Source organism: Stegodyphus dumicola, chromosome 11, assembly GCF_044657685.1.
Source record: "Stegodyphus dumicola isolate Sdum_Otavi_A_Nest chromosome 11, ASM4465768v1".
NCBI classification, from domain to species: domain Eukaryota; kingdom Metazoa; phylum Arthropoda; class Arachnida; order Araneae; family Eresidae; genus Stegodyphus; species Stegodyphus dumicola.
In genome coordinates this window covers 20,828,221-20,900,309 of record NC_140778.1, presented here as the reverse complement: position 1 = coordinate 20,900,309, position 72,089 = coordinate 20,828,221, and the positions used below count along the sequence as shown (strand labels likewise).

The following is a 72,089-nucleotide window of genomic DNA, read 5'->3' as shown; positions in this document are numbered from 1 at the left end:
AAGCGCAGAATAGGCTGCATTAACAAAGTTCAGTAAGCGGAGCTGTGTGAAGTACATAAATGGGTGGGATTAAGCTTGTGACGTCACAATGTAGTCTTGCATTTACACTACGCGTACTTTCTATTTTCTCTTAAAAATAACAATAATAAATTGTTTATTATTATAAATTAATATCAAATTCTTTACTTTTAATTTACATTTATAACATTTAAGCTTAGGCGTTACTGATAATAAGTATAATAAATTGTTTATATTTAAAATTACCATGATACAGTGAGCGAATTCTACCAATTATTAAAACGATAAACAAAGTCGCCGTCTCTAATACTTGTAGAGCTTCAACATTTTCAAAGATTTTTATTAAAGCATCTATACAAATAATTTTTTTAAATTTAAATTCATATTGTGGAACATTTAAATTTTATCATTTTTACAAATGACCTTCTTGCTACGTAACGGCATAATTCCGGACATACGAATAATTAAACAATTTTCATTATTTTCTAAAAATTTTTAACTTTACATTAGTAATAAAAAAAAGAATATTTTTTATTGCATATGAACATCATTACACAGATTTCATAGCAGTTTCTAAAATTCCTAAGACACGCCATATTCTGTGTAGGCATACTAGAATTCTACGCATTAATAAATAAAAAAATCTAATTTCTCAAAATGAAAGAAAATAATATAATAAAATAAATACTACAAACTTGGAACACTAAGTAATGCTTCACATACACACATATTATCAATGAACTCATATTATCAAGTACAATTACGATACCCAACACTACGTATTAAGATATGAGGTAAACGTTACTTAAAGGGTTAAACATTGCACATAAATAAAGTTACATTACTGTTCGGCTTCACACACAACATGGTTTTCCTTTTTACACAACGATCAGTATTCGCTCGAAAAAATTAGAGAATTCAACAAACTCGGTGTCCATGTGCTCATCGATCTATTTTCACTTAAAGAAAAATCAGAAAATTGCTCAAACTCGGCATTGCACACCACATTGACTTTGCCCATGTGCACATCGATCTGTTTTCACTTAAAAAAATCCCAGAATTGTACAAACTCGGCATCGCGCACAACCTCGGCATTGCGCACCACATTGGCTTTGCCCATGTGCACATCGATCTATTTTCACTTAAAAAACATCCCAGAATTGCACAAACTCGGCATTGCGCACCACATTGGCTTTGCTCATGTGCACATCGATCTATTTTTACTTAAAAAAATCAGACATTGAATAAATTCTCCATTGCTCATATACTCAGTAATCTGCTTTCACTTAAAAAAAATAAGAGAATTGCAGAAACTCGCGAGTAACCAACTCCATTGATTTGAGTTGGCGAATTTACTCTTCACAAACCAGGAGTTCTTTCGAACAGACCTTGAAATTCGATGCCTTCATTCGCCTCCAAAATTCATTCGCCTTCATTCCTCTACACATCCGCTCAAAACCGTCTATACGGTTTTTCGCTCAGTTTCATATTTGTTCCGCAAATTGGGCACTTATACGATATTGCTATCAAATGTTTCTCCATACACTACTCAATAACGCTCTTTTTACCTCTTCACTCCAACTGATAAAAAAAATCCAGATTCAGATACTCATCCATTCTGCAGTAAGCACCGATTTTTACACACTCATCAATAATCAAAACATTCTTTAAGCAAAAGACAGACAGACAGATGTCTTGTTTTGCACCCGCTAAGTCTTTCTGCACCGATGGGCGAAAAATCAAGCATAGGTGCGAAGGAAAGGTATATAGAAAGGGGGGCAATTTGGCCCAAAAATAATAGAGGAGGGAAAAAAAGGGCCTATAGAAAGAAAAGGAAAAGAAGTAGAAAATATCCTAAAATACGATTGTGTCCATGAGTGTAGTTAAGGGGTTCATCTGCAAAAATTAGTGTCTTTAAGAAGCAAACTTTAGCTAAGTTTTAAAAAAAAAGGAATGAATTCCTACATGGTAATGTGTATGACCTTATCTTGAGACCTAACTAGAAAAGACATATATCATCACAGAGATGTACATAATATTTTAACTAAAGTAACATTAAATATTACCGTTCCCAAAAAATTCATGTATATTTCACAAAAACAGTAATTGACAAAATTATAAATCCATCATACACAGTGTGAGAGCATTTCAGCAAAAATAAATTATACAGTTTATTTTTCTTAAATATTAGTTAAATATAAAATTAATTTATTAATTTAACCGTTGAAATTTATTATAGTACAAGTTTAACAAATTCCGTCACTGTATTTTTATTTGCTCATAATTCTAAGTTTGAGACCTGAAAAAAAAAGTCGAGGATCTTTGTTACAAAAATCACAATCTATACTCATCGATGATCAAGAGATCCCCATTTTTCCCTCACAAGAAATTCCTGGGGGGGAAGGGGGCCTCCGAAGGGTGTGAGTTGCTGATAAGAACGGACTACTGATAAGGAATGTGGCGTCTCTACGGAATAGTTACGAAGAAAAGAACCACATGACCTGCTACTATTACCAACTATTTAGTGATAGAGAAACAGATATTTTATAGAGAACAGAATGTTACTTATCTGAATATTCCGTGTCAGGGCCTCTTTTGGATTTCTCGTGTTCATAGTGAACAGCTAACAAATCACCTGAAGTTTCGAAGAAGCGAAGTTTCCTTTTTCAATTTGATGAATGAGACATTGCATAGGAAAGGCGCATTTAACTATTTTAGAGAGTTGAAACATTTTTGAAACACTTATTTAAAAAATTTCGGAGCTATGTTTAGACACTGCCTCCAGCTTTCGTGATCGCAGCGCCAGTCTCTTTAAGCGAAAGAATTCTTTTCTGTATTTTCAGAAGTTACGGTTATAATTTTTAATTCATGCATTCAATATTTTCAATTGTTTGCTAATGATCGTTTCAATCGTTTGGTATCTTAATAATACATTTGTGAGAGATAATTCGTTGCGTTAAATGCTGTTACGAAGAACACAGAAAATATCTAAATCAAATATATTCAGAACAGTTCATTCAGTTGCGGGCCTGCCTCTACCCGAGGCTGGGTGCATAATGAATAAAGACAAAAAATTCTTAATAAGTCATTCTCTATTTCCATCAAAACAGTATCACTCTTCCGAGATCATCTTTCGTTTGTCTACAAGCAAAACATTCCAAACACTCAGCACGCAGGCTGACGTCACAAACAGCAGCGCCTCGCGCCGGTTATTACTTCAGTTCATTTCACAACATCCCCCCCTTGAGACTCAGGTTGAGTCTCAAACTCATAACAAACATTATTTAAAAGATCAAGTCTTTTTGGAGCTTTTACAAGTCGTCCAGAGGAGGAATATTGTTGCATCACCATTTTATCAGTGCAATTCCCTTTTTTAACGTACACCAACACTAGAATTAGATTCCTCTGCAACCAGTTTCTTATCAGGAATTATGTTTCTATCATTGGACTGTATCTCCAGAGGAAAGATGCGTTGTATTGGTCGTATAACTATTCCATGCCGGGTCTTAAGTTTAACAGTACGAATCTTTCCATCACGTCCAGGGATCAATTCTGTAATTCGGGCTAAAGGCCAAAATAAACGTTTTCTGTTATCATCCCCCATCAGTACTATTTCTCCTACCACAGGTTCCCGAGATCGTTTTCCATTATGCTTTTGAACCACTTGACTAAGGTATTCTTTTCTAAATCGTTGTCTCAGATCATTTAACAATTTAGTTGTATACTTTAATCTCTTATTAAGACTTGACGAATTTAATTCATCAAGATCTCCAACATCGGAATTTTTGTTCTCGATAAGAAACATGGCGGGTGTCAGAGGCACTAATTCTTGCGGATCTTCAGAAACATAAGTTAAGGGTCTAGAATTAATTATAGTTTCACAATCACAAATAATAGTATAAAGTTCTTCATATGATAACACTGATTTACCTAAAGTACGTTTTAGCAATTCTTTTACTGTACGAACCAACCTCTCCCACCAGGCTGCAGTAGGTGGAATAAATTTCCAGATTATCCTTTCAGTTCCTGTTTCCTTTAACACTTTAGCCCAATTTAGTTTTGATAAATCATTAGATGCACCCCGAAAATTTGTCCCGTTATCACTATAGATTATTCTAGGGCGTCCGCGCCTAGCAACAAATCGTCGAAGCGCCAGGAGAAATGCATCAGTAGAAAGAGAATTTACGAGTTCAAGGTGAATGGCACGGTACACAGCGCTATCCACACCTTTCCTCCATTTTTTAAAAACAGCGGTCCGGCCAAATCAATCCCTATGATTTCAAATGGAGCACAATCCGTAACTCGGTCTGGTGGCAGAGGTGTCGGTTCGCTTGACATAGCCTTAGTTTTAAATCTTTTACAAACGATACAGTTAAAGAGGAGATTTTTAATGGCCTTTCTAGCTCTGACTCTCCAAAATCTTTCTCGTAATATGCATTGCATCATCTGAAGACCAGCATGACAGTTCTTATTATGCACATTTCTGATTAATAACTTAGTGAAATCACATTTTTCTGGTAACAGTATTGGATACAGAAAAGATTCATAGTCATCTCTATTTAGTATTCTCGTTTTAACTCTTAGAATACCATCATCATCAATGAGCGTTTCAATAAAATTATAATATTTCTTATCAGTCAGATAATAACTTTGAACCAAACGAATTAAATTTTTCTCAGAATTTTCAATTTCATACTGTGAAAGTTCAATGTTTCCATTCTTTTCAGAACCACCTTTACAATTATTTACAAATCTAAATATCCATGCAAATATTCTAATCATTTTATCATAACTGGATACACTGATTCGATGCCAAGGGGGTGCGTCTTTTGATAGATCAATATTCACTATTTTTATCTTTTTCCTCATAATCTCACCAGTGGGCCAGTTTTCAGGGCCTTCTCGCAACCACAAGGCGCCTTCCCACCATCTAGACCGAAGCATTTGCTTCGCAAAACATCCGCGCGATAACAAGTCGGCAATATTTAGTTTCCCTGGGACATGTCTCCATGAATGACCTCGCGTCAACTCTCGAATCTCTTTAACCCTATTTTCGACGAAAACGGACCAATTTCCTTGCTCTGTTATCCACCAAAGGGCAGTGGTTGAATCAGACCAGAAGGTAACTTTTAAATCGGGCAAACTGAGAGCCTTGATAACAGAATTTGCAAGTCTAGAACCTATACAACAGACCATTAATTCTAAGCGAGGAATGCTTAAAGATTTCAAAGGCGATACTCTAGACTTCGCCCGTACGAGATTTATTTTTACTTCAGAATTAAATATTGATCGAACAAAGACGCACGCTGCATACGCCCCCTTGCAAGCATCCACAAATACATATAGTTCAGACGTGTCATTGATAAACAAGTATCGAGGCAAAGTAACATCTTTCAAAACATTAAGTTCTTTAAACCAATTCAAAAATATATTTACATCATTCGGAGACAATTCATCATCCCATGCAGTTTTCACTTTCCACAATTTTTGCAACAACAGTTTTGGAAGCAATGTAGTTGGCGTTAATAAACCAATAGGATCAAAAATTGTCTGCACAATTGCCAAAATTGTCCTCTTTGTGATTTTCGTATCACAGGTCAATGTATCTGCGTTTGTGCAGCACCTCAGCGTATCATTATCCAAATTCCAAATTACCCCCAAAACGGAAGTATCCCCTGAATGTTTGTCAACATTTGTACCAGCCACATTGCTTTCAAAACCGCGCAAGTTAAAACATCCATTTGCCATGATTAATTTGGAATGTTCAATAAACGTAAACTCTTCATCAATACTACAAACACTAGATAAACAATTATGCACATAAAATGACGATTTTAATTTTTGAGCAACTTCACTATATTGACGTGGACAGTTTTCTAATAGATGCATTATAGATGCGTTCAACAAGTAGGGGCTGGAAGAAACTCCAAACACAACTCTGCAATGCCTATAAATTAATTGCCCTTCATTGCATGGGAAACAAAATCTGAGAAAATCTCTATCTTTAGATGCGACGGATAACATTAAAAAAGCTTTTTCAATATCGGCACTAATACCAATCGGATACATTCTAAAACGATCTAGAATATCAGGCATTAATTCAATAAGATTTATTCCTTTACACAAACATTCGTTCAAAGAGTTTCCCTTTCTCAGAAGCAGAAGCGTCAAAAACAGGACGAATTTTCGTGGTTTCACTTCCTAATTTGATTACAGGCCTATGCGGCAAATAATGACATTCATTATTCAATTCGTTTTCTGGCACGCGTTCAATAATATTCAACCTTTCCCATTCCTTGAACACATTTTGATAATCATCGAAAAATTTACTACATCTGAGTTTATAGATCATCTTTTGATACCTTTTCCAGGATAATTCTTTATTATCGGTTAAATGTGTCGTATCACATTTCCACGGAAGTTCTACTTCATATCTTCCATCTGGAAGAATTTTCATTTTATTCTCAAATTCAGATAAATTAAAACTTTCATTCATTTTAACAGTTTCGTTTGGAGCGCATATTCCTATTTTTTCAAGTTCCCATAACTCATTCAGAGGAATTCTCCTGACATGCATTATAATGTTTTCAAAATATTATCCTTTTCACCCGAATTTCGTTTTTGCAAATACCGTCCACCCAAGTTTCGTTTCGACAGCCGTTACCCCGGACTGTAATTCAATAGAATTTCTCGTCAATAATTTTCCTATAACATCTGCTCCGATTAAAAGGTTAATTTCAATTTCCTTTCGCAATGGATCAGAAAATTCGATTTCTTTTTCTTTTAATTCATTCAAAATCTCTTTATCTTTAACCTTAGGAATAAAACCGCAAATCTTTTTTTCCGATAATGCCTCAAAACTACATGCGAACGTTCCTTTTAAATTGCTGACCTCGACCGAAAACACTTCATGTTGTTTAGGTTTCGTTTCGTCCCCCCCAAACAGTGCATGTATAACTGCCTCCTCCCGAAGTGGAGATGCTTTAAGCTGACACATCATATTTTCACTAACGTAGCTACTTTGGCTTTCGCTATCAATTATGCAGCGAATAATTTTCTCGTGACCTTGACACCGAATTCGAACGCAAAGCGTTTGCAAAAATACAGTTTCGCTTCTGCCACAGTTAGAAAGAGAACTCTCTTTTGAAACATTTATCTGATCATTATTTTTTAGCTTTTGATTACACATTACATCAAAATGATTACAACTTTTGCAAATAGAACAACTTAACTTACCTTTGAAAGGACAAAATTTACTAATGTGACTCGCTCTTTCAGACAAGAAAAACAAGCACCTTTTTTCAACAACAATTGTCGTTTTTCAGCTAAAGTCATTTTTTTTTCAGAGTAACATTTTTCACTAAAATGTTTCTTTTCACAAAAATTACAGTTCGGTACACTCTTACCTGAATTCTTAAGACATACTAGAGCTGATGCTGTTACGGGATCATTTTGCTTTACCTGTTCGTGGTTAAAATCTTTCTTCCGATGGTTCTGTTGGGAAGCGAAACCAGTTCTTGCGAGGAGAACCATCTCTTCCCCCTTAATTTCCTGTTTTAAGAAATTCATTAAATATTTCAAAGATCGATTCCATTTAGTTTCAATAGAGTCGTGATTTCTGCTTCTTTCCCATGCCATCAATACTTCTTCTGGTAAGCAACTTTCCACTAAGGGGGTCAAAAAATCCCCATATTTTTCTTGAGTTCTCCCCAAACTTTCCAACGCTCGCAATTTTCCTTCTAGTTCATCATACAGGGAGGGTAGATCCGTTTTTGCTCTTCCGGTTACAGCGTTCTTCATCACTAGGCTTAACAAGTCTCTCACATAGATTTGCACAAGTAAATCTTCGCGTCCAAACCGCTCTCTTAGTTGTTTGATGGCTTAGGGATAATTAGCTGCCGTTGTCGGAAAGCTAAGGACTAGGCGTTCTGCTTTCGATTTGGGTTCCATAGCCTGCAACAGATACTGCATTTTATCTTCATCCGCGATACTTCTGTCGCCGTGGATTTTCTGGAACTGACTCCTAAAAGTCAGGTAATCTTTAGCTTCACCACTGAATTTTTTAAGCTCAATTTTAGGCAATTTAAATTTTCTAAATTCGGAGTTATTTGAAAGAGAGGAGGCTTGTATTTCCGCATCTATTTGAGCACACTGTTCTAGAAACTTATCTCGATAATTCTCCGCTTCTTGAAAATCATCACTAAATAATTTTTCTCCATCTTCAGTCTGCAAAATCTGCTGCGATATAGCACTCTGGCATACGTCAAGTCTCTGGAATTTATCACAAAGTTAACACTACAAAATCGAAAGTATTTTTAAATCTCTTACTTCTTTAGTTAATTCACTTTCGGTTTTACTTGAGGTTTGCGAAAACGCAATTCTAAGTCCTTTTCTTTGAGCCTTTGGTGGTTGTGTGCTTAATGCATGATATAATTAAAGAAAATAAGAGTAGACAATCTCCTATAACAAAAGAATATATTAAGTACTAAATTACAATTTAAATTACATTGCAGAGATCAACGCAGAGCTCGGAACACAGTTCATGCTACTGTCGTGTACAGTTGTCTCACGAGAAGCCTGAGTGAATAATGACGTCGCTTTGCTGCTCCGATTAAGAACTGGATTTTACACGTGGCGGCATCTCATGAATAGAAGTTGAAGTATCTGTCGGAACGCCACAGTACTCCCCCCCAAGTACCATCGGTACGTTATAAGTCCTTTTGGGTTAAATTTAACCTTTCTTCCAGATCTGGTAGTTTTAGGTTGCTCTTTAACGGGATGTAAGCTTTCTTCCGGGAGTGATGTTGATGAGGAAGTTGTTGGATCTCGCATTAGAAATGCTGGTTTGAGACCATCGATTCCAATCACTGATTGTTTGCCATTGCAGATGATGGTGAAATGTTTCGGTGTTCGTTTGACAACTTTGAATGGACCATCGTATGAAGGTGTTAAAGTTGGCTTAATTGCATCATTGCGCACGAATACGTGCGAAGATGTCTCAAGCGCAGGATGTACAAAATAGCTTGGCTGGTTATGCGAAGATGCTGGGGTTGGCGAGATATTGCTCATGGTCTCACGTAAACGTTGAAGGAATGTTGGAGGGTCGATAACTGGAGTAGATTCTGGGTGAAAGAATTCACCTGGCAGACGGAGGGTTGCACCATATAACATTTCAGCACAAGTGCTACCAATGTCTTCTTTGAATGCTGTGCGAAGACCAAGCAAGACTAGGGGTAAGGCTTCTGTCCAGTGTGTGCTACTGTGGCACTTCAGACCTTGTTTGAGAGATCGGTGAAAGCGTTCCACCATCCCATTTCCAGATGGATGGTATGGTGTTGTGCGAATATGGCGAATGCCAAGAAGAGAGGTGAGGGATGCGAACAAGTGACATTGAAGTTGTCGGCCTTGGTCAGTAGTGATGGTGGTAGGCATGCCAAATCTTGAAAGCCAGTGGGAGATGAATGCTCGAACTACAGTTTCAGCGGATATATTTTCAATAGGAATGGCTTCAGGCCATCTTGGTACCGATCAATACAAGTGAGGAGGTAAGTGTAACCATTTGAAGGAGGCAATGGGCCAACCAAGTTTAAGTGCACATGATCAAAGCGTCTTGCTGGAAGGTTAAATTGTTGAATGGGGCTGTGAGTGTGACGGGATACTTTACACTGTTGACATCTAATACATGAACGAGTCCATTCTGTGATGTCTTGATTCATTGCTGGCCAGACAAATCTGTCTGCGATCAGCCTTTTGGTGGCACGGATTCCAGGATGTGCCAATTTGTGCAAGGCATTAAACACTTCACGTCTAAAATTGACAGGAATATAGGGACGTATTCTATTGTTCTCTATGTCACAGTAAATTTTAAGCGTTGGATCAATGTGCAGCGGTTGTAACTGAAGGGAGGTTTGTGGATTTGAGATTAGGTTCTTGAGTTCCTCATCATGCAATTGAGCTTTTGCAATTTCAGGGAAATCTGGGGTAGTGAGGTTGATATTGTTTACCCGAGACAAGGCATCAGCGACACAATTATCAGTACCAGACACATATCTGATATCTGTACTAAACTGGGCGATGAAATCCAGATGTCGAAGCTGACGAGAACATGAGTCAGAGTTTTTTCTAAAAGCGAAGGTTAATGGTCGATGATCGGTGAAAATGATGAAGTCATGTCCTTCCAAGTTGTGCCGGAAGTATTTAACAGCACAGTATCAGCAAGTAGCTTCCTGTCATATGTGCTGTATTTCCTTTCTGCAGTAGTAAGTTTTCTGGAGAAGAATGCCATTGGGGAAAGTCCTTTAGTGGTATGGGTTTGAAGCACTGCTCCTATGGCCGTCAGATGCATCTACCATTATAGAGAGCTGATCACTAGGTGAGTGATAAGAAAGTGTGGCTGCATTTGCCAGATCGTGTTTGCATTGCACGAATGCTGCAGATGCAGATTCAGTCCAAGGGACAGTTCGTTGGTCGTTTTTTTTTTTTTTTTCTATTCTTCAGAAACTCATGTAGGCAGGCTTGTGTTTTTGCGGCATTTGGCAGAAAGCGTCGGTAGAAATTTAACATTGCTAGAAAACGCTTCAGTTCAGAGATGGTTTTGGGCTGAGGTAAGTCGTTAATTGCTTTGACTCTTTCCGGTAAAGGTTTGACTCCAATCTGGGTGATAAGACATCCAAGAAAGGAAACTGAGGGTTGACCAAGTACACATTTGGATGGATTTAGTTTTAATCCATGATCTTTAAGGCGAGTGAAAATCTGACGCAGATGTTGAAAATGTTCTTCCGCATCTGTAGATGCAACCAGGATATCATCAAATTATGGGATGCAGAAATCGAGACCAAACAGTACTTGGTGTATGAAACGCTGAAATGTTTGGCCAGCATTGCGAAGGCCAAATGGCATATATAAGTACTCAAAGAGACCAAATGGTGTAGTCACTGCGGTCTTAGGCACATCTTCAGCATGCACTGGGATCTGATGATATGCTCTGGCAAGATCGAGGGTAGAAAATATGTTTGTTCCATGAAAAAGATGGGTACAGTCTCGGATATGTGGGACTGGATATCTGTCAGGGACTGTGACGGCATTAAGTCGACGATAATCTCCACACGGCCGCCAGTCACCATTAGACTTTTTAACCATGTGAAGTGGACTGGCCCATGGACTTTTAGATGGGCGAATGGTTCCCTGTGCTAGCATGAATTCAAATTCTTTGCGAGCAGCTTTTAGCATCTCTGGAGAAAGACGACGAGGCTTGGAAAATACAGGTGGGCCATGTGTTTCAATGTGATGATACACTTCTGGCTGATTAGTATGCTGCCCTAATTTGGATGGGTTTAAAATGTCAGGGAATTCTGCTAATAACCGATGAAACCGTGTGCTGCCCGATAAAACACTTATGCTGGTAGGTACATTCGATATGTGAGAAACTTGGCCCTGTGATGTCAGCTGAGTTGTAGCATCAATTAAGCAATTATTCTTGACATCCACTAGAAGGTGGAAATGTGTCAAGAAGTCGACACCAATAATTGCTTGAGTTACATCCGCAATAATAAAAGGCCAGTTGAAAGTTCGGCGCAAGTTTAAATCAAGTGTCAATAGTTTGGTGCCGTAGGTTGCAATTTGGGTACCTTTGGCTGCATACAGTACAAGTTTATTAAGTTGGTGAGCATTTGTTTTAGTTCTCGGGAGCACTGATATGTCAGCTCCAGTATCTACTAGAAAACATAACTGAGTTGAACGATCAGCCAGTACTATTCTGTCGATGTGGCGGACATTCTGTTGGCCAGCAGAAGACCGCCCATTTAGTTTCCCGCTTGTTCAAAAGTGCATGGAAGGGCACACTTGCGAGCGTGAGAGCCAAAATTCATATGATAAAAACATATGCCACTTGTGGGTTCTTTGTACTGCGTTCGAGTATTGTAACGAGATTGACTCCTGCTTCGGGCACGAAATTTATTACGTGGGCCCTGATTTGATCGATTGTATCTCCGTGAAGCATGAAGACTTGTAGAGAGTTCAGATACTTTTTTGGTCAATTCAGCCACTTGTTGTTCGAGGGATGAACTGGAAGGTGCAGCACTGACATAAGCTGGAGTAACAAGTTCATTAATTTTGTCAGCCATTGCTGCTAAACAGGTTAGATCTTCATTGGAAGCAGCAAAAATTATTTGTATGTTATTAGGGAGACACGAAAGCCATAGTGACTTCAACAAGTCGTCACTAAAATGGCTTCCTGCCAGATCACGCATTCGTGACAGCAAGTATGAAGGTCGCTGATCTCGAAGTTCAAGTCCTTATAGTAAAGTACGTATTTTTGAAGATTCACTTTCTGAATAGATTTCAATGAGCTGCTGTTTCAGTTTGGAGTATTTATCACAATCAAGTGGTTTGAGAATTAAGTCATGCACTGAATTCAGAATATCAGACTCAATTGCTGCAACTACATGGTTGAATTTTGTAGAATCCTCACTAATGCGAGCGATAGAAAATTGTGCTTCGATCTGAGCGAACCACAATGAAGGATTATTTTTCCAGAAAAGCGGTGGCTTCACCGCAACGCGTGTGATTTGTGGCTCTGGTGTAGAATATCGTCGGGCATACTGATAGATAATTTTCACTTTAATTAATAAACACTTAACAGCACAAATATTGTAGCATGAGGATACACTATTGATATTTTACCATGATAACAATAAATATTTTAACCATGCAGAAAAAATTTACGTAACGATACACACACAAATAATACAGGGTCAGCAATTACACACACAAATAATATTTTACCGAAATGCATTTGAAAAGAAACCCCTATTTGAGGAAAAAAAAAAAAATGATGCGTTCATTTTGTATTGCGCACACACAAAATCACCACTTCACACAGCTGAGGCACTTTCGAAGGAAAAAGGAAATCACTCCTGTAGCACATGGGAAAAAAATTCACTACTTTCGAACACTGAGGGAAGAATTTTGCCGTAGCACGTTGCAGAAAAATTACTGATGTAGCACATTTAGCGAAAATCACTATTGTATCACATTTGTCACAAAAGTTGAATGATCGAAGAATTATTGCACGACGGCGAAGTCAGCGGAACGGAACAGATCACATTGATGATTTGCTGAAGCTCCTTGCGATGATATGCACGACTTTGAAAAAAACACAAGCAATATATATCAATACTTCTAGAAATAATTGAAGGGGTACGTTGTAGCATACGTTTAATGTCCATATTCGTTGTTATTTTTAGTCAGTTCTTCAGAATGCCTTGGATGCACGTGGCTTAGGGTCGTTGAATATCCATTGTCAGTAGCGTGCTCAGTCAAAAGGTCACCACTTTTGGTGGTTGTGTGCTTAATGCATGATATAATTAAAGAAAATAAGAGTAGACAATCTCCTATAACAAAAGAATATATTAAGTACTAAATTACAATTTAAATTACATTGCAGAGATCAACGCAGAGCTCGAAACACAGTTCATGCTACTGTCGTGTACAGTTGTCTCACGAGAAGTCTGAGTGAGTAATGACGTCGCTTTGCTGCTCCGATTAAGAACTGGATTTTACACGTGGCGCCATCTCATGAATAAAAGTTGAAGTATCTGTCGGAACGCCAATCGCACCTGCATTGCAAAACCGAATTCAAGTGCAACGCTTTTCGGACACGCCTACTGAAAATACGTCACTACCATAGAGGAATTTTGCGGCTACTCCTGACCCGCCGCAAACTCTTAACAGCGACTGTAAACAAGATGGTTGAAGTGATTTTGCTCAGACGTTTAAGAAATCGGAGAAATGCTGATCGAATCCTTTGGCATTTAAGAGACAGTTGTAATGCTTTTGAAATGGTGGAGCGTGAATTCATCAGTTGATTCAGATTAAATCGGTTTGCTTCAATGAATTGAAACCTTTTCTGAAGGCAACTGCCAATGGATATTCTCTGCAAAAGCAGGTTTGTTTTTACTTCAGATTATGAAAACTGAAATACTTCTGGAAATGTTACCGAATCAAAGACTATGCTTAAATGACCTATTTGAGAATATTATATATTTTTATACGTAAACACACAAATTTTTAATGTTATTGTATCAGGATTCTTTCTTTTTCTTCCCGTTTTTTTTTCGTAGTAATGATCGAAATCGTTAATTACTGCGAATTTTGGAATGCAGTAATAATATCACTATTAATTTATTGTTTTAATTACTCTAAAACGTAATCTCGGAGAAATTGTTTTTCTAACAGAAATTATGCATATGCCTGTCTTTGAGATATATATATGTATATATTTGGGATTAGTTTTTTGGAATATTATATATTTTTTCATGGTTTTAGATACGTGCATTTAATTTACATATGCTCTCAGAATTTCAGTGATATAGTAAATTAGTTTGCAGCAATAATTAATCTTTGATGTGTATGCAATTAAAATTTCATAATTTAAATTAACTTTATATGAATAGAGAATATTTGTTAAATTCAAATTTCATTCTTTGCAGCAATGGCACATGAGAATTATTTAAATTTAACTTTACTTTTTATTCTTATGAAACAATATATATATATATTCTGTAACTGTAGGGGAAAAAACCATGAATTTTTCTCAGCTGTTTAAACAGTTCCCATGTGTAAAATAGTATTTCATCCCCCAAAATATTAGTTAATTTTCTCCTAATGTATAATGTCTTGCCTGTTCGTACAGTGTGATTAATGTCATGGTAATTTTGGATACTTTCTATAGATCTTGCATAATAACTACACATGTAAGTTATATACACATTCATAAATCTCTTATGATATGAAAAGTTATTGCAGACTTTCACATAACTATTAATAACTTGATATTCTCGGTAACAGGTGACTTACCTTACTTCCGTAGACCATGATCAGAATTAAATAAACTTATAAGGTTATCATACTAAATTACACGAAAAGCAGCATGACATAAATAAATACAAAGAAATTAAATGTATTTACTGTACTAATAGATTATTATATTACATGACATTGGTTTTGCCCATGTATAATAGTAATGAAAGCCAGTTTTCCATAGAAAGTCCTCTACAGAGGCATCTGTTTTCTTAAGCAGATTGCTTTTACCACATTTCAGTGACCTTGATTTAAGTATGAAACTGGATAATATTTTCTTTCTGCATGAAATGTGTTAACTGAGTTTTAGAAATATAAGCTATCTTGCAGTTACTGTGATAATACTAATTTTTGGTACCTCCATATTATACCATCAACCATGAAAGTTGTGCTAATTACTGCTGTGGAATTCTGAGCCAGACATTTGTATACAGCAGTTACAACAAACCATACAACAGTCTCTCTGCAGAATACATGAAATAACCCTGCTGTGAAAGTATTGGACCACTTCGTGAATAAACATTCGTTCATTACTACTGTTTTATTTGCGGTCAAATTTTACCAAAAGCTCATTTTAGAGTGCTATGAATACAAGTTGTCCACAGGTAATTGTTCCAATTTCTTACTGTTTTGTTCGCTATTTCCACATACAGTAGATGTTAATTCTTTCGACCAGCTGTAAAAGAACTGGAGTGCAATCACAAATGTGATTCTACCTAGCTTACCAAGAATTATTTTGGGTTACATACAAATGAAACCGCAGATGTTGCGAGTGTGGTGATATTAATTTTTGTTTTGTCTTCATTAACCGGAAAAATAAATTTTCCATGAATGGTGAAAAGGTAAGAAATATATGATAATAAGTATAATATTATAGTCATTTCAAATTACTGCAAGAATGTTTCATTATTATTCAAATAATAATAACAAAAAGCTATCTATACTATAATTATAGTGAAGTATAGATATTAAATAATACAAAATATTAAATAAATTTTAGAATCACCTATTTACTATAATTACTACAATTTAATAAAAAAAAAGGGTAGTTTTTTTTTTTTTTTTTTTGTGTGTGTGTGTGTGTTTTAACGTTTTATTGCATATTTTTTAATAATGAAAAAACAGTGACATATTTTTGTTAAAAATGGAAAGTAAACTCCTTAAAAAGACTGATTTATTAATATATCAACTATATTTAATGTTAAAAATCTGTATATTAAAATTTCAGATGAAACTTTCTTTTGACTTAGGATTTATGTTTTTCTAGGTATGGAATGCTGGTCTGAGGGTTCTCTATGCTATAAGACAATGGCCAGGCAATACTCATGATGCATTTATATGGAGTGGACTGAAACAAAATCTAGATAGTATTTTGTCGCATCGTGCATATCTTTGGGAGATAGTGGATTATATTCCCATTTTATCGCGGGAATATCTGTATAATGAGAAGCACAGAAAAGTTTGTGCAGCTATAGAGATCAAATCAAGATTTAGGGTACTGTACGTTACTGGTGGAACACTATTGTATTCACAAAGCAAAATATGTAAAATGGTCATATCTGGTGGCCATTTTACATAATATATGCTTAAGGTATTGTGTTGAAAATCCTGAGATTGATGTGTTTGAAGATGATGAGTTGGTACCTTCAGAAAGTTTTCAGTCAGTGCATGTTGAAATTGCATTGCACAATGAATTAACTTTAAATTTTGAAACTCGATAATAAAAACCCAAAGTGGGCAACAATGAACCTCTGGCAAAGGTGAAACCCCCTTCATGGATAATAAAGAATATATTATGAAAAAAATTACTTTCATAATATATTCTTGGGGACCCACAAGCCATGGTTTATATTTAAACCTGTAACTAAATGCACAACCCTAAATGATTTTAATTTATAATAATAATCCTAAATAATTTTATTAGTCCTGGTTTCAAATGCATACTGACAACTTTTATCATTATTGTTCTTCCCTCTGAATTTCTTGTTTCCATCATTTATGTTTAAAAACTCTTGACTACCAGAAATAACTTAATAGGCTTGATATATATATATTTTAGTGTTGAGTATGCCAGTCATGATTTACAATAGTAAGTCACTATAAATTAGCATTGCACTTAATTTATCTTAAACTTAGCAATAAGATTTACTGCACCGAAATTCAGTTTCTTCCAAAAAGTCAAATGTTTCCCTTTCGTCCCCTTCCGTGGGACAATACACATTTAATAGCATAAGAACTTCATGCTTATTTATTATAGTATAAATTAAAACTGACATATTCTGTCAAAGATATTTAAATGTATTTCCTAAAAATAATTATTTCACTCTATACTGTTTATGTCTTCTTGGGGGTGGGCAAAACAAATATTGGGCAGTTCAACTTGCTCCACCATTCCTGTGAGCGTATTCTTCAATTAAGCAGGGTTTTGCTCCAATTCCTGATTAGCATAATATGTAAAGAATAAACAGCCTATGATTTATGCCTCCATATCCTCTTGTATTATTTTGAAGAACATACATTTTTCTTTTAATTCTAGATTTTAAAACATTAAAGTAAGGGAGAGATTGTTTGCTGAATTTAGATTTATATCATCATTACGCATTCACTATAATAACTTACTGCATACTTACCTCAGTGGGTTTGCCATTAAAAGAAATACATTTAAAAAAAATTAAAAGAAATACATTTAAAAAGAGAAGGGGGAAAATAAATAGTTTGATTCACTTAATTTTTAGTACGCGACTCAACATTGTTATTGTAAACTGGACATTAGCCATACTTTAATAGTTGTCATCTCTGTATTTTTAGAACTTCGAAATTAGAATGTCAATTTTATCTGCCATTGTTATGGAGCTGTAGGATATCGAATGTTATTTCTTCAATGATAAAAAGAAATGAAATTTTAAATACCACATCTCATTCATATAACTTATTAACATAATTGAAAAACAATTTAATTCATTTCGTGTTATATCTGAAAATTAAAATTTGTAATACATTGACTAAAGATTCTTACAGGTCTTATTCCCATTTTCCTCTAGGAAAAAGATAACTGCTGTGTAAAATGCATAAATATTTTCACGAGACTTATAATAGTGGTATTAGAATTATTATAATGTTTATGTCATATAATGGATCTGTGAATTTCTTTTAAATAATTTTTATAATCACAAAATTTTATAAAATTAAGAAAGTAGTAAATTTTACAATTAAAATATGAATCCCACACTGCAGAAATACATACAAGAATGAAAACACTGTAATATTTGAAATGCATGATTTATTTTTTTAATAAATCAATAATTATATTTTGATTTTCTATGACAGCACACTGATTTGCAACTGATTGCTTATACAAGTCACATATTTCACACAGTACATTAATATATTCTTCTGCGTTTTAATTATTTCCTTTTCTGCAGCTGTAATATCATCTCTCTTCCTTTCTTCTCTTCGGTCTCATGCTTCGAATAGTTGAGCTTCTATCTGAGAGAAAATTTTAAAATATTCATTCAAATTCAAATATTCTTAATTTTTATATTTCATAATGTAAAACACTTTTTATAATTAATTAAACAATGAAACTTCTCTAAAAAGGAACAATTCATAATATTGATTTCTTTAACTTTCAATTTTTTTCCCTTTATAATTTTTAAGACTGTTTATAGATCAAGAGGATTTAATGATTATTATTTTAAATTCTTAAAATCGTGTTGTTAATAAAAGACATACTCTGTATATAATGTTCGCAATAAAGAATTGAAATAACTCTTTTGTATGAGAAATATTAATTTACATCTGTTATAATTAATTTATACCAGCGGTTCTCAGCCGGTGGTATGCAAAGAAACAAAATATTTTTAACTATGAAATTCAAAAATCTCATAAAGAAAAGAATAGTTAATAGAAATTTCCTTTGATCGAAATTGACTTGAAGATTTGGAAAATGACACACTTGTTAACTTTTGGCTGAACCGAAAAAAAGAATTTAAAGGCATTTAAAATAAAGCTATCAAATTTGTATTGTCTTTTCGCACAACCTGTTTGTGTGAAAAATGATTTTTTCCATGTTAAATTTGAAATATAAATACTCATCAAAATAAAAAGTGGATCCTAATTTACCATTAAATGAAATAAGAGCAGACATAAAGAAATTAAATATTAAAGTATTAGAACTGAAATTTTGATAATCAAGTGAATAATTAATTTAATTAAATTTAATTTTGATAATTAAGTAATCATCAGTTTTTAATCTAATAGTTCTTTATGTGTACATATTTAATACAAAGAGTGTGCAAATGGCAATATATATATATATATTTAATATTTCTATTGAGGAATTGAAAAATAAATATTAAGGAATTGTAAAATTAGTGGTAGTATTAATGTTTTTCAGTTTTTGCTTAGATGGTACACTACAGTCAAAAGGTTGAAAACCGCTGATTTATACCATTAAAGTTTTTCTGTTGGGAGGAAAAAGAAAAGAAGAATCCAGAAAACATTAGATTTTATGTAATAGATACAAACTTGTCATTCCTAAATGCCATTGCAGATTTCCTCGTGATAAAGGTGTGGAATTTTCTAATGTAAAAAAGAAAAAAGCATAAAATAAGCACAATTTACTCAACAATCTTGACTGAAATATACATGCTTTCAGAGATAGCATAAAGCAAGAAAAGTTTACTCAACAATCTTGATTGAAATATACATGCTTTCAGAAATAATATACAAAGCATACTGCATAATCAAAGTTATGAGTTTATATACTATGAGATACTATACATGTTTATAATATACCACGTTCCTGTACACCTAACACCTCGTCCACAATTTTCTATACAATTCATTAAAGATAGTTCCTGAAACATAACTGACTTAAGAGAAACATGCATACTTCTAATTTATGCATAATAATTTGACAAACATTGATTTCAGGTAAAGAGCTACATGTATTATATCAAAGAAAGAATGAATAAATGTAATTTGCCTTTATCCTACAAATACTTAAAAACATTTACATTAAAAAAATGAATTATACATAATGGTAGCAAATTTTTAATGAAAAACAAAACAAGAGTTGAAAACTTAATGCAGTTTTTGTCAATATTTTACTCTCTTAAAATTTATATAAATGTATAGAAACTTGAAATGCATACCGCATTTGGCTGCAAAACTTGTGGTATTGTGCTGCACTCTAGGGAAAGGGAAAAAGTATACAATGAAGCAATCATAAGAATAAAAGATATTTGCATATTATTGAAACCACCTTAATAAAAGTTACCAAATTTTCAAAAATGTGCCAAACTCTGGCAACGATTATGTATCAAAATTTTTCAGGTAACATGCTCATGACAATTTTTCATTCAAGCAATGTCACCATTTTCATATGTGTTTCTTATGTTGTATTTCAAGTTCCAATGGATTTTAGATATGAATAGTTGTTTTAGATTAATTTCAGACTTAAAATACTACTTGTGGAGCTTACCATCAAAAGACGAAGCTGTGTTAAAAGTTCTGCAGGAATAGAACATTTTAGTACAAAAATTTCTAATGGAAACAACTATGAGATGAATTTGGTACATAGACAAGGCATGCAGTATCAAGTTTATGTAATTCTCTGATTTTTTTTTTTAAGTGAAAACAGATCACTTGGCACAAGGGCTAAAAAATTAGACAAAAAATTTGTGGATAATTTTTTTTTAAACTATCATATAATTTTTATTTAATAATTCAAATTAGTATTTTAAAATTTGTTAAATGTTTTTCCTTTGATATGTTGATAACATTTTGCCAACTTAGATAAATATTGATAGTTTGGTTATGCTAAAAGCAAGCTGCAAAAACAACGTACTTCTCCTGATAAGTATTTTTCTCTTTTCATTTATAAAGACCACCAAACTGATCCAGGTGTTTGTGTTAATACGTAAGTACCAAAAAATATTGAAGAATGCACAATCAAAGATGGCAACCAGTATGGTAAAAGATATAATTAATATATGCAATGAAAGAAATCTTATTAAAAGATGACTTTCATTATCAGCAGAGAAGCATGACACAGTTACAGTAAAGAAATTAAGCTTTTGTTTCTGCACTTGTAGCTTTTAATAGCCAAAAATTGTTTTTTGAAATTTTATGAAATAAATAAATCTGAATATAACTGATATCAAATGAGAATGAGTCCAAACTTTCACTTAAGAAGCAGAAAGTGCACTGTAAATGCACAATATAATGAGCAGAACACAAAGCATAATACATTGAAAAAATGAACAAAACACTCATGCAGCCAGCTTTTTCACCTGGATTAAAAAGAGACTGGGATAGCGGTGTTCAGCAGGCTTATCTACTTGTAGATAGATGGGCTTATTAATTACTATATAATTCAAGAACTAGTTAATTTTCATATGGTAAACATGCCTACTGTCACTGAAGAATCATGCATCTGCATTAAACAATAAAAATATAACACAAATTTGAATTTTAAATTAAACTTACTATTAGAAGAATTAAAACCAAATGCTGTAATTTGAAAATGGGAAAAAAATGTGGTTTATATTTGAAAAAGCAAGTATTTTTGTCTGAAAAGTAAAATATATTTTACACACACCTGTTGCTCTAGATTACTTTGGAGGGAATCTATAAGATAAAGTAAATAAAGTTGTACACATTACATTGCATGTCTGTATATTTCCTTCGTTTTCAAGTCTGGAACACTTCGTTACACCACACTACAACGCAGTACACACTTGACCATAAGCTCAGAGGAATTATAGGAACTGATGTTTTTTGTTTACATCGACACGCAGTCTCATTGGATATTGATGTAGTTTATCGGACAAGCTCTCCTGGCACGAGAGCAAACCAGCTCCCCATTGCAATTTTGACGTCATCAGTTACCAGAGCGGTAAAGCGTTGCACTTGAATTCGACTTTAGCAGCCGATAGCAGCAACGCCTCTTGCGAGCTAACATTTGCAATTTATCAGAGCGTTGCACTTGAATTCGCCCCTTAAGCGATCAAACCCATCTTCAAAGTATATTCAAAATCGAAATTCAATATCAAAAGTTCATTCGGAAAATTCTAATTCAAAGCACCCGGTCCCGCCGAGGGTACCACTATGTTACGAAGAACACAGAAAATATCTAAATCAAATATATTCAAAACAGTTCGTTCAGTTGCGGGCCTGCCTCTACCCGAGGCTGGGTGCATAATGAATAAAGACAAAAAATTCTTAATAAGTCATTCTTTATTTCCATCAAAACAGTATCACTCTTCCGAGATCAGCTTTCGTTTGTCTACAATAGAGCTACTACAGACACTCTACAATAGAGCCCTTTATAGTAGCCTTAGTCTACAAGCAAAACATTCCAAACACTCAGCACGCATCCTGACGTCACAAACAGCAGCGCCTCGCGCCGGTTCAGTTCATTTCACAACAAATGCTAACACTACCACACAAAAGTAGATTTATAATTAAAAAAATCTCTCGCAGAACATTATAAACCTACCATTTTAACTCAGTTAAAATATAATTTAAGTTTTCTCTAAATTTGAATCTATAGCATACTTATAACTTGTTTTTAAGAAGAGGCGTAACCAATATTACGTCATAAAAAGGCGTGTCCAAGAATAAGAGAAGTAAACACAGCATCGACTGATGCAGCCTTTTGAGCGAAAAATCGTGATTCCGTGTAATGTAACAAATTGATTTTTTACTGAAGTGTGCCTGGAAATGAATCCAAGAAATAAATAATTGTGTGAAATAAATAGCCAATGAAAATAATTGTGCAATTTAAAGAAGTTATTTGGGGTGGAATTCAGTTAACTATCCTGTTTTGCATCCATGCAGAGCAAAAACATGTAACAAGTTTGTAGTTCTTATTATCAGAAAGGACCTTCGTGTCTAGGTGTATGCAACCTATCTTTTGAAAGCAAAAGTATGTAATAATAGCTTATGGATACCCATATAGATAAGAAATTTCATATCTGTGAGGAATGTAATCAGTCATTCAAGCAAAAGTTTAAACAAGTATATGCTTATTCACACAGGAGAGAAGCAACGAGGTGTGAAGTATCTATTCATTTAAATCAATCAAAAATCATTTAAAGTCATTTAAGCAAAAAGCTCATTAAAATATATGCTTATTCACCTAGGAAATAAATCTTACATGTGTAAAATATATAAGAAATCATTTGATCAAAAAACTCATTTAAATATGCATATTCACACAGGAGAGAAACCTCACATGTGTGAAGTATGCAAGAAAACATTTAGTATAAAGGCGAATTTAAACATGCATATGCGTATTCACACAGGAGAGGAGCCTTATATGTGTGAAGTATGTAAGAAATCATTTAATCAAAAAGTTAATTTAAACATGCATATGCGTACTCACACAGGTGAGAAACCTTATATGTGTGAAGTATGTAAAAAGACGTTTAGCAAAAAGGATAGTTTAAATAAGCATATGCGTATTCACACAGGTGAGAAACCTTATATGTGTGAAGTATGTAAGAAATCCTTTAATCAAAAACCTAATTTAAACATGCATATGTGTATTCACACAGGAAAGAAATCTCACATTTGTGAAGTATGTAAGAAGACTTTTAGTGCAAACGGCAGTTTAAATAGGCATATGCTTATTCACACAGGTGAAGAACCTTATATATGTGAAGTATGTAAGAAACCATTCAATCGAAAATCTTATTTAAACATACATATGCGTATTCACAAAGGAGAGAAACCTTATATGTGTGAAGTATGTAAGAAGACCTTTAGTGAAAAAGGCAGTTTAAATAAGCATATGCTTATTCACACAGGTGAGAGACCTTATATGTGTGAAGTATGTAAAAAGACATTTAATAAAAAGGATAGTTTAAATAAGCATATGCATATTCACACAGGAGAGAAACCTTATATGTGTGAAGTATGTAAGAAGACGTTTAGAGTAAAGAGTAATTTAAACACGCATATGCTTATTCACACAAATGAGAAACCTTATATGTGTGAAGTGTGTAAGACATCATTTAATCAAAGAGGTAATTTAAGCATGCATATGCATATTCACACAGGAGGGAAACCTTATATGTCTGAAGCATGTAAGAAGATATTTAGTGAAAAAGCTAGTTTAAATACGCATATGCTTATTCACACAGATGAGAAACCTTATATGTGTGAAGTGTGTAAGAAATCATTTAATCGAAAACCTAATTTAAACATGCATATGCGTATTCACACAGGAGAGAAACCCTATATGTGTGAAGTATGTAAGAAGACATTTAGTGTAAAGAGTAATTTAAAGAAGCATATGCTTATTCACACAGGTGAGAAACCTTATATGTGTGAAGTGTGTAAGAAGACATTTAGTGAATGGGGTAGTTTAAATAAGCATAAGCATATTCACACAGGTGAGAAACCTTATATGTGTGAAGTATGTAAGAAATCATTTAATCAAAAACCTAATTTAAACATGCATATGCGTATTCACACAGGAGAGAAACCTTATATGTGTGAAGTATGTAAGAAGACATTTAGTGTAAAGAGTAATTTAAAGAAGCATATGCTTATTCACACAGGTGAGAAACCTTATATGTGTGAAGTGTGTAAGAAGACATTTAGTGAATGGGGTAGTTTAAATAATCATATGCTTATTCACACAGGAGTGAAATCTTATATGTGTGAAGTATGTAAGAAATCATTTAATCGAAAAGATCATTTAAACGTGCATATGCGTACTCACACAGGAGAGAAACCTTATATGTGTGAAGTATGTAAAAAGACATTTAGTAAAAAGGATAGTTTAAATAAGCATAAGCATATTCACACAGGTGAGAAACCTTATATGTGTGAAGTATGTAAGAAATCATTTAATCAAAAACCTAATTTAAACAAGCATATGTGTATTCACACAGGAAAGAAACCTTACATTTGTGAAGTATGTAAGAAGTCATTTAATCAAAAAGCTAATTTAAACAGCCATATATGTATGCACACAGGAGAGAAACCTTATATGTGTGAAGTATGTAAAAAGACGTTTAGTAAAAAGGATATTTTAAATAAGCACATGCATATTCACACAGGTGAGAAACCTTATACAGTCAAAAGTAGTAAATTCGGACACCCATAATCGGGAATGATCTATAATCCGGACCTCAAAGCTACAAACTTTCTGCGCCTGCGTTGCGTTCATGCACGCGCACAGGCGTTTACGAGTGCGCGTAAGACTTTTACGGCTGCGAATATGTTTGTGCGCATGTGCGTGTAATGTGTAACGGAGGTAAGCTAAAATTATCTAATTCAGTTAATGTTGCAGATTGCGTTGTTCCTTAATCTACGAATTGGATCCGGCTTATTATTTTTTGCAAACTGTTAGAGCAATTTCATAAAAGTAAGCTTGAACTTTCGATTATGTTAAATAGAATTTCCGATATATATTTAGTAATATGTAATTTGTATCTACAAAGCGAAAGTATGTTTTGAAATCCGAAATCTGTTTATCAATTTCACGCCGCGGATTGGAAGTTGATCTGTCAGCACTATCCTTATCTTCAGGGCAGATGTTTTTATTTTATTTGGCTTATAATTCCTTACTAAGTGTAGTATTTCATCTCGATGTACTCCGTCTTTGATATGATTTAAATCAAGTTCCTCGTCATTATAATTCGCTTCCGATAGTGAAGAAAGAGACCCAGAGGTTATTGAAAACGAAAACATTTCGATTGACAAATTAGTCGGTATTCTCAACACAGCAATTATAGGACTTGAACAGCGGAACTTTGTAACTAAACAAGAAATTATGTCTGTTTAATAGAATTAAAGAGAAAGTATTATCACATGAAACGAAGCATCTTACATTGAAAGAAATGTTTAATAAAGTAAACAAATAAATATTAAGTTTTTTCTTTTTGTAAATTTTGATACCCTTTAGATCATAATTGTTCTTTATTTCATAAATTACGGTTTCATATTTTTAATTTTGTAATTTCTGCATGCTATCTTACCAGATTTATACTGATGATCAATAATCCGGAATCGCCGAAGTCCCGATGAGTCCAGATTAACGACTTTTGACTGTATGTGTGAAGTATGTAAGAAATAATTTAATCAAAAACCTAATTTAAACATGCATATGCATATTCACACAGGAAAGAAACCTCACATTTGTGAAGTATGTAAGAAGTTATTTAATCAAAAAGCTCATTTAAACAGCCATATGTGTATGCACACAGGAGGGAAAATTTGTGTGTGTGGTACGTAAATATTCATTTGTTTTCATAAACGGGATTTAAATATGGATATAAACATAAGAGGAAAATGTTATGAGTTAACGTATGTAACAAGCCATTTAGTAGAGCGATAAGGAGAATGTATGTCTTATCTACACAGAAGAAATGCCACCAGTGTTTTGAACATATGTTAGAAACAACTTTTACTTACTTTTGCAGGAAACATTTGTTTGCGCAGCTAGAAAATCTCATTTGAGGTCATATCTAGATTTTGCTCACCTGTTGACTGATTTTAGGTACAGCAAAAGTCGGATAGGCAAATTGGAATAGCATAAAACATACTGGTGAACATGTAGAAGAAACGGAAATTTTCATTTGATGAAAATTAAGTGATGAACCATTTTATTAAGTGATGAACCATTATCATTTAATTAAAATATCACTAAACCATGTACACGCAGACTTATTTTTACTTAAAAAAACATCCCAGAATTGCACAATAATGGCATTTCGCACACCCTTCACTATATCCATGTACACTGCTTTTTTCTCATAAATTAGAAAAATTTCACGAAAATACATGACAATTTTCTCAATCTTTAAACCCGGTAAAAAGAACATATATGAAATTACCTGATCGTGAAAAAGTAATTAACATTTCCACATATAAAATAAATAAAATATCCAAAATCCTCTAAATCATCTATTACATCATACACGTCACCAACGAATTCATACCACAACCATTATAAATACTTATTGTCAGATATTTAAATTATTTCCATGCACATTTACTTCAACTGAAACGTATACCAAATTCCTACAAACATAAAATTCACAAAATAACTATCATTTAATTAAAATATAATTAAATTCAAAAACACTACTTAAAATATAAATGAGCACATACATTAAATTAATACATACATAAATACCCATTTCGAATTCACTTTAGTTACGGCCATGGGATCCAAAAATTCACGAACACTGTTTCACACAACACAGAATAAAGCCAAATACAAAATTTCCAGATTTTTTCCCGATTTCCCCCCTTTTCCGATTAAAGAACCGTAATTCGTCCATTAATATCACATGACATATCCCATGATCTCTCATTTCCCTCACACAAAATAATGCGTAATCGGAACTGAGTACTGCGTACATTATTACCAAATGGCCAGGTAGTAACCTTTATCGCCTCCAAAATTTTGCCAAACTACCAGTTACCATATTGTAAAGATCAACCAATTTATTAATTAAATATAATTATTTAACATATGTGGCAATAAATATCTCAGGAATTTTTTAAAAAAGTGTATTAATTTTTTAATAAAAATTGAAGTATACAATAATAAAGTAAAAGAAAAATATGTACTTACATTTTTTTTAAGCATTTTACCTTACGTATATTGATAAGTACCAGAAAAAAAAAAACTATCTTCATCTGTTATCCCCATATCTCGCACTTCATTAAAGAAGCAATTAGCGAGGTTTCCTCAAAAAATTTTATGTAAATTTCCTCTGACCCTTGTAACAATAAATAAATCTTTGATTAGGAAATCCAAGTTGGCCAAAATAAGGTCTCAAACGACAATTTTTTTATGCCGATAACAATAATTCTTAGTAATTACCAATAACAACATTTATCTTCAAAACGGAGACATCCATTCGCTTTGAAATCTGAGGAATTTGAAGGGATGAATAATAAAATTTTAAAATGGCGTGGTAATGCACAAATATTCAGTAACCAAACAGGAAGCTGATTACATCATGCCTAGAATTAAAATTATTTAAATAATCATTCATAATAAAATCATATTTAAAAATGCAAAATTAACAGCCATAAATATTTAATATTTAATAGAGATAAATAATGTTTGAAACATTAGATTAAATTTATAGATATTAAAACCAATTACTTTTAAAACTTTGTGACGTCATTCATTACATCATTCACAACATAAAATTCCATAAAATATAAACAATAAAATTTTTATTTAAAGTAAAAATACAAAATTAAATTCATTATTATTATTTAGAAGTCATAAATAATATTTAAAACACGGAATTTATGCATAATAAAATGTATTATTTTTTAAATTAAATCACAACAAAGTTTTGGTTACCATAAATAACTTGTTTAGCAATGGGTTTATCATAAGTCGTATCATTCGCCAAAAAAGCACCAAAATCCGTGCAACCGTCTACCAAAGTAGCACCCAAATTTGTCGGTGCAGTGTTCCATAGCAATGTTAGAAAGACGAAATAAAATGTCTGACATTTTCAGTCAAATCCTGGCCGTACTAAGTTGAACAATCTCAAGTTTGTAGTGCATATACGAAGGAATTTGGGAAACATCATTTCTCTGAAGGTAAGAAATATATGCATAATAGATATTTATTTTGAAAACTTTCATATTTTTTTCATGTATAAGTGAATGAAAGTTAAAATAATTCATTTGTATTTTCTGCTGTCATATTATAAGATGAATTTTTTTTTCTATTTTGGAAACTTAGGAATGTTTTGGCTCTGAAAAATAAAATAACAAGTACTATAAAGCACATATTTTTAAAAAATAAACAAGTTAAGGGGAAAGTGCAGAATCACAAACTGCATCGCACGTTTCTCAAAATTGCCAACTTGAAAATAACAAGTCGGAGAATTGCACAAACTCGGTATCCATGTACACATTGACTTTTTTTCACTTAAAAAAACTTCAGAGAATTACACAAACTTGGCATTCCGTACTCCCTTAATTTTCTCCATGTACACATCCATATGCGGCATATGAGTGGGTGATGCACTTTACCATAAGTTAATAAATGCCATACTTGGTAGCTTTTTAGCTAGGTCTTTTGGAAAGTACGGAAGTTTCGTAAGTACTGAGCAAAATGGGCTTAAGTGCAGAATCACGTACTTATTTGTTTGCCACTTTTTACAAGACTTAGAAGAATTGGATTTTTGTCAATTTTCTTTGACCTTTTTAAGTGAAAATAGGTCGATGTATACATGGATAAAGTCAAGCGTGTGCACAATGCCATTTTTGTGCAATTCTGGATTTTTTTTTAAGTGAAAATAGGTCGACGTGTACATGGATACCGAGTATGTGCAATTCTTAAAAACATGCCAAGCAGTGGGTGATTCTGCACTTTCTCCCAAAAATGTTCTTATAATTATTTTAAGATTAGTTTCATTTCTCTTCTTTAATATTTTTTCATGATAGCTATATCCTGTATAATTGTTTCTTTATATTTAAATGTGTATCAGTTTTTTTTCTGTAAAATTCAGTTTACACTTTTCTGGTTTCTTTTTTTGGAACAGCTTCAGTAAAGCCCATCTTCACTGTTTTACGAAATTCTTTTTGGTACCAAAGTGTTGTTTTGAAAAATGGTTACCATCGAGATTGTTGACGAAACTCGTTTTTCAAAAATGGCGGTTATCTTGATTTTGCCAGAAATCGTGGATAATAGAAATAAATTTACGACTATTTTACACGATTTTTAAAAGAAAAAATATTAAGAAATGATTAATGAAAATGATTAAATATGTAATTTTAAAAACAATGGCAGAAAATCTCACCTTTGCTTGGCTTTCCCAAATGTAAGATATCATGCAAAGATATCTTACATTTTTCACAACAAGTTTTACCCTTCAATAATCCACAATTCGTCAAAAATCCTCTAAAATGTTCATACTCTCTTGTTAATTCATGCATAAAATATCTGTTTGGAATGCCTGGCTTTCCCAAACTTTTACACTTGTTTGAAAACTCCCACCTTAAATTTTCCTTTAAAATCTTTTGATGCTTAAAATTACAATATCACTAACAGCAGGTAGAGCAGTCCATAACTAAATGCAAAAATCTTATCTTCCAAACAGTATTCTCCACAATATCTGAGTGTTAAACAGCCGCCGAAAATAGTGTTACGAATTTAGTGTTTAGGTTAATTTTAGTAGAATTCTAATTAAAAAATGTTGTATTCCCCCGTGCAATGCAGCACGAGACAAATTTTAAGAGGTGCTATGCCGGAAAAGTAAAAATACAGAGGCATGTGCATTTAACTATAAGTAAATGGATATCTTGGTAATTTGTATTGATATTGAATAACTGTAATTGACCACTATGTTAGCTGTAACGGGTAGAATATACTTTAAGGTACCCCTTGTATTCTGGCGAAGTTGTCGTTTGAATTATCGCCAAGTTGTTTAATTAATGGTAGCCTGAGTAGTTCAATGGTATGGAAGACCTATTGTGACGTAATCGGGTGCATGATTATGGGAAATTTTGATTCATGGGATGTGTTGTTAGCGTTTTTGTGGTGTATGTTAGTTTGATTCTTTAGACGGTAGTATGGCCGAGTGTAAAAGATTAATTTGAAGTTTTTGTATGATTTGGAGCGAAAGGGGAAAAGAGCTTTAATTGACTGGTGTATAAATGAAGGTTTACTTAGTAGCCATTATAAGTGTCCTGTATGTAGGAAGGATATGCGTCTAGTCGAACGTAAAACCCGTTTAGATGGATTTGAATGGGTTTGTAGGAAGAAAGGTTCAGATGGTCACTATGTGAAATGTTCGATCAGAAAGGGTGTCACTATGTGAAACGTTCGATCAGAAAGGGTGTCACTATGTGAAACGTTCGATCAGAAAGGGTACCTGGTTTGAAAAAAGGGTACTTTTCCATTTTGCTGGCACAAACGATAAAGTCGCCAATAATGGTACAACTGATGCCAAACAGAATATCTTCGCTGGTAATCTTTTACCATTCATTTTCAAAACAAGTCGCAGCCATTTCTTATCAGATTGATTGTTTCTTTCAATACTGGCATACAATTACATAGAAATTTTACAAGATACTTAAATTTTATGCCGTAAGACCATTCGCGGCAATTAATTATAATTAGGATGCAATCAAACCACTCACCCGAAGGCGAAAATATAGAAAAGGAAAAATCAAGATTTAAATTCATTAAATCTAATGAGAATGCACTAATGAAGTAAAGTACTGCGGTGTTACATAATTTCTGAGTAAGCTATTCGTACGAATTGAAATAATTCTTGCATTTAAACTTGTATTCCATGAGATTTAATTTAAGATTTAACTTGAAATTAATGTAGCTAATTACCGAGAGAATTAGATTTTTATAGCGTAGATCACTTGGGGTTACATGATACGAACCGGCGAATCAGTATGTTGAACCATAAAAGCATAGTACATTCTTATTGTCTTTTTACAAATTTGCCTTTATTTATCGGCTTTTTTAAAAGTTTTAAACCATATTAAAATGTTTGTCTTCAAAATAAAAAGTTCTTAGAACTAACATTTCTTAAAAATTTTTATGTGTATGCTGTCGCCAACAAAGTGTGCTTGGCGAGATTTGCACCGGCGAAACAGAAAAGTACCGAAAAAAGTCATTTGAGTATGATTGATATTTTAATTTTTACGTGGCTCTGGGTGTACGAAATGAACTGGAATATCATTAAGACGGAATTGAATATTAACAATAATAACACGGTAACGGATTAGAAAAATTTTTGTAGAGATGTATGCATGGATATTTGTCTTCAGATAGGTGAAAAGATTGGGGGTGCGGGAATTATTGTTGAAAGAGATGAAAGTAAATTTGGAAAGCGAAAGTATAATAGAGTTAAAAGAGTGGTGGGAAAGTGGGTGTTTGGTGGAATAGAAAGAGGGACGGGAAGGTGTTTTTTTTTTTTTTTTTTGAAGTAGTTGAGGATAGAACGAAAGAAACTTTATTGGATGTAATCGAAAGAAATATTTTGCCAGGTACAACTATTATATCTGACTGTTGAAAATCCTATAATTGTCTTTCTGATCATGGATTCGTTCACCTTTCTGTAAATCATGCAATCACATTTAAAGATCCAGAAACGGGAGCTCATATTAATAATATTGAAGGCATGTGAGGTGTGGTGAAGAGAGATTTTGGAAAAAAGTGTCATCGACAGTCGAGAACTACGCAGGATATTTTTTACTCGTATTTTGCGAATTTATGTGGCGACGTCGATATACAGATTCGAGTTCAGATAATTTTTGGACGTTTTTGGATGCTGTTAAGGAGTTTTGTGTGCCACAGACTGAAGACGAAGGAACTTCTAAATAGGGTAAGTGAATGTTTGCTTTTGGTAGTGCTTAAATGTATAACATGTTTTTCCTTTTTTATGTTATTTTATTGTTTGGTATAAAATGTATTTTATTGAGATTATGTATTTTTTGTTTGCCTATATTGTAGAATTTGGTGCTCGTTTGACTTTTTAAATGAAAATATATCGATGTGTACATGGACAAAGTAAAGGGAGTGTGCAATGCAAGTTTGTGCAATTCTGGAATTTTTTTTAAGTGAAAATAGGTTTATGTGTACATGGATAAAGTTAAAAGAGTGTGCAATGCCATTTTTGTGCAATTCGGAGATTTTTTTTAAAGTGAAAATAGGTTGAAGTGTACATGGATAAAGTCGAAGGAGTGCGCAATGCCATTTTTGTGCAATTCGGGGATTTTAAGTGAAAATAAGTCGATGTGTACATGGATACCGAGTTTGTGCAATTGTTTGTCTTGTTATTTTGGTTTTGTGTAGCGGCTGTTTTTGGCACAAAAATAATGAGTCAAAGAATTGCACAAAATCGGTATCCATGTACCGCCAAGTTTTGCCAAGGGGTACCCTATACTATACTTTTACCGCTGTAACCGTAATTCCATCCTCTTTAGAAATCATAAATTTATGGTTGTTTCCATTGCATTTGCTGTATAGACTGGGTTACCACATGCTCGTAAACCGGTGTGGATTGCCACATCGTATCATTTATCGCCATTCTTGGTGATATTTTTTGTTTAAAATTCTGGGTGGGCTAGAATAAAGCTGTTCCCTTTTTTTTTTTTGGTAAAACTAGTTCTTAGGGGCCAATTTGGCACGTTTTCAAAATGTCACCAATTCTTCAAATGGATTATTTTTGTACTTTTCAGAGAATCTCCATATGAGATGGTTGTGATTTTGAATGAATCCTGTAAACATTCATTCAGAATCATATCTAAAACATAAGTTCGAGTATTTTCATAGGATCGACAATGTTAAGACTTCATAATGTCAGAAATAGTTTTATGATGGTTGCAAAAGGGTGTAAAACGTTTTATAATAAAATTTAAGAAATTGTATTAAGCAGTAAATGAGCAATAAGTAATGGGAAAATATCGATTCATATATAAGCTAAAACTTTTAGGAAATGCAGAAGAAAAACGAAGATAAAATTCAAATTTTCGATAGATTAAAACATGCATGAGCCATAAAATAGTAAAAAACAAAAAGTGGTATAACGGTTTTAACTACGTAATTTATATTTGGTAAAAGTATATTTTAAGGTAACCCTTGGCGAAACTTGCCGATTTTTGGCTGTACATGGATACCAAGTTTGTGCAGTTCTTTGGCTTGTTATTTTAGCTTGTGTAGCGGCGATTTTCAGGCCAAAAATCGCCACTACATAAAGCCAAAATAACAAGACAAGGAATTCCACAAACTCGGTATCCATGTACATATCGACCTATTTTTACTTAAAAAAAGGTACAGAATTGCACATAAATGGCATTGCGCACTCCGTTGACTTTATCCATGTACATATCAACCTATTTTCACTTAAAAGAACATCAGAGAATTGCACAAACTTGACTTTGTCCATGTACACATCAAACTATATTCACTTAAAAATTCAAAGGAGCAGCCAACAAAAAATATATAATCTGAATAAACTACATTTTAAATCAAACAATGAAATTATATAAAAAAGAAAATTCATCTTAGCACTACACGAAGGAAATTCAGTCAAACAAAATGTCTTAACAGCATCCAAACACTTCCTAAAATATCTGAACTAGAGTCTGTATACTGGTGTCGCCACATAAATTCACAAAATTAAAAGAAAAAATATCCTCTATTCGAAAATATCCGATTTTCAACCATACGCATTTCCTTCCTCCAAACATGACAATAAAGACTACTAAGTAAACCTTCATTTACACACCAGCCAATTAATGCTTTTCCCCTTTTGTTGTGGTGTGGTGTATTTAATTATGGCAAAGCTCACTAGGGCTATCTGCCTAAGGGAAGGGATGCCTTCATAGAGGATTTTCTAAGGGAAACTGACTCGTATACACGTTACCAATGGAGAAAACCACAAAAACGCCCATACAGCCAGTCCGTTCGCGGGATTCGAACTTCCTCCCCTTTCGTTGAAAACCGTACAGAAACTTCAAATTAATATTACCATATTCAGCCAATTTACCGGGTAACCGACAAAATAATAATGGACTTATCCAACACACACAAGCCCTTAAAATCCGACACACACTTTCCAAATTCTTTTCCATGATTCAAATTCACCAGAACCAATTACGTCACAATAGGGTTTTCATAGCATTCAACTACTCAGGTTGTCATAAATGAAATAACATCTTGGCAGTAAATGAAACTACAACTTCGTGATAATACAAGGGTACCTTAAAGTCTACTCTAACCTTATATTTTTACAGTAAGTTTTAATGGTACTTATGGAAAGTCCCGTCGACCATTTTTACGTATTAAAGAAGATATGCCAAGCTACGTGACCCCATAAATATGCTAGTTCAAAGATCAGACTCTCAGGTATTCGTCCCTCGGAAAACCAAGAGCCCTTTCTCCCATTCCTTTTGCATCGTAATTTTGCAAGCAATTCCGCAAAGGATCCTTTAAATGTAAACATGCTAAAAATGGCGATAATAGTTCAAGCCTGGTAACCCAGTGAATTCGGTAGTCTGAGGTACCAACTTAGTTCTACAAGCACTTAAGAGATTGTGTTCTCATCTGTTCCGGGCTCCATTTTGCTGCTGGTTAGTGGTGCATCATTACCGGGTGAGTTGGTGAAAATGTGGCGGGGGTGAATAATTGATAATACGGCCGTTTAGAATAGTATGGCTGTGTTCTTATGTAATTCTTAAAATACTTTAAACATGCTGAACCATAGGGTGGACTCTTAAAACATTATGATTAATGTCGGCTGCAATAATATACAATTTAAATAATTAATTTTTTATTTTTATTACTGTTATTTTTATCTGAAATAATAAAAATTAAAATCAGTTTTCATGCTTCAAAATTTCATATACAGTGAAACCTCGTTACAACAATATTTTAGGGACTAAATAAATATATTGTTGTAGAGAGGCATATTGTTATATCGAGGGCCCACATATTTTGAGCATTTAATAAGAGTTTTTTTTATTATTATTATTAGTTTAAGGTGCATAACATACTACTTTTAAGTCTATATTTAGAAGAAATTAATTTGTAAAATACTAATAATAGTGGTTTAAATACTAAAAAAAATAAATAAATAAGATAAATTCAGAAAATAAGCACAGAAATACTCACATACCTGAAAACACTTTTTATTGAAAATAATCCAATATTTTTGTTTGTTTATTGATTTTTTTTCACTGTTAAGTTCACCAATACTGTATGCATTGAATCTAGTGCACGAAAATGTTCTTCATTTGTCGACGGAAGAAAATGTTGAAAAAAATGTCCGTAGAGAATTCACAGATTGAAGAGCTTCCTGGGATGACAATAAGGACTGCGATGGACCTGTATTATCATCATCATCAATATCATTATCATCTTCATCATTGTTTCCTATCTCATCAGTAATTTCAGAGAGAATATCTTCATCAGTAACTCCTGCGAAAACCATAAGATCATCATCTGCTGTTAAATAGTCTTCTATACTAATTCCAAACTTTTTACCGCTTGTTTCCTCAAGTTGGGATACGGATTTTTTGATGTGCAAAACACATTCTTCATCATCTGAGAGATCATTGTCTATGGAATTTTCATCATTATCAGATTTCTTATCTTCCATAACACAAAGACCGGCCTTTTTCCAGCAATTCCGAATGGTTCCCACCAACTTCCAGCAATATTGTCACACGCTTCCTTGACATTTACAGCTTTGAAAGGGTCTTCTACTTTATTTTCAAAGTTTACAAGTATGGAGTCCACCAACTGTTTTCTGTAATATCCTTTGAAGCACTTAATTATGCCCATATCAAGAGACTGTAAAATTGAAGTGCAATTGGCAGGGAAAAAAGCGATTTCGATATTTTGTAGCTTTGCAAATGACGTGTGAGCACCGCAGTTATCTATCAACAAAGCGATTTTTTTCTTTCTCTTCTTCATTTCATTGTCTAACTTCTGTAACCATTCGGAAAAAATTTAGACGTCATCCAAGCTTTCTTATTTGCTTTATACTCCACGGGAAGACTTTTCACGTTCTTAAAGCACCTTGGCTTCAATGATTTACCAATGACGAGAGGTTGTATTCTATGCGTTCCTGTGCTATTTGTACACAGAAGAACAGTCAGTCTCTGCTTTGATTTCTTCCCTCCATAACACTTTTCACCCTTGAATGCCAATGTTCGATCGGGTAGGAGTTGGAAAAACAGCCCAGCTTCATCTGCATTATAAATGTCTTCTAAAGCATACTTTTCTAAGATTTCTTTCATCTTGTTTTGCCGCCATTCATTTGCGTCGTTTATCGGGGCTGACATTTTCTCTCCGTGAATTTCTTGGAAAGTTATTCCATGACGATCTCGAAAACGCATTAACCAACCATTGCTAGCTTTTAAAGTTTCGTTCCCTAGCATTGCTGCAAATTTCCGTGCTTTTGCACATAATAAAGGTCCATTTATTGGGACATTTGTTGCTCTCATCTCTTGAAACCATTTTAAAACAACAGCATCAATGTTTTCATTTGTCGCAACTTTCAGTCGTTTTCGCTCTGGGTTAATTTCATTTGAAGTTACAGCATCTTCGATTTGCTTTCTCTTCTTTAGGAACGTTGCAACTGTAGATTACGATAATCCATGTTTCTTAGCCGCATCAATCTGCTTCATTCCCTCATCAATATCATTGATAACGTTCAGTTTTATCTCGAAAAGATAGTTGCTTTCGCCCTGCCATCTTAGGGAACAATATCGCGTGAAAGAAAGAAAAGTTTAAACCAAATGTTTCGCGTAGAACTCAAAATCGTTAAAGACTATAAAACAACCTTTGAACTCACTTTTCAGTACGTCACTTAACAACACCCCGCCTCCATCTCCCCCTGTTCCTCTAACAAAGGGCACTTGTTCTGTGACAAGGTGACCAGACAGGTCTAGATGTCCTTAAACCTTATCAGAATTCCAAAGCTTACTGGGAAATGAGACTAGGCATACATTTACATTTAACCCCCCTTCACCCACTCCAATTCCCAAAAGGGTGGTCTTCATCTGTTTTGAAATCTGAACAATAGCTATTTATTCAGGGATAAGTTGAATATCCACAATGAGTCTTAATAGACGGAAAAAATAACAAAAGAAAACGAAAAAAAAAAAAAAAAAAAAAAAGCATTTGAAAATCAAAATATTATAAAGGGAGAAAATAATACTGAAATTTAGATTGAAAAAATTGTTTTACAGAGGTTTATTGTTCTAGAGAATATAGCAATATTGAGGGGAGATTAACATTAGTTTATATGCAAAATCACCGGAACCACAAAACATTATTGTAGTAGAGGGAGTTATTGTTGTATCGGGTATCGTTGTAGCGAGAGTTTACTGTATTTTTAATGTATTTTAACAATTACTTTTCAGACTATGCTAGGTGTTTATATACAATAAGTGATTAGAATGAAATAAAAAGTATTACAGTCAAGTCTTTAATCCGGACTCGTCGGGACTTCGGCGATTCCAGATTATCGGTTTTTCCGGATTATAGATAATCAGTTTAAATCTGGTAAGATGGCATGCAGAAATTATAAACTTAAAAATATGAAACTTTAATTTATGAAATAAAGAGCATTTATGATCTAAAGGGTATCAAAATTTACAAAAAAAAAAAAAAAAAAAAAAAAAAAAAAAAAAGCTTAATATTTAATTGTTTACTTTATTAAACATTTCTATCAATGCGCACATGCGTAAAGCTACGCATAGTCGAAATTAGAAAATTGCAACCAGAAAACTATTTGATGTGTATTCGTGATATTTATAATGACGAGGAAATTGATTTAAATTGTATCGGAGTACATCGAGATGAAACACTACATTTAGTATGGAATTATAAGCCGAATAAAATAAAAACATCTGCCCTGATGATGAGGATAGTGCTGACAGATCAACTTCCAGTTCATTGCGCGTCGCGACGTTTTCCCTCCTTCCGCAGAGCAGCGTGAAATTGACAAACTTGCATTACTGTGTGTGAAGAACTTTACAGCATGGAATTAAAATGATTATGTACAATGCATTTCAAATTTTTTAAAGAGAAATTCAAAAAGCAGATTTTCCGATTTTCGTGAAACTAAAATTTTTATCAGAATGTTATCCTCGCCATTTTCAGTAGATGTTGGAAGTGTTCCACTTTAACTTCAATTCGAATTTATAGATTTACAGTGTGACTCTGAAGTAAAATGCAAGTTTCTGGAAAATCCTATATTAATTGATTTTTATTCGAAGTGCATGACTGAAGACAAGTATCCAGGAATTCATAAACATGCACCCTTCATGTCTTCTATCTTTGGCAATACCTACATATGTGAACAGCTTTTTATGGATTGCAACAACAAGATTAAAACGGATACTGAAGCTTTAATCAAGAATAAGCAATGTCAAATTTCGCATTAAAACTAAAGTAACTACCATCTCCTGCTAGTAATGTAAGTTTTTCTTCTTTTTTTTACATTAAATGCATTTTGTAATATCGTTCTATGCAATCATCTGTATATACTTTTCCCCCCATAGTTAAAAAATGTTGCAAAACGTTTAAATTCGATTTCCATTTGACTTTTTGAACCCAATATATGTACAAATCTGTCACACTATCTCTTCGCTTAGAATCAATTGTAGTCTTGGAAAACAAACCTTCCTTTTTTACCTAAATTTCCTGACTACATTTCTTTTATTTTTTTTTTTTTTTACAGACATGTGGCCCGCGGATCTTTGTGAATTTATTGATGTGGCCCTCGGGCGTGAAAGGTTGAAGACCTCTACTATAGACCATAAAATTTCTAGGTTAGATTCTGAAAAAGGTGCTGTACTTGCATTACTGTAAACAATGGAAGAATATTCTGAAAATTCGCAGCATTCATCTTCATATGCTGACTGTGTTGGCACACCATTATTCTTTCATAATTTAGCCTGAACCAAAACAAGAAAGGATCCCACAAACCACATTATTGAGAAAAGTTGAACAATAAAAAGATGCAAGCACTATGATACGATAGTCAAATGATAAATCTTTGTAATAAGTGTCATGTACCTTTGTATAGCAAATGTTTCAGATATTTCGATGTTAATAAACATAATTTTTTCTTTTAATTAGACTCTAATATGTTTAAAAGAAAGGTATTTCTGTCCTATTTCTTCAAATGAAAGATAGTGTAGTCATTAATCGGTTAACATTTGAGATGAGAGGCGTGACTAATCAGACTTAAAAATTATCAGTGGTATTTTCTTTGTATGTCACACTTAGAAGCATGGCAAAATATTCATCATAGTAAACTATTTTGTATGCTACAATGGGCACTAACATCCTAATTTGTAAAGTGAAATATGAAGCTTTTCTGAAGCTAAAAATTGTGTTCCTTATACTTGGTATTAATAACATTCTGGAAAAGTATGAGGAGATACTCCTTCAGTATCAGTGATGGCTATATGTTAAAGATTATCAGGTTAAATATAAGGGGATTAAGTATTACTGCAACCATCCTGGGACAATCTGCCTTTTCTTTTAAATGAAATGGTAAAAGTTACTTATCTGCAGCCTTTTCAAAAGGACCAAAAATAATGCTATCTTATATGTATAATTATAAGGAAAGTGTCATTTTACATTATAAATCATATTTAAATAAATAATATGATGGGGTATATGAGTTTAGGTAATATAGTGTGATTTGACTTTAAATTAAAATAATGAAACAATTTTTTTTAATTACATTTGATTGAATGGAACTCAAGAGAGTTATTCGAAATGTTAATCATTAGTCTTTTATAAATGTTCTATATGTGTACCAACTTGGATAATTTCTTCACTTTAATTGTTGGCTTTACGTTGTGTCCAGTTTTAAAATTTCAAAAGAAATTCTTATTCTACTAACTTTTTATTCTAAAAGTAAGGTTGTTTTGTAATTCTAGATATTTTCTTATTTGTATTTACAGTTTGCAAGAAATAGCATTATGAGTATTAGTATAAAGAAGTGTTATGAAAATCAGCTGAAGAAGAACAGAAGTCATGCAACATGAAACATTTGAAGATTAAATTTAACAGATCCCCTTGCAAAGGCAGCATTTTTTAGTAAACTTCTGAGCTAAGTCTCTCTTGCATGCAAATGATTTATTGCATATAACATTTTCAAGTGATTTTTCATGGGAGTAAATAAGCACATGTATTGCTAAATGACCTTAGAATTTAAATAAACTGCTATATTTAACACATGTTTATGATTTCTCACCAGTGTGGGTAAAAATATGTTTGTTTCTAACAGAGATTTAACTGTGAATAACTAGTTACAAATATCACATTCATGTCATGTTTCATTGTTATACATGAGTATTTATCTCTTTAATGCACTTGTGTTTGCAGCTGATTTGCATATAACATTCTCATGATTTTTCATGAGAATAAATAAGCACATGTATTGCTAAATGACCTTTAAATTTAAATCAACTGCTATATTTAGCAGATGTTTATGATTTCTCACAACACAGATTTAACTGTGAATAACTAGTTACGAATATCACATGCATGTCATTTCTCATTGTTATGGATACGTATTTGTCCCTTTATACAACTTTTTCATTTGGTATCCCTCTAGTGTGATTAAGATGATTGTTTTAATGTGACTTTTGTGTATAAATGGCATGAGCACACGCTTGTTGTTTCTTAATGTGGAAGATTTTCTTAGCAGTATGTCCTTTAACATACTGTGATGTGCAGATAACTTATTGTATATACAGTCAAAAGTCGTTAATCCGGACTCATCGAGACTTCGGCGATTCCGGATTATCGATTTTTCCGGATTATAGATAATCAGTTTAAATCTCGTAAGATGGCATGCAGAAATTACAAAATTAAAAATATGAAACCGTAATTTATGAAATAAAGAACAATTATGATCTAAAGGGTATCAAAATTTACAAAAAGAAAAAGCTTAATATTTGTTTACTTTATTAAACATTTCTTTCAATGTAAGTTGCTTCGTTTCATGTGATAATACTTTATCTTTAATTCTATTAAACAGACATAATTTCTTGTTTAGTTACAAAGTTCCGCTGTTCAAGTCCTATAATTACTGTGTGGAGAATACCGACTAATTTGTCAATCGAAATGTTTTCGCTTTCAATAACCTCTGGGTCACTTTCTTCACTATCGGAAGCGAATTATAATGACAAGGAACTTGATTTAAATCATATCAAAGACGGAGTACATCAAGATGAAATACTACACTTAGTAAGGAATTATAAGCCAAATAAAATAAAAACATCTGCCCTGAAGATAAGGATAGTGCTGACAGATGAACTTCCAAGTCATTGCGCGCCGCGGCGTCCACCAATGTGATGTGGGGACCTGGGACAACTGCCCCGCATGCCCTTGCCTTAGTCAGGATCTGATGATTACATAACCTACAAAGCACATATTTGAGGACTATATTTGCCACCTATTTGAGACCCTACTGTCATACTTTGCTTTCTTCCTTGAAATTGGTATTATACTGCTAGCTGCTAAACTTGCTATACCATGACAGCGGCATGCAACAAATGTCAAATTTGCCTGAAGCAGGGACTTAGCTAGAGGGGGGCAAGGGGGGCATCTGTCCCCGGGCGCAGAATCCAAGGGGCGCCGAACTGATGCTACGACATTTTAGAATTAAATGTTTTCCATCCTTGACAAGCAGTAGGGGGCGCGAAATCTTTAGTTGTCCCTGGGCGCTGAAAACACTAGCTACGACTCTGGCCTGAACTACTACATGGTGGGATGTGTAAACAGTTAATGATCAGCATTCTAGTGCATGCACACAAAGCAGGTAAGAATAACATCTGCATTGTGTCTAAATGTAAAGCCACACCGGGATTTTCATTTAGAAATAGCAACTGAACATAGGTCGTTTGAATATTACACATATGAATATATTATAAGCAAGTCATATTACGCCTACGTATTATGAACGAAAAACTCCTACCAGCATCTGTCAGAATTCGACTGTTCCAGGAATGGAGGGTTTATCGGTCCACTAGCGCCCAGAGGACAGCCATATCGTCTTGGCTTTTGCGGGATTGTACAATCACTTCATGTGCCCTGAGTCAGGAATTTAGCTCCTCATGTTCAGGACGACAAGTGTCTGCACAGACCGCACTATGACGTCTGCAGCACCACGAACTATTAGGACTGCGACCGTTATTGCGATTTTCAATTGATGACGCAGCAGAGACCGTAGATTGACGTAGTAGAGAGGCGTACTTACCAGTAGATTGACGAACGACGATATTGGACCCAAGAGTGCCACCACATCCTCTTTTTAGAGGTTCTGCTTCAGTATCATGATGAAACTCGGTTCTGCGTCAGCCATCATGATGGAATTATCCATATATGAAGATGTAGAAATTTTAACGCCCAAAAGCAGAGTACTTTAACCATCAGCTGTGTGCATTTAAAAAATTATATGATCATCATAAAACACGCAAGAGGAATGAGAATACAGAAATGAAAATAGGATGGAAGCCTATGAGTCTACGCTTAGTCACCATGCATGATTGGTCTCAAATTGATTGAAGAGCATACTTCGGAACACAAACTACACTCTTTTGCAAAAAATCGAAGCACCACGAAGGAAGCGGTTGTTTTTGATGAAATTTAATATATGTATAACTCATACACAGATAATAAACTGATTAAAAGGTCAAGATTATAGTACCTGTTCATGGCTCACAATCACCCATTGAGTTTTCAAGTTAGTAGTTGGTCGAACCGCCTGTGGCGGCAATGCATGCTTGAATTCGTCGATGCAAGGAGTGGTAGAGGTTTCTAATGTCATCCTGCGACACATTCTGCCAAGCATTCATCAGTTGTCCCTCCAGATCTGCGATATTTTGTTGTGCACGAATCTGGCTGCCTACCATGCCATAAAGATTAAAATAGTTCGGACCTGGCAATAAGCCATACAGTATTGAATGCTGTGACACCAAGAATTATTTGAAATGAAATTATTAGCAAACACTCAGCCCGACTCGATAGTACCATTAAGAATCCCTACCGCGCCTGAGCGCGCACTGAACAGAAAGGTGGTTCCAGACACTCTCAAACACTACTCCTACATGTAACTATATTTAGTTTATTAAATGAAAACTTTAGTTATCTTCCCTTTTTCAAGTGTATTATGTAAATATATATATAGTATATTCAGAAACAGGTTGGAAACATATTCACATAGATATTAGATTTTTTTATTTATACATATACAGTATTCTTTATTAGTTCAAAATTGAACTTCACAATATCATCTTCTAAGAGACAGGTTCCCAAACTTTTCCATGTCTAGCAGTTCTAAAAAATTGTTATGTACTTGCAGGCCCTAACAAAGTTTCTAGGGAGGAAAAAGAAAAGTTATGTAATCAATTTTTAATAATAAACAAAAATGAAACATGGAACTAAAAAAATATTACAAAAGTTAATATTTGCATAAATTTTTGAAAACAATAATTAATAACTATTTCTGTTCCTGTGTATAGGATATATATTTTTTTTTCAAATTGTAGCACTTTATTGCTAATAGCATTTCTCATATCTGCTTGTGCATCCAAGCGATTTCTGAATTTTGTTTTGATTGACAAAAGAGCATTAAGTCATACTTCACAAAGAAGTCCTTCACATGAAGAAAGGCATCTTTTTCTTTTGTGATTGTTTTCATGTCTTCATAGAACAAGACATCTTCCATTATAGCAACACTATGCTGTAGCACCCAGACAGGATAGTAGTTAATGATGCTGCCTACCATACCAAAAGGTTCGAGTTCAAATCCCAAAGAAGGCATGGATGTTGTAATGTAAGAGTGTAATGGTTGTTTAGCAAGGAGCACTAAAAGCAGAAGGTGAGGCGAAATCCTTGAGAGGTAGGTGGTAGGAGACTTTTTGACCACATTCAGAGCATTCTTCTTCAAAATTCCATCCATAAGCTTAGTACTTAGCAAAGCCCAGCAATACTTAAAGTACCCACCTAGATATACAGGTGCTGGTTTTCCTTCAATCTGTCTGGTACTAAAACAAGCTTATTTTCGTTGCCCATCATTTATTATGAAGGGACAAACAAACATAAGCTTGATTTAGGCAATTCTGATTATAGATACTAAAATATACATTATGAATATAAACTCCTTAGAATTAAAAAAACAATAAAAAATCTGAAAATATTAGTTTGTATAATGTTTGAATATAATCAAATAGAATTTCAATAAATATCTATTTGATTATATTCAAACATTATACAAACTAATATTTTCAGATTTTTTACCATACAAGTGTTTACAAGAGAAGGATTTGGGAGACAATTACGAATTATTATTATTATTTTACAAATCTCTGGGATATTTTTACCAGTTTTGAAAATTATTTGAATGAAACAAATTTGAATTTACTTAAAAGACCTTAATACTCATTTCACACAGAGGAACTTTTTTTAAATTCGTGGAAATATTTCATTTACACAATAAGGAACAATTATGTTATACCATGTGGTGTGATGATAAAAAATGAAACAAACTTTTCGATAAAAGCTCAACCTCAATCACAGATTTTCTAGTTTCAACCAAGTTGGTTGAATTTTTTATTGCAATGAAAAAAGGCTGTATTTTCATATTTTAATCCTTTAACAGAGATTCTCACAGGTATATGCACTTTTTGCTTTATGTATTCTGACTCGGCATAAATTCAAACATTAAAATAAAAATATCACCAGAAACATATACAGTACAAAGTCTTTAATCCGGACCTTAAAGCTACAAACTTTCTGCGCATGCATAGCGTATAATACATTTATGCATGCGCATAATACGTTTACGCATGCACGTTTAATGTATAACGGACGGTATAAGCTAGGCTAAAATTATCTAAATATCTTTTTCAGTTAATGTTGCAGATAGCGTTGTTCCTTAATCTTCTAATTGGATCCGGCTTATTATTTTTTGCAGACTGTTAGAGCAATTTTATAAAAGTAAGCTTGAACTTTGGATTATGTCAAAAAGAATTTCCGATTCTGGAGCTGCCAAAGGATCTCCAAAGCGAAAGCATGTTTCGAGTCCATCAAACAAAAAGTGGAATTGCTGCAAAAAATTGATAAAGGCATATCCTTTGTTTCTCTAACCATTCCGAAATCTGTTTATCAATTTCACGCTGCTCTGCGGGAAGGGGGGGGGTCGGAATGAACTGGAAGTTGATCTGTCAGCACTATCCTTACCTTAAGGGCAGATGCTTTTATTTTATTTGGCTTATAATTCCTTACTAAATGTAGTATTTCATCTCGATGCACTCCGTCTTTGATATGATTTAAATCAAATTCCTCGTCATAAATATCACGAATACACATCAAATAGTTTTCTGGTTGCAATTTTCTAATTTCGACTATGCGTAATGTATGCTTTACGCATGCGCGCATTGAAAGAAATGTTTAATAAAGTAAACAAAAGAATAGTAAGCGTTTTTTGTAAATTTTGATACCCTTCAGATCATAATTGCTCTTTATTTCATAAATTATGGTTTCATATTTTTAATTTATAATTTCTGCATGCCATCTTACCAGATTTAAACTGATGATCTATAATCCGGAAAAACCGATAATCCGGAATCGCTGAAGTCCCGACGAGTCCGGATTAAAGACTTTTGACTGTATACAGAAATGCCACAAATTGAAGAGAAATTTAACCTGGACTCCTTTAATTTTAAACTTTTAAAAATAAATACAGATTTATCATATGAATACAGTGCATCAAAACAAAAATATATGTGGTACTCATTTTTTTGTTTGTTTGTTTGTTCTTTCTTCAAAAATCTCTTATGTGACCTGAATAATTTGAAAGAAAAAATGAAATTATGTCTGAACAATGGCAAGTTCTGTATTTTTAGTAGAAAGCCCACGGAATCCCTAAATATTAAAAATAAATATTTAGGATTAATAAATATTTTTAATATTTGAAAATTTGTTTTTCCCGAATTATATTACTATAACAACTAAATCCTTTCTGGCACTTCTCTTTTAGAAAGTTCTTAAATTTACTGTCAGAAAGAACTAAGGGTTATAAGAGAAAGCATGGATTTTCATTTTTCTAGAATGAAAATGTGAAATTATTTAATATTTTTATTTAATGTAATGACTGCAAAAATGTAGGCCTTAATTTTAAGAAAGTATACTGATCAAACACAGTTTTTTCAAAATGCTTTGATCATGTATAAAAAAATTTTTTTTTGTTTTTTTGTTTATTGAATATATTTATGCTAACCATAACACAATATAAACCTGTGAATTGCCAGTGTTATGAGCAAACAGGCATAGAAATCATAGAAACAATACAATGTCAAGAAATGGTTAAGATACTAACTACTAAATGATCCTCGTTTTTCTTTCTGCATAAAAAAAATTGCATCTCTTACTATCAGATCTTTGACAACTCAGGATACCAAAGATAATCATTACACAACCACCTGTAATTATAATGCCCTTGCTGGGCTTTTAAATGCTAATTAATAACATATTAATTAGACTATATTACATGATTTTTATATTTTAGTAATTTTAATTTGTAAGTATAATTTGAATTTTTTTTTTTAAAAATTCAAGAACGTTTTTCCATTTAAATTAATGGTAAATAGTTCTTTGATTTATACCATTTTGTTTATAAAAATGTTCATTGAAAGATTGCTTTCATTATGTATTAAAAAAATCTGATTTTAATTAAAATTTGAAAATTGTTCTGTAATTATATCAGCTTGACACTATTAATTAAAATAATTGCCATAATTTTTAAATTTTACATTTTAAGATAGTTGTTTCCTGTAAGTGCGTAGTGCATATTAATAGCACATAACCTAAAATAGCAACAATATGCCAAACGTATGGTGTATTAAAAACAAGTCTTATTTCTTGCAGGAGAGGTAGCACATAAAATTGTCATTTTGCCAATGTAATTAATATTTAAACGCTACAATTGTCAAATTGCTTAGCTGACACATTAGAAATAATTTTTCTTTTGCACTAAATGCTTCTATATTGTAAATCTTATATCGATTAACCCTTTCAGGAGGGGCATCCCATATACGCATTCCCTAAGAACGTCTCTTACAGCCGGGTGTCCCATCCACGCATCAGTAAAGATCGCATTCAGAGGACGGATGATGCGTATACGCATTTTAAGGTGGAATGTTCTTCTGAAGGCCACTAGATGGCATCCTGTGTCCATTACTTTTGAAATGAACACAGTTTAGGTTCCTGACCTTGAGTTTTATATATTCTGCTTGACTTTGGTATTTTATTCATCAGCTGTTCGAGAGTGGGGGGCGGAGGGAAAGAGAAAACAGATGTGGGCTCTTTAAATCGCTGTGTGCTGATGAAAACATTCTCGTATCTGATTTATATCCAATTTATTTTTTTATTCTATTTTTTGCCTGTACTATGTACGGACTTTTAGGGTTACTGTGTGGAGTTTTTTACGTTGCCTTCAGATATATTTCCGTTCCTTCTTTTTTTACTTAGGAAAGCTTCACCTCCAGTCTATTATGGCCGGAAGGAGCTATTTATCAGAGGAAGAATACCCTAGTATGGTTAGTGAACCACTTACTAATGCAAATGAGAGTACTGATTCATTTTCTAAAGAGTTAAAAAGGGATACTTTTTCTAAGAGTTACAAAGGGATACTTTTTCTAAGAGTTACAAAGGGATACTTATCTGTGCTTTGAGATTTACCACACTCGTTTTCATTTTAAATTTTGTTACTTCTTACTGTAAATAGTCTTTATTGTGTTCTTTTCATTAATTTTAAACTTTATTGATGGATTTTATCAATTAAAACTTTGGAATAATTTGAATAGCGCTTCCGAAAATTATTTTAGAAGATAAGCAATTTTTTAAGTATATTTTCATGTAAAATAAAGAAAAAATGTTTTAAGGGCTAATTTTAACATATATAAGAGCTCAAGTAATAATCTAAAATGATACCAAAAATTACGATGCTACAAGCGAAACTTCTGTTTTTCTGATTTTTGTTATAAAATTTAGGTGCAAAACCTCCGTCCTGACGGTGACTGCCTTCGATTCTCTTCCGTCCCGCATGAGCGTCTTAAACAAACAAAGGTGCGCCGTCACGAAAAGGTTAAGAATTTTCTTAACCTGTTTAATGTCCATACCATTGCCATTACTCCAATATGCTGGCATGATAAATGCTTCTATATATTTTTTAAGAATTTCATAAAAATTAGAATTTGTAAGAAATAATTTCAACATTTAAGATTGTTCACTGTTGTCGTTTACATGAGAAATCAACTAGAATTTGATAAAATAACATTTATTAACACACTTCAGAAATAAGCATAAGACATACCTAGATATAAAATGGTTAAAAAAATTTTCGCATATAACATCTCCAATCAACAACCGTATTGCATATTACAAAACTCAACTGAGGTCAGTCCTTGGTACCAGTGTTACATGAATTTTACAGCTCTAAGGAAATTTAGATGCGATCCTTCAAACCAAGTGCGAGATCTGAGACTTTTTTTTCTGGGCAAGATCTAAGATTGAAACTTTCTTTTGGTGTATCGTAATTGATAAAACACATCACTTCAGAATTATTTTTACAAAATCTTCAGCTATGAGGAATCCAATTATTCTGTATAATTTCACTGCTTCCTCCTCAATTTTTTTTTTTTTTTAATCCGAGGCAGAATTTCTATCTGTAGAATTAAAGAGAAAGCGTTAGCACATAAAATTAAACAAATTACATTGAAATAAACGCTTAATAAAACAAACAAATAAATACTGAGCTTTTCGTTTTTGTACATTTTGATTCCGTTTAGGTCATACATGCTTTGTTATTTCATAAATCACCATTTCATATTTTTAATTTTATGATTAACATCTTACTGGATTTAAACTTAAGATGCAGGAAAATCCCAAATCAGAAATTGCCAATGTCAAAAATATTCTAGATCTGCTCACAAATGACTTTGTACTATATCTCTAACAGCAGTCAGTAAAAAGCCCTGCTATACAGGATATAAAAAATTGCATTTCTTTTTCAACGATGTTCATTGTCTGAACAACATTTTGTAAGAAATGCTGCTTGGTACAGCCGAAAACAAGTCCAGCAGACATTAAATTAAATCGATGGAACATTGCGCATAATTTTTAAAATTTCTGTGGCATATGCTCAGAATGAGAATGTCAAACAAGGCCCGATAAATAGGTTCTGCATGCTTTCACAGAGGACTGGAAAATAAAATACATCTGTTTTGAAATGATATCAAAAGGAACATTTTCTAGATTTCATTACAAATGATGATATATGACAGTCCAATGCACAAAGACTACGGTTAGTATTGGAAAAATGCACAATCCAAGCTGTACGGCATGTAAATTATATTTATTTAAAGAGAATAAGAAAGTGTAATAAATAAATAATAACACATGAATATTTGGCTTAGTTCATTCATAAAACCAAGATGACTTAGCTGATCACATTGTTTTAGCTGATCACATTGTTGCTATCTTCAGCAAGTTATCACATATTTTGACTGTTTTATTGCAGTGCTCATATAACAGAAAAAAAGTACCTACATTTCTAATAACAGTTTTTAAAAGGAACACTATCATTTTGTGTTATAAAATATACCTTTTATGTCTTATTAGGGCAAGTTATTAAATTATAGAATTTTTAAAGTGTGAAAACTAACAGTCTCTTAATGAACAAAAAGTTACAGAAATGATAATTACTTATGGCTAAGTAAGAAAAGATATACAGTCAAAAGTCGTTAATCGGGACTTCGGCGATTCCGGATTATCGATTTTTCCGGATTATAGATCATCAGTTTAAATCGCGTAAGATGGCATGTAGAAATTCTAAAATTAAAAATATGAAACTGTAACTTATGAAATAAAGAACAATTATGATCTAAACGGTATCAAAATTTACAAAAAAAAAAAAAAAAAAAAAAAAAAAAAAAGCTGAATATTTATTTTACTTTATTAAACATTTCTTTCAATGTAAGTTGTTTAAGTTGCTTCGTTTTATGTGATAATACTTTCTCTTTAATTCTATAAACGGACATAATTTTTTGTTCACTTACAAAGTTCCGCTGTTCAAGTCCCGTTAATTGCTGTCCCGAGAATACCGACTAACTTGTCAATCGAAATTTTTTTTGTTTTCAGTAACCTCTCTGTCACATTCTTCATGTCTTTATCCATTTTGCAGCAATTCCACTTTTTGTTTGATGGACATCGAAACATACTTTCATTTTGTACGATCCTTTGGGAGCTCCAGAATCAAAAATTCTATTTGACATAATCGAAAGTTCAAGTTTACTTTTATAGTATTGCTCTTACAGTCTGCAAAAAATAATAAGCCAGATCCAATTCGAAAATTAAGGAACAACGCAATCGTCAACATTAACTGAAATAGATAATTAGATAATTTTAGCTTACACCGTCCGTTATACATAAAACGCGCATGCGAAAACGTATTCTGCGCTTGCGCACACGCAAATGCGCAATCGTAAGAGGGCTTACGCGCACGCATAAACGCCTATGCGCAGAAAGTTTTTAGCTTTGAGGTCCGGATTATAGATCATTGCGAATTATGGGTGTCTGAATTAACGACTTTTGACTGTATTTATAATTTATTTAAGTCTGTTATTGAAGGGATGGTAATACTTAATTACCCAAGTATATGTTAAAATCTAAAATAAACCTAACACTTATAAATGACATAATTACTTAAAATGATCTTTCAAAATATATTACCTAACTATGTTACTTCTGATTAACATTTCTTACATGATAAAAGATATAACGAATATGCTTGTGCGCGTGCGCAAAATACGTTTACCAGTGTGCGTTTAATGTATAACGGATGGTATAAGCTAAGTTAAAATTATCTAATTATTTATTTCAGTTAATGTTGCAGATTGCGTTGTTCCTTAATCTTCGAATTGGATCCGGCTTATTATTTTTTGCAGACTGTTAGAGCAATTTTATAAAAGTAAGCTTGAACTTTCGATTATGTCAAATAGAATTTCTGATATATATTTATCAATATGTAAAGGCTACAAAGCGAAAGTATGTTTCGAAGTTCATTAAACAAAAAGTGGAATTGCTACAAAAAAATGGATAAAGGCATATCCTTTGTTTATCTAAACTTTAACGTTTGTTTATCTAAACTTTGTTTATCTTTAACGCCGCGGCGTGCAATTAATTGGAAGTTGATCTGTCAGCACTATCCTTATTTTCAGGGCAGATGTTTTTATTTTATTTGGCTTATAATTTCTTACTAAATATAGTATTTCATCACGATGTACTCCGTCTTGGTGCTACTTTGGTAGACGGTTGCATGGATTTTTGGCGATTTAAGTTGGCGCGGTTTTTACAAACGTCAGCCATCTTGAAAAACGCTGTTTTTATGCATAGTAAAGTATTCGAAACTTAAAAAATAAATAAATAAATAAATATCGTTAAAAGTAATGGATTAAGTTTTTGTTGAAAATGTCGTTTTTTAAGATGAGTTATAAGTTATAAGTGTAAATAAGTACATTTACTATGAGTACAAAATACTAAAGTAAGGTTATTATTACTTTCATATAGCAAAGAAGAGAATAAAAACACCGCTATAAAAACATTGGGCCAACGTTTAATTAGATTAAAATATTACTGAAATTGAATATCGAATTAAAAACCATCATACCAACATTTAAAAGAATTAGAATATTATTAAATTCAAATATTTTAAAATACGTTATATAGAATATAATTAACATTAAAACATATGGACAATAATTATCTCAGCAATTTCTGAAAATAGTGTATTAATTTTTTTAACAAAAATTGAAGTATACAATTATAAAATAAAAGAAAAATATGTACTTACATTTTTTTGAGTATTTAACCTGTTGTTTATTGATAAGTACCACAAAAAAAATCAGAATCATAATTTAGATAACATCTTTGAATGAATTCGAAGATATGAATTAAATTTTAAAACGGCGTGGAAATGCACAAATTGTCAGTAACCAATCAGGGAGCTGATTACAGCTCGTTAATGCACAAATATTCTATAACCAATCAGAGAGCTTATTACATCACGGCTAGAATTAAAATTATTTAAAAATTCATACATAATAAAATCATTTTTAAAAAAATGCAAAATTAAATTGTATTTTAATATTTAACAGCCATAAATAATGCTTAAAACGTTAGATTAAATTTATACATATTAAAACGAATTACTTTTAAAGTAAGGTGACGTCATTGATTACATCATCCACAACATAAAATTTCATAAAATATGATAAACAATAAAATTTTTATTTCAAATAAAAATGCAAAATTAAATTGATTTTTAATATTTAAAAGCCATGAATAATATTTTAAACACGAAATTTATGCACTATAAAACGCATTATTTTTTAAATAAAATGACAACAAAGTATCGGTTACCATAAATAACTTATCCAGCCATGGGTTTACCATAAGTTGTATTACTCGCCAAAGGAAAATCGCCAAAATCCGTGCAACCGTCTACCAAAGTAGAACCTCCGTCTTTGATATGATTTAAATCAAATTCCTCGTCATTATAATTCGCTTCCGATAGCGAAGAAAGTGACAGAGGTTATTGAAAACGAAAAAATTTCGATTGACACAGCATGTATAGGACTTGAACAGCGGAACTTTGTAACTGAACAAGAAATTATGTCTGTTTATAGAATTAAAGAGAATGTATTATCACATAAAAAACGAAGCAACTTAAACAACTTACATTGAAAGAAATGTTTAATAAAGTAAACAAATAAATATTAAGCTTTTTTTTTTCGTAAATTTTGATACCCTTTAGATCATAATTGTTCTTTATTTCATAAATTACGGTTTCATATTTTTAATTTTATAATTTCTGCATGCCATCTAACCAGATTTAAACTGATGATCTATAATCCGGAATCGCCGAAGTCCCGACGAGTCCAGATTAACGACTTTTGACCGTATATCACACTTGGCAAATGTTAGTATATGTTACAACTAGACAACAGAGGCAAAGGAAGATAAAATGAGGGATGGGTTAAATAAAAATTATTAAAATGAATAAATTATTAACTTTTGTACATCCATTTAATATTTTTAAGAAACAATACATATCTTAACAGAATTATTTAATAGGTAAATATATACAATACATGTTATAGTTGCAGAGTTATTAATACTGAACTATATAAGCTAAACTAAGAATGGTCATTATTAAATTAGAAAGAATTATTATTTTATTGTTCACTTTCAACTAAATATAATCTTTATTAAATATCATGGTTTACTAAATCCCACAAATTTACAGGAAAAATGTAATAACACAGGTGCTGAGACATGGTACGTATAACTTCAGCATTCCATAGCAATGTAGGCACGCACTTCTACCTACATTGCTATCATATCATATGAGCTCATGCTCAGCTGAAGCGTTTTTTTCCCACGTATACCTAATATTTATCTTTACTGTAATGCAACCACGCTAACCATATGCAGTCCTAGTAACTTGTAATAGCTCGATCCGTACTCATGCCATAAAAAAAAGCACCATAAGTACACTCTGTTAAAAAATGAACCTTTCGCTTTGTAGATCCTTTGGCAGCTCCAGAATCGGAAATTCTTTTTGAGATAATCGGAAGTTCAAGCTTACTTGTATAAAATTGCTGCAAAAAATAATAAGCTGGATCCAATTAAAAGATTAAGGAACAACACAATCTGCAACATTAACTGAAATAGATAATTTTAGCTTAGCTTATACCATCCATTATACATTAAACGCGCATGCAGCCGTAAAGGTCTTATGCGCACACGTAAATGCCTATGCACATGCGTCAACGCGATGCATGTGCAGAAAGTTTGTAGCTTTGAGGTCCGGATTATAGATCATTCCGGATTATGGGCGTCCGAATTAACGACTTCTGACCGTATTCTTAACGGTTCTGTTTTCAGAAAAAGGGCCACAGAAATCTAATAATAGGCAAATGAAATATTGCTGTTTGTATACAAATATTTGTAACTGTTTTGCAAATACAGAATTATTCAAATCGATTTCCATAAATAACATTTATTTTGATGGTAATTTTTAATTACATATTGTTTTGCTTTTTTTCCTAACTTAAATTTACATGTACAGTACAAAGCCCGAAATCTGCACTCGTTGCGACTTTGACGAAATCTAGTAAGATGGCATGTAGAAATTACAAAATTAAAAATATCTCGTTTTCAGTAACTTCTCTGTCACTTTTTTCACTTCCTGTAGCGCTATTTTCTGGATCTAGAACTATACTACAAATTTTGCCATTCATTAATTGATTGATGATTGAGAAGCATTGTCATGACAATGAAAAACTTCTTTTTTATCATCTTCATTTAATACCGCTTCTCCATATTTCTTTACAAAATCCATTAATTGGAAAATTTCACCTTTGTTTACAATATCCGAAAACCTTTACAATTAGTGGCTATCATCATCAAAGTTAGCTATCCTTCACTATACATATTTGGCCGTTAAATTTTATCTTGCTTCTATCGTGTATGGAGACAATTAAGCCTGAATTGTATTAATTATTTATTATATTTATGTCTATTTCTTGCACATGTTTAAGGCAGAGTTCTGAATAAATAAATACCCACCATATACTTAAAGTGATTGCAACCTTATTGAGAGCCGGCGCTAGATATCTTAACGCCTCATGCAGTCTCTATGGGTCCTAAATTCTGCGACTTGATGCTGCCATATGAGCTCTGACACTGGTTCTGGGCTTACATGAATAACAAATCTGTTATTCTTAATTTGGTACTCTTCCATTTTGAGGACCGTTAAAAAATCGCCAAACTATTGTTGATGCCAGTGCTGCCAAAAATAATGGCGGCAACCCTAACGCAAGAAAGGAATTATAATAGTAAATAAGTATCTAAGATTGATGTTTTAATTTAGATGAAAGGTTAATTTCATATAATTTTTATTATTATAATTTATATAAAAAAGGCTAGACATAACTGAATGGAAGCATAAGAGTAAATAACTATTTCAAATCATTATAATAATTTATAAAAAAAAAAGGCTAAACATAACTGAAAGGATTCCTACATCACTATTTCGCTACCGAGTTATCGCTAAAGCGTAATTTCAACTCTGGTTATTACAACATAATTTTCTATAATGAATGATGCCTTTTCTTTGAAAAAATTCTATTGGAGACTTTTCATCATGGGTAATTCCCAAATTGTTACATATATAGGATATCAAAAAAAGGTTTAAAAATTAAACTAGTATTTTATTGGCATCTTTAGAAATATCTAAACTTACGCAATCTGAAATCAGCGCATACATTTTCGCTGCAATTTTTTACGGTCCTCAAAATGAAATAGTACCCTTAATTTAAATAGTCCTAAATGTAATCTTTTGGTCTATGAGTATCATCAACAAAATCTATTTTTAGCATAAATTTTTGGTATCTTCTTCCTTGTCAACATTTTTTAGCTCATTTAACTTAAATCTGTAATCCCCACCAAGCATAATGTCAACATAAAAGGTTACCATATTCCTTTATTATTCAATTACTAACATAAAAAAATGTTTAGGCATTGCTATATGAGTCATTACTCAAGTTGTCATGTTTTGATAAACATACGGTGATGAAAGGAAAATATAACAAATAATGATTCTCCAGGATGGCGTCAGATCAATGATGTATTTATGTGGAATGTTTCGGTTGGAGATGTATGCCAAGCAGATATGCAACAAAGGAGCCAAATTACTGATCATACAAATTTATGTTAAACTGATGGCTTCTTTAATAACAAGGCATTTTATTTAGTGTCGAAATGAAAATAATAATAAGGACTCTCCAGATGTTTTATTATGCGCAGAAGGGGAAATCAAATGCGCATGCGTAAAAGCCTATGCGAAAACGTTGGTGGCTTTAAGGTCCAGATTTTAGATCACTTCGGATAATGGTCGTCCGAATTTCGGACTTTGATCTGTAATAAATTTTATTTTTAACAAGGCAAATTTTATTTACATACACTTACCAGATTTGATGGCATATAAGACGCACCCTTATTTAGAAGGCCACACACAAGGAAAAAAAGTTTGAATAGTTTGCACGACAGAGCGATCCCACAATAACTTAAAATATGGTTTCTTTTAGTTCTCAAGTTTCGTAAAAGCCAAGTAAACAATCATTGAATGCAATTAGCAAACATATTTTTATTAAGGAAAATTAACAAACGGCAAGCTATTTTAAACATTATATGTAAATTTCAAGAATGAATAAATGAATTAATGGCAAGCAATCCAGAGATGTAATGTGACTGTCGAACTTCGACATCAGCTTCGAGCTTTGGCGCTTTTTGGCGACAGATATTTCACGCATGCGCAAAATAATTATGGCAGATGTAGAGAAAGTTATGTGTGTTTAAACCTTTATCCGGGCTAAAAATAGCATTCAGTATTGAAGTTAACCTGTGTCCTTCACATATAAGACGCAAGTAAAATTTTTTGAGACCAAACTGAGAAAAAAAAGTACGTCTTATATGCCGTCAAATACGGTAATATTCTTTCCCTCCTAGCTTTAGTGCATATTCACTAAGTAGCATTTTTAATGAGCTAAATGAGACTTATACATGTTTAAAATCATTATTTTCTGCTGATGTTATGCTTAATATTAGGTTATTTTTTCTTTTCTGGCATAAATATAAATATAACTTCCATATGCTTTATGCCACACTGCTTTTGCCAAATAACATGTTTAAGAAGAAAGATTGGCTGATCTTCGGAATATGGTAACTGGTAGTTTGGCGACATTTTGGAGGTGATAAAGGTTACTACCTAAGACTTTGGTAATAATGTGAGAAATACTCAGTTCCGATTACGCATTATTTTGTGTGAGGGAAATGAGAGATCATGAGATATGTCATGTGACATTAATGGACGAATTACAGTTCTCTAATCCGAAAAGGGGGGGGGAATTCCGAAAACTGTAGTACTATATTATTTTGTATTAAGCTTCATTGTGTTGTGTGAAATAGTGGAAGTGTGCGTGCCACGTAATGAAGATTCTGAAGATTAGGTAAGTTAGTATTTTTAATCATTTGAGGATATTATTTCTAAGCATTGTTCTAAATGTAAGGAATAAATAAATTAATATGATATTATTGGAAAATTGTTATTAGCTATGATTTAGTTTAAAGTAATTAGGATTGTAATCTAATTTTTATTAATTTAATGTATGTGCTTATTTATATTTTAAGTAGTGTTTTATAATTTAATTATATTTTAATTTAATGATCGTGATTTTGTGAGTTATATGTTTGTAGTATTTTGGAATACGTTTGAGTAGAATACGTTGAATATTTTCATGCATTTTCGTGAAATTTTTCTAATTTATGAGAAAAAAGCAGTGTACATGGATATAGTGAAGAGTGTGCGCAATGCCATTTTTGTGCAATTCTGGGATGTTTTTTTAAGTAAAAATAAGTCGATGTGTACATGATTTAGTGATATTTTATTAAATAATAGTTATTTTGTGAATTTTATGTTTGTAGGAATTTGGCATACGTTTCATTTGAAATAAACGTGTATGGAAATAATTTAAATATTTGACACTGAGTATTTGTAACCATTTGTAATGTTTGCAGTATGAATTCGTTGGTGACGTTTATAATATAATAGATAATTTAGAGGTAAAAGTTTTTAGATATTTTATTTATTTTATACGTGGAAATGTTCATCCTTGGAAAGGGTAGATATTTTTTCGCGATCAGGTAATTTTATATATGCGCTTTTTACCAAGTTTAAAGATTCAAAGAATTTTTTTGCATTTTTCGTGCAAATTTTTGTAATTTATGAGAAAATAGCAGTGTAGATGGATAAAGTTAAAAGTGTGTGCAATGCAATTTTTGTGCAATTCTGTGATGTTTTTTTAAGTAAAAATAAGTCGACGTGTAAATAGTTTATGTGTATGTGCTATTCTGAAAAACGCGCAAAGAGTTTGCGATAATCACTTTTTCCCAATTCTGCAGTTAATATTTGTCATTATTAAGCAGTTTTGTTACATAAAATTTCTAGCATAATTGTAATTCGGCTAGTAGATTGTTGGAAAAATTGTTCAGTAAATAAAAAAAAAACAAACATGTCTTTACTTCGTGAAGACAAAATGGTGGCGAAAAAAAAAGAGGGTTGCTGTAGCAGAGTTGGTCGTCAAAAAATCGCCAAGTTACCATAATCCAAAGATCAACCGAAAGATTAGACACATTTATGCTCAATAACATGTACTTCCTGCTGACAGTATGCTTAGAACCCTGCTGATTAGCCAATGGCATTTTTGACAACAAAAAATGCAATATCACAAATGAGATGTCTGAGTTAGTAAAAGCAAGGGAAGTATTTCAGCATTAACGACATAAATGAGACTAATGCCATTTTAATTAATATTTGGTTCCCCTCTTCTGTTACTGGGGGGACAGGATTTAGAAATTTATGTATGAATGCATACATTTCTGTATCTGTTCCCGATACCTGATGAATACCTAATATTTATGGGCTTTCATCCGCAGAGAACCCGTTAGCGCCGTAGCATTCTCACTCGCCAATCTTGCTGTTCATCGAGTATGAGCCGAGCCGTAAACGTGATATTTTGTAAACGTGATTTTTAGTGAATGTAAATTCAAGTTAGCAAATAAAACAATATATTAAGCATATGGTAGTAAAAATTCACAGATAATATGCATGTAGATGTAAAACTAAAGGGTTAAATGTGATATACGAAAATAAATTTGTATTAAATTCAAGTTAGCACAGAAAAGAATATATTATTAAGCATAAGACAATATATAAGCATTTATAACGGGAATAAAAATTCATTTAAAAAATATAAATTAGTATTAATATACTGAAATTAACTGGTTAAACGTGATATACGAAAAAAATTTGTCTTAAATTCCAGTTAACACAGAAAACAATATATTCCTTACACCAGCAGTTGTTTGCTAATTTTTATGACCATGGCGATGCATCAAACTATTCTGTCATCTTAGATAATCAATATTTTTTTATTTCAATTTAATCATCTATTTATGCCACACCTGCCATCCTCTGAAAGGTTATTGTTAGAAAAGCATTAACAATATATTATCTTGTTAAAATTTTATGCCATAAAAATTGCTTTATTCTCATAATTTTAGATGATAATAACCAATAATAAAAATAAAAGCATTACTTAATTATTTAAAATGCACATGCACATTTTTGCGGTCTACGAAAACAAATTATTTTAGACTCATGGTTCTTAGAGCTGTTAATAATTAAGAACACAACGTGAACAGCCGTGTTACAAATTAGCATTCACCCCTCCTTTCATCCTGAACCGAGAACTGGCATCTATCTACGAAAATATTTCTATCTATTCGTTGTTAAAAAATTCAGAAAAAATAATAATAAATAAGAGGAGAAGAATAATAAAAATCTGCAAATGCGAACAACGACAGTCTTAATTCAACAAAATAAACGCAAGAGGAATGGTTGCAAACTTCGAATAAGCAAATGGGATAAATCCGATGGGTTACCAAGTTAGAACTATTATCGCCAAAGTTGGCAATGTTTACATTTACCGGGTTCTCTGCGGAAGTGCTTCCATATTTATATCTAAACGGTTGAATCTTACTTTATGCATACAAAGTTGCACAGAATACTGAATTATATGCATGCTGCGTATGTATTTTTTACATTCAATTCATGAGGATATCATGAAAAATATCTTATGTCTATGCAACAATAAACTTACATGCATACATTTTAAAAGTTACTGACTAGATATTATGCTTGAAGTGCTAAATATTAAAAAAAAAAAAAAAAAAAGGGAAGCACTTCCGCAGAGAACCCGGTAAATGTAAACATCGCCAACTTTGGCGATAATAGTTCAAACCTGGTAACCCAGCGGATTTATCCTATTCGCTTGTTCGAAGTTTGCAACCATTCCTCTCGCGTTCATTTTGTTGAATTATCACTGTCGTTGTTCGCATTTGCAGATTTATATTATTCTTCTCTTATTGTTATTTTTTCTGAATTTTTTAACAATGGATAGATAGAAATATTTTCGTAGATAGATGCCGGTTCTCGGTTCGGGATGAAAGGAAGAAAATACGGCGGGAGGGGTGAAGCTAATTTGTAACATGGCTGTTCACGTTGTGTTCTTAATTATTAACAGCTCTAAGAACCAGCAATTTAAATTACTAAGTAATGCTTTTATTTTTATTATTGGTTATTGTCATCTAAAATTATAAGAATAAATCAATTTTCTGGCATAAAATTTTAACAAGATAATATATTGTTAATGCTTTTCTAACAATAACCTTTCAGAGGATGGCAAGTGTGACATAAATAGATGGTTGAGTTGAAATAAAAAAGATTATTCATTATCCAACATGACAGAATAGTTTGATGCATCACCATGGTCATCAAAATTAGCAAACCACAGCTGGTGTAAGGAATATATTGTTTTCTGTGTTAACTGGAATTTAAGACGATTTTTTTTTGTTTTTTTTTTGTTTATCACGTTTAACAGGTTAATTTCAGTATATTAATACTAATTTATATTTTTCAAATGAATTTTTATTTCCGTTATAAATGCTTATACAGTCAAAAGTAGTTAATTCGGACACCCATAATCCGGACCTCAAAGCTAAAAACTTTCTGCGCATGCGCCGCGTTGGCACATGTGGACAGGCGTTTTACGCGTGCGCGTAAGACCTTGACTACTGCGCATATGTGTGTGCGCAAGTGCAGAATACGTTTTCGCCTGCGCGTTTAATGTATAACGGATGGCGTAAGCTAAAATTATCTAATTATCTATTTCAGTTAATGTTAATAATGATTGCGTTGTTCCTTAATCTTCGAATTGGATCCCGCTTATTATTTTTTGCAGATAGTAAGAGCAATTTTATAAAAGTAAACTTGAACTTTCGATTATGTCAAATAGAATTTTCGATGCTGGAACTTCCAAAGGATCTACAAAACGAAAGTATGTTTCGATGTCCAACAAACAAAAAGTGGAATTGCTGCAAAAAATGGATAAAGACATGAAGAATGTGACAGGTTAGTGAAAACGAAAAAATTTCGATCGACAAGTTAGTCGGTATTCTCGGCACAGCAATTAACGAGACTTGAACAGCGGAACTTTGTAACTGAACAAGAAATTATGTCTTTTTATAGAATTAAAGAGAAAGTATTATCACATAAAATGAAGCAACTTAAACAACTTACATTGAGAGAAATGTTTAATAAAGTAAACAAATAAATATTAAGCTTTTTTTTTTTTTTTTTTTTTGTAAATTTTGATACCCTTTAGATCATAATTGTTCTTTATTTCATAAATTACGGTTTCATATTTTTAATTTTAGAATTTCTGCATGTTATCTTACGAGATTTAAACTGATGATCTATAATCCGGAATCGCCGAAGTCCCAACGAGTCCAGATTAACGACTTTTGACTGTATATTGTCTTATACTTAATATATTCTTTTCTGTGCTAAATTGAATTTAATATAATTTTCGTATATCACGTTTAACAGGTTAGTTTTACATCTACATGCTTATTATCTGTGAATTTTTACTACCATATGCTTAATATATTGTTTTGTCTGCTAACTTGAATTTACATGCACTAAAAATTATGTTTACAAAATATCACATTTGCGGCTCGTCTCATCGCCGATGAACCGCGAGCTTAGCGAGTAAAAATGCAACGCCGCCAACGGGTTCTCTGCGGATGAAAACCCAAAAAAAGAAAGTGACGCATTTAAAAAATTACTCTTGTACTACCATTAAACACATACATTAAATAACGTTAAGGGGAAAAAACATTTAAAACATAAAATTTGATATATTTATATTGAAAAAAATTTTAATTTAATATCGTCATAATTTCAGTACTTTTTACCTATTTTTACCCTTAAGACTGTAAATAAAGTATAAAAAAGCATTTATGATTATAATTTTATAAAAAATATGGTTTATTAAATAAAATAAACAGGTTGAAGAACAGCAAAGTTACTTCAATAAATTCCAAGAAATAAAATTTAAAATAACACAGCAAATTTCTATGAGAGTCCTGCTTTACAAACACATCTTATAGATTCCAGAAAAAGGTTTTCCTTGAATTAAAAACCATAAAAATGGTGGCAAAGTGCAATATATTACTAGTTTCTGTTCAGTTACATAGAACAGTTTCTGGCCCTAGTTTCGAACTGGGTGCCCTTCGATTAGCAACAAATTCTGTTCAATTTTGGCGATGATTAGCTTCCTGATTTTTTTTTAAGTGAAAATAGATCAATGTGTACATGGACAAAGGTAAGGGAGTGCGCAATGCCTAGTTTGTACAATTCTTCAATATTCTTTTAAGTGAAAATTGAGCGATATGTGCAATTCTTCGACTTCTTATTTTGGTTTTGTGTAGCGTCCATCTTAAAATTGTGCCTTCCTGGCACCAATCTTATCATTTAAAAGGAATCGAAAAAAAGGGGGGGGCACCCAATTGTTAACTTCTACCCAGTTTTTGAATACATATGTACTATATTTAAGTTTCTTACCTGCATCGAAATACCACAATATTCATTCATTTTTTTCAAATATCTTCTTAGGTACTTTACACACATGGAATTGCTCTACTTGGTATGTCCAGGATTTGAAAGAATTTTATCTTAAGAGACCTCATTTCCCTTTATCTGTATTATATGTGATAACATTACACTGGCTTATGAATGTTATACACTGAAGACATTTGATATTGCAGCTGGATAGTCATACTGAAAATATTTCCTAATAATAGATTTCATTAGATAAAAAGTATGTAAGAAAATGGAACTGTGTAATTTGGCGGCAGGTCTTCAGTATTTTAACACAATAAAGAAATCACCTAATATATTATTTCATTAGAGCTACAAGAAAGGCATCTCTATCATTAATTCAATAGCTTTGATTGATAAATTCTGAATTCTTTTTAGCACAAACAACATACAAGTTACAGTACACATATAGGAGGAAGCATTTAGCCCTGCCGCAGAATTCCATCTCAGAAGCATGTCAAAGTGGTAACAAGCATATGATCACCAGAGTGCATTTGCATAGGTAATAGATCCAACACTGAATATGAGGGATATGAAAATCTATGAAAATTCAGATCCAGGGTCAAAAACTCAAATTTTGGAAAAGGTGGAAGAAACACAAAATACATCATGACAGATCCTGAACAAGAGCAACAATCCAAGATTTTTCAATCAAAGTAAGTATAAGCAGCTTTAGTTTCTTTAAGGTAGGATAGATAAGGAAATGTAGCTTTAAGTCAGCATTAGTTAAAAATGCAATTTAGATATAAATTGCATAAATGTAGTTTTTTGCTTAAAAAAAATTAGATTATGATATATTTGTATCAAATGACAATTCAAAAACCTGACCACAGCATCAGCAATATATTTTATAGCACCTGGTATAATACCTTTAAATCTAAAATTCTGCCACTGAATGGCTCTCTTAACCGACTACTGTTGTGATTTAAACTGACCTGACCGCAAAAATGAGATTTCTTTGCTGCGAACACAAATCTTCACTGCTCTGATAAATAAAATGTTAATAAAAATTTAACATGTTCTCAAAAGACAGAGGGCTTACGCATATTTTTTCAAATTATTCTGCTGTCCAAATGAATTCTTCTACACATGACAGACTTCCCTCTGCTGTCAATGTGAATATCTTAATAATCCTCTCGTAAAAATGAACTTATACATACTTTATATACAAGCCTTCTCTCCTGTGTGAATATGCATATGAGTGTTTAAACTACTCTTCTGATTAAATGACTTCTTACATACTTCACACACATGAGGTTTCTCTCCGGTGTGAGTAAGCATATGCTTGTTTAAACCATCCTTTTGTTTAAATGACTTCTTACATACCTCAAACACATAAGGTTTCTCTCCTGTGTGAATAAGCATATGCCTGCTTATCTGAGACTTCTGAATAAAGGACTTCTTACATACCTCACACACATGAGGTTTCTCTCCTGTATGAATAAGCATATGGCTGCTTAAAGTAGACTTCTGACTAAAGGACTTTTTACATACTTCACACACATAAGGTTTCTCTCCTGTGTGAATAAGCATATGCCTGCTTATATGAGACTTCAAACTAAAGGACTTCTTGCATACTTCACACATATGAGCTTTCTCTCCTGTGTGACTAAGCATATGCTTGATTAAATCACACTTTCGTATAAATGACTTCTTACATACTTCACACACATGAGTTTTCTCTCCCGTGTGACTAAGCATATGCCTGTTTAAATCAGCCTTTTGTTTAAATGACTTGTTACATACCTCACACACATGAGGTTTCTCTCCTGTGTGAATAAGCATATGGCTGCTTACCTAAGACTTCAGACTAAATGACTTCTTGCATACTTCAGAAACATGAGGTTTCTCTCCTGTGTGAATAAGCATATGGCAGTTTATGACTAAATGAGTTCTTACATAACTCGCACACAGGAGGTTTCTCTCCTGTGTAAATAAGCATATGGCTGTTTAATGCAGACTTCTAACTAAAGGACTTCTTACATACTTTACATGTATAAGGTTTCTCTCTTGTGTGAGTAAGCACATACATGTATAAACTGAACTTTTGACTTAATGATTTCTTAAATAAACTTCACATACATGAGGTATTTTCTTGTGTGAATAAGCAGATGATTGTCTGAATTAGTCTTTTAACTAAATGCCTAGATTCCTCACATCTAAGAGCTTTCTCTCCAATGTGGATTAGCCTATGCATCTTTAAAGTACTTTTTCGACTAAATGACATCATACAAATTTCATAAATACGAGGTTTGTGTTCAGTATGGGTATGCATGTATTGTTTTAAATATTACCTCTTGAACATGATTTGTTACCTTGTTACATACCATGAACCTAGATCCTCCTCCTCCTAAAGCATGCAATTTCTGCATTATATTGATAAACGTAACTGACATTCTTAATATAACTTGCTACATATCTCGTGATGAATTTCATCCTCTGAAGGAATGTAAAACTGGTTGCTAAACAAAAATTTCGTTAAAAGTAGTTTTAAATGGTTTAGTTTAGCATTTCATATCGTGCTTTTCTTCATAAAAGAATGAACACAAATTATTCATGTGACATATCAGCTGCTTGCTATTAGAAACGTTAAGAATGCCTTGATTTCGAATAAAGGTTCACTGAAAATTAATTTCTTATAGTTCACAAAAATAAGACTGCCTGCCCCATCACATAAACATGTTTAAACAGGAATTACTAAAACTGGGTCACAGATGGTATGTTACAACTACCTGAAATTTTTGTATTGTTGCTATCCAATGATTTATAGCTTGAAGAAGTTACATGTCACGTTAGAAATTTAGTAACAACTCTTAAAGCTTACACGGAAAAAAGTAATCGGCTTTCAAGCTTTGAATACTAAGCAGTATGAATCACACTTCAGGATGAAGTAAACGTTAATTAAAGAGTCACATCATAGTTTAACACAGCCACTATCATTAAAAAACTATAACTGCGGTAATTATTCAAATAATACGATCAGTTTCAACGAAAACAAACCTTATTATCACGAAAGAAAACAATTACTATGCACTAACGTCCAAAATCTGGAATATCTATCATTATTGCCATGCAGAAATTACTAAACTATACTAGCAAAATGTAAGTGAGGCTTGCTCATAAGCGAGGAAATTTAAAATACAAGGACCGCAGGTTTCCTATCTATTTAAGGAAAGGAGCATATAGTGTTCTCTATGTTTCCTCTTCATCTTATCTTTATTTTCCGTACGTTTGAATTTTCGTAAGATGGCAACAAGAAAGACTTTTCGAAAGATAAGCATTCCTTTTCAAAAGCCAACGTGATATTTACTACAATCCCATTTACTTATTAATAAAATTGTTTAAAGAAATTTGTTCTTTATAGTGCATAAATTACCTCAGATTTTATGCAACGCCTTTCGGCTAAATGGCAAGACGCATACAACTCGGAAAATTATCGTTAACATGAAGATGGAAAGTATTTCTAGAGAACGAAGCGAGGAAGGAAATTTTATTTTTTCTATGTGTCTGTCTGACTTATGAAGTAATGAGTGAGCTGTATGTGTTGCAAACAAAAATGAAGTTTTGTTTTTCTCTAGTCCTACACTTCGCAATGTGGAATGTGCACTTCGAAATGCCGTGAAATGTGAAAATTAATTAGCATTTATAAACAACTGTTTAGCACTAACTAAAAAATCTAGAATTAAAACTTAGTGTAATAATGAAGCATATATAATGAATTGCGTAAATAAACACCTAATTATGTAAATATTCTTGAGCGAAAAATCGTGCTTCCGTGTAATGTAACAAATTGATCTTTACTGAAGTGTGCCTGGAAATGAACCCAAGAAATAAATAATTGTGTGAAATAAATAGCCAATGAAAATAATTGTGCAATTTCCAGAAGTTATTTGGGGCGGAATTCAGTTACCTATCCTGTTTTGCATCCATGCAGAGCAAACACATGATCCTGATTTATGTAACAAGTTTGTAGTTCTTATTATCAGAAAGAACCTTTGTGTCTAGGTGTATGCAACCTATCTTTTAAAAGAAAAAGTATGTCATAATAGCTTATGGATACCCGTATAGATAAGAAATTTCATATCTGTGAGGAATGTAATCAGTCATTCAAGCAAAAGTTTAAACAAGCATATGCTTATTCACACGAGAAGCAACGAGGTGTGAACTATCTATTCATTTAAATCAATCAAAAATCATTTAAAGTCATTTAAGCAAAAAGCTCATTAAAATATATGCTTATTCACATAGGAAATAAACTTACATGTGTAAAATATATAAGCATATATAAGAAATCATTTAATCAAAAAACTCATTGAAATATGCAAATGCATATTCACACAGGAGAGAAACCTCACATGTGTGAAGTATGCAAGAAAACATTTAGTGCAAAGGCGAATTTAAACATGCATATGCGTATTCACACAGGAGAGAAACCTTATATGTGTGAAGTATGTAAGAAATCATTTAAACAAAAAGTTCATTTAAACATGCATATGCGTATTTACACAGGAGAGAAACCTTATATGTGTGAAGTATGTAAAAAAAAGTTTAGTAAAAAGGATATTTTAAATAAGCACATGCATATTCACACAGGTGAGAAACCTTATATGTGTGAAATATGTAAGAAATCATTTAATCAAAAACCTAATTTAAACATGCATATGCGTATTCACACAGGAAAGAAATCTCACATTTGTGAAGTATGTAAGAAGACTTTTAGTGTAAACGGCAGTTTAAATAGGCATATGCTTATTCACACAGGTGAGAAACCTTACATGTGTGAAGTATGTAAGAAATCATTCAGTCTAAAAGCTGATTTAAAGAGGCATATGCATATTCACACAGGAGAGCAATGTTATATGTGTGAAGTATGTAAGAAATCATTTAATCGAAAAGGTCATTTAAACATGCATATGCGTATTCACACAAGAGAGAAACCTTAAACAGGTGAAGCATGTAAGAAATTCTTTAATAAAAAACCTAATTTAAACATGCTTGTGCGTATTCACACAGGAAAGAAACCTCGCATTTGTGAAGTATGTAAGAAGTCTTAATCAAAAAGCGCATTTAAACAACCATATGCATATCACGCAGTAGGCAAAATTTGTATGTGGTACGTAAATATTCATTTGTTTTCATAAACAGGATTTAAATATGGATATAAACATAAGAGGATAATGTTATGAGTTAACATATGTAACAAGCCATTTAGTAGAGCGATAAAGAAAATGTATGTCCTATCTACACAGAAGAAAAGCCTCCAGTGTTTTGAACATATGTTAGAAACAACTTTCACTTACTTTTGCAGCAAACATTTGTTTGTGCAGGTAGGAAATCTCATTTGAGGTTATGTCTAGATTTTTCTCACCTGTTGATAGATTTTAGGTACAGCAAAAGTCTTAGAATTTAGATAGGCAAATCGGAATAGCATGAAACATACTGGTGAACCTGTAGAAGAAACAGAAATTTTCATTTGATGAAAATTAAATGATAAACCAAGTTTAAAAATTGAAATTGTAATCCAAATGCATGCTATAAGTTACATGTGTTTTGTGTTTAACTTAAGTGTGTCTGAATTTCATACAGATACGAATTACAGTTGTGCCATTACAGATAAAATTGCCGTTCTTGGTGTCTGTCAGGAAAAATGTATTAGATTTTCCACTCATCGTGAACATGTACTGGAGACCATGCCTATTCAGTTCCAGTATCAAATTTGTTGGTGTATAAAATTTACAGAATTGGTGCCGTGTTCCATAGCAATCTTAAAAAGGCGAAATAAAATCTCTGACATTTTCAGTTAAATCCTGGCCGTACTAACTTGAACAATCTCAAGTTTGTAGTGCATATACGAAGAAATTTGGGAACATCATTTCTCCGCAGGTAGGAGGTCTATGCATAATAGATATTTGTGCTACTTTGGTAGACGGTTGCACGGATTTGTGGCGATTTACGTTGGCGCGATTTTTACGATCGTCAGCCATCTTGAAAACGCTGTTTTTACGCATAGTAAAATATTCGAAACTTAAAAAAAAAATAAATAAAATAAATATCGTTAAAAGTAATGGATTAATTTTTTGTTGAAAATGTCTTTTTTTAAGAAGGCAGGCAAGTGTAAATAAGTACATTTACTATGAGTATAAAGTACTAAAGTAAGGCTATTATTACTTTCATATAGTAAAAAAGAGAATAAAAACACTGCTATAAAAACATTGTGCCAATGTTTAATTAGATTAAAATATTACTGAAATTGAATATCGAATTAAAAAACCATCCTACCAACATTTAAAAGAATTAGAATATTATTAAATTCAAATACTTTAAAATACGTTATATAAAATATAATTAACATTAAAACATATGTGACAATAATTATCTCAGCAATTTTTGAAAATAGTGTATTAATTTTTTTAACAAAAATTGAAGTATACAATTATAAAATAAAAGAAAAATATGTACTTACATTTTTTTGAGTAATTTAAACTCTTGTTTATTGATAAGTACTACAAAAAAAAAATCGAAATCATATTTGAATCAGATCTTTTAACCATCTTCATCTGTTATTTAAATATCTCGCACTTCATTGAATAAGCAATTAGCGAGGTTTCCTCCAAAATTTCCTCTGACGCTATTAACAATTTATAAATAAATCTTTGATTAGGAAAGACAGGTTGGCCAAAATAAAGTCTCAAAGGGCAATTTTTTTTATTCCAATACCAATAATTCTTGGTAATTACCAATAACAACATTCGTCTTCGAAACGGAGATATCCATTCCATTTGGAATCCGAGGAATTCGAAGAGATGAATAATAAAATTTTAAAATGGCACGGTAATGCACAAATATTCAGTAACCAATCGGGGAGCTGATTACATCACGCATAGAATTAAAATTATTTAAATAATCATTCATAATAAAATCATTTTTAAAACAAATGCAAAATTAAATTTTATTTTAATATTTAACAGCCATAAATAATGTTTAGAACATTAGATTAAATTTATAGATATTAATAAAACTAATTACTTTTTAAGTAAGGGGACGTCATTGATTACATCATCCACAACATAAAATTATATAAAATATTATAAACAACAAAATTTTTATTTCAAATAAAAATGTAAAATTAAATTGATTTTTAATATTAAGAAGCCATAAATAATATTTAAAACACAGAAGTTATGCATAATAAAACACATTATTTTTCTAATAAAATGACAACAAAGTATCGGTTACCATAAATAACTTATCCAGCAATGGGTTACCATAAGTTGTATTACTCGCCAAAAGGCAAATCGCCGAAATCTGTGCAACCGTCTACCAAAGTAGCACCGATATTTATTTTGAAAACTTTCATTTTTTTTTTCATGTATTAGTGAATGAAAGTTAAAATAATTCATATGTATTTTCTGCTATCATATTATAAGATGAATTTTATTTTCTATTTTGGAAACTTAGGAATGTTTTGGCTCTGAAAAATAAAATAACAAGTACAATAAAGCACATATTTTAATTAAAAAAATATTTAAGGGGAAAGTGTAGAATCACACACTGTGTCACATGTTTCTCAAAATTGCCAACTTGAAAATAACAAGTCGGAGAATTGCACAAACTCGGTATCCATGTACACATTGACCTATTTTCACTTAAAAAAAACTTCAGAGAATTGCACAAACTTGGCATTCCGTACTCCCTTGATTTTCTCCATGTACACATCCATATGCGGCATATAAGTGGGTGATTGTGCACTTTACCATAAGTTAATAAATGCCATACTTGGTAGCTTTTCAGCTAGGTCCTTCGGAAAGTATGGAAGTTTCGTAAGTACTGAGCAAAAATGGGCTAAGTGCAGAATCAGCTACTTATTTCGTTGACCCTTTTTACAAGAGTTAGAAGAATTGGATTTTTGTCAATTTTCTTTGACTTTTTAAGTGAAAATAGGTTGATGTGTACATGGATAAAATCAAGAGTGTGCGCAATGCCATTTTTGTGCAATTCTGGATGTCTTTTTAAGTGAAAATAGGTCGACGTGTACATGGATACCGAGTATGTGTAATTCTTAAAAATGTGCCAAGCAGTGGGTAATTCGGGAAATTTTCCGTAACCGTCCCTTGGCTATTTTTTGGCCGCCATCTTGGATTTCACTGGTGCGTTTTTGTAATCCAAGATGGCGGCCAAAATTGTTTTTCCTGTCCGAGGGAAATCGGAGAGGGAAAACAACTCTGACCTACCAAACATGGAAAATATGAACTTGCCGAATTTATGGTGCCATCCTGAACGCTACTCATCCCTGTTCCTTCAGATATGTTTCCCTTTTCCTCCTTCAGGAAAATTCCCTGTGTGGGTTGCAACGATTATCAGGGTTGCCATATTCTGGCGCAAGTACGCTCTGTTCCGATGTAAACAAATTCGAAATTTCACCAAGTGCCGGTTAAGGAAACATCTCCTTTTTCATGATAACTATATCCTGTATAATTGTTTCTGTATATTTAAATGTGTATCAGTTTTTTTTTTCTGTAAAATTCAGTTTACACTTTTCTGATTTCTTTTTTTGGAACAGCTTCAGTATAGTCAACCTTCAATGTTTGGCGAAATGTTTTTTGGTGCCAAAGCTTTGGTTTGAAAAATGATTACCATTGAGATTTTCGACGAAACTCCGTTTTTCAAAAATGGTTCAATTATGACTATTATACACGATTTTAAAAGAAAAAAATGTTAAGAAATGATTAATGAAAATGATTAAGGATGTAATTTTAAGAGCAATGGCAGAAAATCTCACCTTTGCTTGGCTTTCCCGGTAAAAGTATAATTTAGGGTACCCCTTGGCAAAACTTAGCGATTTTTGGTGGTACATGGATACCGATTTTGTGCAATGTTTTTGACTCGTTATTTTGGCTTGCGAAGCGGTGATTTTTGGCCCAAAAATCGCCGCTAAACAAAGCCAAAATAACGAGACAAACAATTGCACAAATATGGTATCTATGTACACATCAACTTATTTTCACTTTAAAAAAAAATCCTCGAATTGCA

At 32.6% G+C, this 72,089-nt stretch overlaps 2 protein-coding genes across 2 annotated transcripts; one reads left to right on the top strand and one right to left on the bottom strand.

The window, feature by feature from the left end:
* The first annotated feature begins 22,492 nt into the window (after window positions 1-22,492).
* LOC118180488 (uncharacterized) lies at window positions 22,493-40,601 on the top strand. Its single transcript, XM_085826568.1, has 2 exons — window positions 22,493-38,828; window positions 39,093-40,601. Exon 1 carries the CDS (start codon window positions 23,012-23,014, stop codon window positions 24,998-25,000), a length of 1,989 nt encoding a protein of 662 aa, XP_085682694.1. The 5' UTR covers window positions 22,493-23,011; the 3' UTR covers window positions 25,001-38,828; window positions 39,093-40,601.
* An 8,096-nt stretch (window positions 40,602-48,697) lies between these two features.
* Window positions 48,698-66,126, bottom strand: LOC146993834 (uncharacterized). Its single transcript, XM_085826567.1, has 2 exons — window positions 63,024-66,126; window positions 48,698-49,101 (listed from the first exon to the last, which is right to left on the bottom strand). The coding sequence occupies exon 1, from the start codon at window positions 64,842-64,844 to the stop codon at window positions 64,221-64,223; it is 624 nt and encodes a 207-aa protein (XP_085682693.1). The 5' UTR covers window positions 64,845-66,126; the 3' UTR covers window positions 48,698-49,101; window positions 63,024-64,220.
* Between the last annotated feature and the right edge of the window lie 5,963 nt (window positions 66,127-72,089).

What these genes read in the sequence shown, in the direction of transcription:
- LOC118180488 (XM_085826568.1), top strand. Translation starts at nt 23,012, where the DNA reads ATGCTTATTCACCTAGGAAATAAATCTTACATGTGTAAAATATATAAG.
- LOC146993834 (XM_085826567.1), bottom strand. Translation starts at nt 64,844, where the DNA reads ATGCTTATTCACACAGGAGAGAAACCTCATGTGTGTGAGGTATGTAAC.